The sequence below is a fragment of the Lacerta agilis genome, chromosome 3 (assembly GCF_009819535.1).
Source record: "Lacerta agilis isolate rLacAgi1 chromosome 3, rLacAgi1.pri, whole genome shotgun sequence".
NCBI lineage: Eukaryota > Metazoa > Chordata > Lepidosauria > Squamata > Lacertidae > Lacerta > Lacerta agilis.
The window spans coordinates 115,370,957-115,431,904 of NC_046314.1; the positions used below are offsets into that span (position 1 = coordinate 115,370,957).

The 60,948-nt window shown below is 48.6% G+C and overlaps 1 protein-coding gene across 4 annotated transcripts; it reads right to left on the reverse strand.

Moving 5' to 3' along the window:
* Positions 1-3,241: 3,241 nt before the first annotated feature.
* PTK2B (protein tyrosine kinase 2 beta) lies at positions 3,242-54,421 on the reverse strand. 4 transcript variants are annotated; one of them, XM_033145210.1, is made up of 30 exons: positions 54,160-54,421; positions 51,891-52,069; positions 49,938-50,025; positions 46,734-46,813; positions 44,230-44,292; positions 43,453-43,507; positions 42,361-42,501; positions 38,770-38,844; positions 37,341-37,442; positions 36,198-36,315; positions 34,956-34,995; positions 33,343-33,389; positions 31,911-31,964; positions 28,833-28,930; positions 27,693-27,777; positions 26,994-27,094; positions 24,895-25,010; positions 23,439-23,539; positions 20,604-20,693; positions 18,982-19,186; positions 17,779-17,887; positions 15,194-15,259; positions 13,902-14,027; positions 10,634-10,780; positions 9,830-9,868; positions 8,896-8,923; positions 8,068-8,114; positions 7,177-7,323; positions 6,971-7,051; positions 3,242-4,140 (listed from the first exon to the last, which is right to left on the reverse strand). In XM_033145210.1, exons 1-30 carry the CDS (start codon positions 54,376-54,378, stop codon positions 3,925-3,927), a joined length of 3,063 nt encoding a protein of 1,020 aa, XP_033001101.1. In that variant the 5' UTR covers positions 54,379-54,421; the 3' UTR covers positions 3,242-3,924. The 4 variants fall into 4 exon arrangements, with proteins under 4 accessions (XP_033001101.1, XP_033001100.1, XP_033001103.1 ...); XM_033145209.1 differs by having other exon boundaries at positions 8,068-8,123; positions 54,160-54,378; XM_033145212.1 differs by lacking the exon at positions 9,830-9,868.
* Between the last annotated feature and the right edge of the window lie 6,527 nt (positions 54,422-60,948).

Consider the following 60,948-nt stretch of genomic DNA (forward strand, 5'->3'; position numbering starts at 1 on the left):
ATTCTGCCCCAGGCCTTGACAGCTTGCCAGGACAGCCCCGTTGTCTAAGGAATATGGCCTTCGGGGTGACGTGTGGTGGGGAGAGTCCTGTCTGGGATGAGCGTGAGACAAGTTGCTGACTGCAGAATCAACTTGCAAACCACGGACCTGTTCACCACAGCATGGTCTGGAGAAGGAATAAATTTTTAAAAACCGACTTTTGGAATTTTTTTGGGTGTGCGTGTGTACCTCCCACCTGAGGTTGTTTCCAAAGGATGCTTCCCCAACCTGGTGCCCTCCAGGCACGCTGGATTATGACTCCCATCAGCCCTCAACATAGATGCTGTCAGGTGTGAGCCAGCAGTAAATCACATCGTGCAAGTTAGAATTAACTTTTTACTAGCATGATCTGCACAGTCGTGGCCGAGTGTCAGGCCTAATGAGCACAGCAGCTCATCCCCGGTAGGTCTTGCCCCATGGATCGGTTGCCAAGACTGAATGTCCCCACCTCCGCACAGCCATCTAAGTCCCCTGGGGTTTCCCCAAGCAATCGGAGGCTATTCCTGTGCGCAGCCAACCTCTCCTCCACCCTCTTCATACCTCTGCTGGTTCTGGGAGACAAGCAGGAAGGGGAGCTTGTTGCAGCAGGAGGAGGGAGAACCCCGTGACTCTTCACCAGCCTGACTCATCTCTGTTTCTTGGCCTCCCTCCTCCCCTGCTTCACCTTCTGCCAGGGGTGCAGCTAGCTGCTCTGGCACCCGGAGCGGTGGGGGCGGCACAGCGATCTGTGCACGGGGCGTCGAGCTGCCCACGGAGTCTGCCTGGTGGACACAAGTCCCACACTGCTGTTTCGGGCAGCGCGGTGCTCCAAGCCACCGCGTCACTCCCAGGAGAGACACGTGGCTCGGGCGCGCTGCAGGCCAGGCTTTGCAGTAAGTGTCCCCCTCCCACGGTGTGCCATTTTGTCACCCTTCAGGGATGATACCCGGGGCGGGTCGCACCCCCGCACCCCCTTCCTACACCACTGATGATGGCCATGAAGACACTGGCAGAGCGATGGAAAGCAAACTTTATGAGTTTCTGGTCCATGGCCTTTGGGGGCACACATACATCTCCTTGTCAAAGGTGCAGAGGAGCATAGGGATATCTCTGCTGAGATCCAGGATGGTGTAGTGGTTAGAGTGCCAGGTGAGGACCTGTGAGACCCGGGTTCAAATCCCCACTCAGCCACGAAGCTCCCTGGAGTGACCTTGGGCCAGTCACTCCCTCTCAGCCTAACGTACCCCATAGGGCTTTTGTGAGGATAAAATGGGGGGGGAGGAGAGTTCTGAACTCCTTGGAGGAAAGCTGGAGGAGCAGCAGTTGGTTGGTTGGCATCTGTCTGTCTCTGGAGACAATGGAAAAGTGTGCCTTCAGGGGTAAGAATGCAATAAAATAAATAAACAAACAAACAAATAAATAAACTGGAAACGTCAAGGATGGAATTTGGAGACACTAGGACATAATAAACTCTCTTCTGCTTCTGAACTGTGGCCCCCGATCGGATCATTACCTTGCCAAGGTCCGCAAGGATAGAAGCTCCGATGAAGAAACAGATCAACAAGAGAATGTTGTACCTCATTTATCTCAGGCAAAACAATGGCTTTGTTATGATGAATGACAAAAGCCATAAAACGGTACAATTTTCAGGTCCCCCAAAAACAAAAAAACCACATATCAAACGAGAGAGATTCCTGCTGCTGTTGCCGTTTTAACACACAAATATATTATTACAAAGAAGCTGAGGCTGGCCATGCTGACTTTGCCTGGCCCGTTTCTTAGGTACAAAAGTAAAACAAGAATCGAAATTTCAGGAAGGGATTCAATATGATGGGAGTTTCAAAAATACATCAATGGCTTCTCGTCCTCCCGGACCTGGGTGCTTTCAGCAAAACTTCCATCCCAGAAGCAAAACTTGAGCCCCGAGATTGTCAGGGCGTGTTTAATTTCACACCCTGCCACAGAAGAACCGAAACCTTCCATTTAAGCTCTGACTCAGTGGCAAAGATTCAGTCTTCACAGCATCAAATCCGTAATCTGTGTTTTTAGGTGGAGTGTTCATCTGTCTCCCCCTCCAACAATCTGCATTTTTGCTCGGAATTGCAATTGGAGCTTTAAATATAAAATGCCCCCAGGAGAGTTTTGCTGAACTTTTAAGACTAGCAGATTTATTATGGCATAGGGGACTCCGGACATGGAGGCTGATGTCAGTGCCAGCCTGTTACAGTGCAATCTACTCAGAAGCCCCAGTGACTTCAGTGGCACTTACTCCCAGGTAAGCGCACAGAGGATTGGGAGCCAGAGTACTTGAGATCCCTCAAAGTTCCCTGCTGTTTCTTTGTTTTGCTAGAACAGGGAACTTTTAAAGTCTCCTTCATTTGGAGAGGCGTTGAAGCTCCGTCCCAAATCCAACCCCTATCACTTATAAAAATCTAGTTACAGGTAGGTAGCCGTGTTGGTCTGCCATAGTCAGAACAAAATAAAGTAAAAAATTCCTTCCAGTAGCACCTTAGAGACCAACTAAGTTTGTTCTTGGTATGAGCTTCCATGTGCATGCACACTTCTGAAGCATCTGTGTGTATCTGAAGAAGTGTGCATGCACACGAAAGCTCATACCAAGAACAAACTTACCGGTAGTTGGTCTCTAAGGTGCTACTGGAAGGAATTTTTTTATTTTGTTTTGTTTTTATAAAAATCTAGCGCTTATGTTATGTTCAGCAGCCAGATTTGCAATAGCCCGGTACTAGAAATCATTAAAAGTTCCATGGCGGGAGGCATGGTTGACTAATGCATGGAATAATATGGCTTTATCTGAACGTCTGGTCAGACTTAGAAGTGTAGCCTGGGGCGTAGCCAAATCAAATAGTTTTTTTTAAAAATGAGGATTGATCTTCATTTCTGGGTTATATAAATAGGGAGAACAAGCAACACCCCTTCCATGACTCAGTCCCCATTATGGTTGGGTGACACAGACCAACATTAAATCTTTACTACATGGAACTGCTTCTCTGCAATGTGCTTTTCATAGCGAACATGCAGTGTGTGGTTCTGTTGTGGTTTACACTGTTATGTGTTGGTTGGAACATACCTTCATGGCACATCAAATTTTTTTTTTAAAGGAGCCCCCTTTGGGTCTCTATCGTTCAGAGGGAGACGTGTTCAAACTCTACCCCAAAATTCAAAGGAAATTGGCATATGAGAGAAAAGTGAGGGTATTTTTCCCCCCCTAGGGTGGGAGGTTGCACATACAGTTCTCGTACATGGCCATTAAATAAATGTTCCTATACAATGTACAAAGACACGAGACAGCCTCCTGTAAGGCTCACCTTGAGAATGTCTCTCATCGAAGTGACGCAAGGTGTCCTAGCAAGCTTTTCCTCCCAGAACTGGGTCTTCGGGACCCTCGGGAGAAACCCGGAAGTGGCCTGGCCTGCCACTGTTCCTCTGGCTTATCCGGAGAACGGTGGCAGTGAGGTTCATGGGTCGCCCCACTTCTCCCCGCCTTTGACCCCCTTCACCATTGAGACACCTCGGCGCCAGAGATACCGGCAAAGAAACCAGACTGTACACAGCGACGCCTGCACACCTACACGCACGGGACCCTACTGGTGCAGGCCCAGGACCCCTTGACAGGTCTGAACTGCCACCCCCCCTAGAACCGGGGTCCTGCACCCCCCCCTTAGCAGCATGATCTACAAGGCAGAGGAAGGCAAGTCCCTTCCCTGCCTCGCACGCAGACGGCTCTCCCCCAGAGTCTCTTCTCCTTCGTTCTCGGAAGACGGACGCGACGAAATCGAAGACACGAGCGTGTTGCGGCAGGGCAGAGGTGGAGACAGAGCAGGGAAGCTTGGAGGGGGGGGGGCTACTTATTCATTCATCTTTTAAAAAGAAAGCCAGCCCTCTGGGTCACTCAAAGGAGACCTTCACTAGGTTGGCTCTCATCCTGGCTTGGTCCACAGCGTCCAGGAGGTTCTTGGCATCCACGGCCAGAGTGTGCGAGGCGGCCAACATCTGGCGCTTACACTCGTCGCTCAGGGACGTCATGGCGTTCTGCTGAGCCAAGCGCATCTTGTTGATCAGTTCGGCAAGGTCCTTGTTGAGGAGCTTCTGGGTGCCTTCAATCTGCCGGGGAAGAGCACAGGCGGACAGACAGACAGATGGACACAGAGACAGATAAGCAGCAGGTTAACTCCAACAACTCATGAAAGCGCTGTTCACACCACTTGTAAACGCCATCTCCAACTCCTCAAAACATGCCATCTACGGTGTCTCTGAAAATTGTTACACATCACATGGGAAGACAAGCAAACTAATGCCAGTGTACTGGAAGAAGCAAAGATCAACAGTGTCGAAGCAATGATTCTTCAACATCAACTTCGTTGGACTGGTCATGTTGATTATTGTCTTCCAAAACAACTACTCTATTCCAAACTTAAAAATGGAAAGCGTAATGCTGGTGGTCAACAAAAGAGGTAAATCTAAAAAGGTGTAGTATAAACACTGACAACTGGGAAACAGTGGCCTGTGAGCGCTCCAGTTGGAGAACAGCCTTGACCAAAGGTGTCATGGGTTTTGAAGATGCTCAAACTCAGGACAAAAGGGAGAAACGTGCTAAGAGGAAGGCACGCTTGGCAAACTCTCACTATGATCAACTCCCACCCGGAAACCTATGTCCCCACTGTGGAAGGACGTGTGGATCCAGAATTGGCCTCCACAGTCACTTATGGACTCAATATTAAGACCGTGTTTATGGAAGACGGTGAGAGATTTCACTTTCTTGGGTTCCATGATCACTGCAGATGGTGACAGCAGTCATGAAATTAGAAGATGCCTGCTTCTTGGGAGAAAAGCAATGACAAACCTAGACAGCATCTTAAAAAGCAAAGACATCACCTTGCCGACAAAGGTCCGTATAGTTAAAGCTATGGTTTTCCCAGTAGTAATGTACGGAAGTGAGAGCTGGACCATCAAGAAGGCTGATCGCCGAAGAATTGATGCTTTTGAATTATGGTGCTGGAGGAGACTCTTGAGAGTCCCATGGACTGCAAGAAGATCAAACCTATCCATTCTCAAAGAAATCAGCCCTGAGTGCTCACTAGAAGGACAGATCCTGAAGTTGAGGCTCCAGTACTTTGGCCACCTCATGAGAAGAAAAGACTCCCTGGAAAAGACCCTGATGTTGGGAAAGATGGAGGGCACAAGGAGAAGGGGACGACAGAGGATGAGATGGTTGGGCAGTGTTCTCGAAGCTACTAACATGAGTTTCGCCAAACTGCGGGAGGCAGTGAAGGATAGGCGTGCCTGGCGTGCTCTGGTCCATGGGGTCACGAACAGTCGGACACAACTGAACGACTGAACAACAACAACTATGGAAAACAATCTTACTCAGCTGCAGGTGATCGCCAAACAAGAAGACACCTTTACAGCAGGCCCTTCTGATTTGATTCATTAGGTTCAATTTGATTCATTAGGCTTCCTGCAACAGCAGACTGGTATAGCAGTAGTAAAGAAAGTGAAAGTCCAAGCCGCGTCGGACACTCGGCTTCCAAAAAATGTTCACAAACCGGAACACTCACTTCCGGGTTTGCGATGTTCGGGAGCCGATTTGTTCGACAACTTAGGCGTTTGACTACCGAGGTACGACTGTACACAATATTCCCCAGCACAGATTCGTTGAGCGGAACCCCAACCACCAAATGCTCTCAGGTGAAAATGGGAAAGTGTCTGATACTGAGTCAGAAGGCTGGTCTAAAATTGGTAGCCCAGTCCAGAAACGTCTACTCTGACTGGTAGCGGGCCCCTTCCAGGTCTGAGGCAAAGGACGGGCTCTGCAAACTGGGACTTTTTAAACCAGAAATGTTTAAGAGCCTGGAACCCAGAAGCTCTTGCTTGCAAGGCATGAACATGTGAAGCTCAGTCAAATCCCTGGTCAGAGAATCACAGGATTGTATAGTCGGAAGGGACCTAAAGTTTCATCTAGTTTAACCCCCTGCAATGCATTTTTCAGATTTTGAATATACCCCTTGCATTTTCCATAATAAATCACTTCCTTCAGGACTTCCCAGTCCACCCCCCCCCCCGGCACGGCATCCTAATCAAACCTTATTTTGCAGCAAAGTTTTGACGCCTTTTTCCAATGGGAAACAAGGTCCCTTCCCAGCAATGCAACCAGAGATACTTTAACGGGAAGCACAAGAGATCCAGTGTGGGTATCATCCCGCGATGCCACTGAGCTACAGACTCCTGTCTAGTCCAATCCCAGAAACAGAGCATGGATTAGTAGGCACTGTTTTCCACCCGCATTCTTGGGAAAATCACCCTGGGGACACTTGCAGTGTGTCAGGGAATGGTCTGAAGACGAGGATTGGGGAATACGTTCCATGGCAGACCAGCTTCTCTTCGATGGAGAGCTGGAGTGGGGAGAGTCGCCCCCCCCCTTGTCCACAGCGTGTTCAGAAGCAGAGAGACAGAGACAGAAGCTGAACAGCTTAGGGAGGAGTTACCCAGTTACGAAATAATGACAAGAGAAGCAGAAGGGAGGGGGCAGCTAGTTTAGACGCCACTCGAGAGTGTGAGGGACCCCCCCCCCTCCCCACGGACTCAGAGATCTGAACGTATCAGAGAGCAAAGGAGTCAGAGGGAGGGAGGAACTTCCCGTTGGTGCCTAAAACGCCGCGGAAGTCGGAAGTCAGATTTAGAGTTGCCAACTGCCCTCCTTGCGGAGAGCTGCGTATTTGTGCTTGCAACATGAGGCTGTAATAAAAGGACTGTAGATCTATCAACCTCTTGTTAATTCTTATCTGTGAAGCTACGGAAGGGAGGGGAGGACTCTCCACGCCTGACACAGTGGAGCACCAGGCAATGTAAGAGGGCAGACAGCCACCCCGCTTCTGATACCTCCCTAGGTCTACATGGGATGGGACCTCGCCCGCTTGCCCGAAAGAGGACCCACCTCAGTCCGTGAAGAGGCAGGCAGAGCCGGGAGGACTTCATCCACGCTCCCGATGAGCTTCCGAAGAGAGAGGCCCACATCCTGCAAAGAGGCAAAATCAAAGTATGACCAGAGACTCCCGGCGGCTCTTCTTCTGCCCAACCCAAGCAGAACCTGTTTGCATCAAAGGAATAAAAGCAGGCGGGCAGGATCCATGCTGGAGTTACCTTCACAACCAGGATGTAGCGTTCTGGCGGGTGGTTGCTGACCTCGTTCTTCAGCTTCAGAACAGCCTTCACCAGGTCCATGACGTCACTGTACACGGTGTCATCCGTCCGGTCCAGGTTGGCCGTGGGGGTTGGCTGAAGCGAGAACTGGAAAGGCAGTGTGGCGCAGTGGTTAGCGTTGGACCTGGGAGACCAGGGTTCAAACCCTTGCTCAGCCACAAAACTCACTGGCCTTGGGCTAGTCACAGTCTCTTGGCCTAATAGGGTTGTTGTGTGTGTGTGTGGGGGGGGGGTTAAATGAAGTGGGGGGGAGAACAGTGTATGACACCTTGACCTCCTGGGGGGAAATGTGGGATAGAAATAAAACAAACAAATAAATCAAGGGGGGCAGGGGTTAGTGTGGGGAAGTGTCCCCCAAGTTTCTTATAGCTGGAGCACACATTTTTCCTAAATGAAAATTTGATGCATTTATGTATTATTATTATTATTATTATTATTATTATTATTATTATTATTATTACTCTTAGAACTGACCCCACGCTCAAATCAGTGGATTTAAGTAACATTGCTTTTAATGGGTCAACTCTGAATATTTCTGGATATTTCTTCCCTGCCTTCCAGCTCATTTGAACCCTCCATAAAATAATACAAGTAGGAACTCCGAAAAAATGTTGCAGCTTATTCTTCCTTCTGCAAGGAGTTCCGCTGTTCAGGATAGCTATACACCTCCCCAATCGGAGGCCTGCATTCCGTCCCCCACCCCGCCCCAAATCAACTGAATGATACGATTTTGGGGTGATCCTGGGCCCACGCACTGCCTGAACCGGCGCAGAGATTGGCTCAAAACGGAGAGAGGAGAAGGACGGCAAAAGGCGAGGGCCAACTACACACCTGAGGTCCAAGTCTGGGCGGCTTCCTGGGTGGCCCTGTGAACTCAGCTAAGCCATCAATAAAAAGGAAACACAACAGTTTGTTATTATTGCTGTTGCTGATGATGACACAACATTGCTAGAAGAGCTGTCAACCAATTCAGGGATTGGACTGCAACTCCAATAATCTCTGTCCTTTGGCCTCCCCGGCTGGAACTGCAGGAAGATGGTGTCCAAAAACATCTGGGTGGGGCCACAGAGGTTCCCCATCCGCTGCCCACTCCACTCACCAACACGGCCGACCCCTCCACCCTTCCTCCACCCCTGGCAAACCCCCTCCATTTACACTTGACCAACCCCCCTCCCTTTACACCTCGCTCACTTCCTGCCTCTCCCTTCAAAGCTCACCCCCAAATCACACTCTGAAGCCCCTCCAACCCACCTTTGAATGATGCGCCTTCCTAAGCCCACGCCATCGCCATGTTTAAGGCAGGGGGTGCTTTGGAAAGCGGTGGGTCAAATGGCACTCTGAAATGCCACCCAACCCCCTTTCAATGTCCCCCACTTCCTCAGCGGCTTGCCTTGCTCAGGTGCCTGCTGACCTGCCATCGCGCTGCGGTTGGAAGGGGTGCCTGAGGATGGTGGGAGCAGCGCGACGTGAAGACAACCTTACAATTTTATTCTATAGTAAGACGTGCTGCGCAAGGTGCAGGGGAGGTGGTTGAGCTTCCTCAACCGCACTGATGGGGAACTCAAGTTCTCTCGAACGTGAAATGCATGGAATGGTGAGCAGAGAATGAGACCTTGCACGGCTGCCCTACGGAAGGGCAAACTGAGATAAGATACTCACTGTATCCTGCCTCCTTCTCTGGGAGTTTCTGAAAAGAAAAGGGGCACTGAGTCACATGGTTTCGACACATGCAGCATAAATCCAATGCACGTTATCTCAGAAGCAAAGCCTGCAGCGTTCAGTGGGGCTGACACTTTAGTAAGCATGTGCAGAGTTTCATCCAGAAAGGAGAGAAATTAGCTGGAATTGAGAAGCAGAAAGATCAGAGCTCATGCTCCTAGACCACTGTCGAGAGCTGCCTCTTATACAGGAAGAAGCAATTTTGGTGTCTCTCAGGGGTGGGGGCCAAATACTGTTTTAATGTATTTTTAATCTTTTGTTGGAAGCCGCCCAGAGTGGCTGGGGAAACCCAGTCGGATGGGCGGGGTATAAATAAAAAAATTATTGTTATTGTTATTGTTATACTGCTCTCCCTGTCTGGCTCTTGCCCACCCTCCCAAGGCCACGCACTTCCCCGGCCCCACTTCACACCCTCCCTCAGTGTTTTTCCCTGGCTGGACTGTTTCCTTGAACTCTACCCCTTGCTTGTCTGGGTAGGAAGAGAGAGGGGCGGGTGTGTAGAAACCAGCCAAAATTGCACTTGTGGCTCCACCCATTTTTGCCTCCAACCTGCGGCCCTCCAGTGTTGCTCAGGAGGGAATGTGGCCCTGGGGAAAAGAGGCAAGACGAGGGGAGCAGAAGGCCAAGGATCCCAGAAGCTCAGAGAGGCAGGAAGGAAGTTAAGAAGAGCAACAGAGCCCTGTTGGCGCACCAAGGCATAGAGCCAGAGACCCATGGGGAAGAGGGCAGCCTCGGAACCGCTGCAGAGGGCGTCTGTTCAAGTGGCGTGGCCGTGATTATTTCCCCCTCGCTTTATCATTTTTCGCCAGGAGAGGTTAAGAAAGTTAGGAGAGCGAGCAGAGGGCAGTTGGAGAGATGTGGCCCACGGACTTACTGGGGGGAAGGTGTGGCTGTTCACAGACGCCATGGGGTCCTGTGGCGGAAGAAAGCAGCAAACATCAGCAGTCGCAATGAACCAGGGGGATTCTGAGGGGGCGTCCGGACAGAGACTTAATACTCTATTGCTGCTAGTCCTTTGTTTCCTAGGGCCACGGTTCTTCAGCCCTTTTTAGGGAAGCTTTTAATGTTTAATAGATTATTGCATTTTAATATTCTGCTGGAAGCCGCCCAGATTGGCTGGGGAAGCCCAGCCAGATGGACGGGGTATTATTATTATTATTATTATTATTATTATTATTATTATTATTATTATTATTATTATTATTATTATTTCAGTTCTTCTTAACAAACCCCCTCAGTTGGCATCACAAGCAGCAATGAATTAGTCTCCCAGCCTTTTTTCCCCTTCTAGCTTCTCATTTTTCCCATCTTAAGTTCAGTTTCAGAATATGGAAATTGCTAGCGCAAGTTTGGAAGGATATTATTAAATAATATCTCTTCTCCTGCCTCCCTAATCATCCCCACAGGAAGCCCACGCAAGGACGTCTGCAAGTGCAATAGGACCCCCTGTCCCCCACCCCACAATTGGTTTGGGGGCTGTCAGGAGAACCCCCAGGGAGAGGAGAGGGTGGATCATAACATCAGGCAAATGATCTGCTTAGTACTACGCTGAGCTCCTCTCCACACCTCTGAAATCAGTTCCTCGTGTGATGCTTTGGGCAAGCTAGAAGGAAACAGATCTCAGGTTTGCCAGTGGCCATCCCAGTGGCCGCCTGTATCGCCGCTTAGGTGGACTCACCAGGGCCTTCTCCTCCTGCCGCAACCACTGGTAGTCCTCCGCCATCTGCTTCTGCTGCTTGTCCAGGAGCTGCCTCATTTTGGCCCGTTCCATCTCCCAGAGCTTCTGGGCTTCTTCCCGGCTGCTGGGCCTCAGGAAGTCCTCCTCCTTTGCAGGCAAACACATGGGAAGAAGAACAGTGAGCAAGCAGAAGCCTCACTCCTCTTTTGCTAGCAACTCCCAGAAGCCTCGCTTCTCTTGTGCTAGCAACTCCCAGAAGCCTTGCTTCTCTTGTGCTAGCAACTCCCAGAAGCCTCGCTCCTCTTGTGCTAGCAACTCCCAGAAGCCTCGCTCCTCTTGTGCAAGCAACTCCCAGAAGCCTCGCTCCTCTTGTGCTAGCAACTCCCAGAAGCCTCGCTCCTCTTGTGCTAGCAACTCCCAGAAGCCTCGCTCCTCTTGTGCTAACAACTCCCAGAAGCCTCGCTCCTCTTATGCTAGCAACTCCCAGAAGCCTCGCTTCTCTTGTGCTGGCAACTCCCAGATTCACCCCCAATTCCTCGCAAGTCCCAGGGATTAATCATAGAATTGTGGAGCTGGAAGAGACCCAGAGGGTCATCTGGTCCAACCCCATTTGAATGGAGCTGAGGGAGTTGAATGGCTGTACAGGATGGCAGCAAACCTCTAATTCACAGATTCTGAGGACCAACGAAAGGGGACAGGTGCCTCAGCTGTGCTCTCATTGGCTTCCCAGGCACATCTGGCTAGCCACTGCTGGAGAGAGGTTGCTAGACTAGGCAGATGGATGGTCTGGTCCTACAAGGCTGTGTCATAGAATCATAGAATCATAGAGTTGGAAGAGACCACAAGGGCCATCCAGTCCAACCCCCTGCCAAGCAGGAAACACCATCAAAGCATTCCTGACAGATGACTGTCAAGCCTCCGCTTAAAGACCTCCAAAGAAGGAGACTCCACCACACTCCTTGGCAGCAAATTCCACTGTCCTATGTTCTTAAAGGTTGCTGAGGACCCCTTTTAAATTAGGGGTGATTTTGTGTGTGTCCGCCCCAGGATATGAGGTTGTGTAAATGACAGAAAGATTAACATCTCTGGGGGGTGCAAACAGTCGAAGGCAATTGGTGTCTTTGCACAGGGGAGCAAGTTCTCTCATTATTTCAGCTATTAAGTGGCTTTATCCATAGCGCGTTTCCTGCTAACTGTTGTGCCCCTGTTCTTCCACCTCCGCCAAAGGAAATGCGCTGGGTTTCTGCACCTCCTCTAAAACCAGGCACCCACCAGATGTTTCGGACAACAACTCCCATCCACCCCGGACAGCATTTGCTCCTCTTTTCTCCTCACCTCCCATGGAAGCAGTCCTGGGTTAACGGAGTCACTGAGCCTTCTGGAACTAGCGGAGGACAGCTAGGAGCAACGGGGTGAGCGGCAGTCGGGGGGTGATATTAGCGAATCGGGGGAAAGCATTTGCGTAAGCGGCGAAGACGGCAGGACAAACGACAAAGGCTACGCGACAAGGAAGGGTGTGCCCTTCCAACAGGTGCAGCGCCTCCTCTCACGCTGCATGCAGCAAGGAGTGCGGCTGCACCTGCTGAATGGCGGCCTGCTTCAGAGCTCTCATTGGGGGAACAGGCCCAGTTCGCTGTGCAATCTGTTTCAGCACCGTTAAGGCTCAGTCCGCCCTACCGCTAGGAGGGTGCCTCTGCCCATGGGTTGCTTGTCATGAGACCGAGAGGGGGTCTAAGGAACCCAGTTCCTTAGAGCTACCAAGGGACACGTGGGGCGAACACTACAGACATGTTACAGGTAGGTAGACCGTGTTGGTCTGCCGTAGTCGAAACAAAATAGAAAATTCTTTCCAGTAGCACCTTAGAGACCAACTGAGTTTGTTCTTGGTATGAGCTTTCGTGTGCATGCACACGAAAGCTCATACCAAGAACAAACTCAGTTGGTCTCTAAGGTGCTACTGGAAAGAATTTTCTATTTTGTTCTGAAATCATTGTTCAGTGCTGTACACATTTTAACCCATCCCCCAAAAGCAAAAGCTTTGGAAACGCATGTCCTGCCCACCAGCCCCCCACCCCCATTTCTCAAATTGATAATTCAGAGAGAGAAATGTGGAACAGCTCATTTTGCAGGGTGGGGGTGGGGGTTAAATGAATTAGGGGGGTGGGGGGAATGCTCTCCTTCAAAGCCCCTCCAAGCTTAGTCTTGGGGGTGGTCTAGAACATAGGAATCTGCCTTAAACCAAGTCAGACACTGGGCCGATCTAACTCACTATGGTCCGCACTGACTGGCAGCAGGAGTCTCTTCCCAGCCCTGCCGGGTGTTATGTAGAATGTCCCAGGTTCACTTCCAAGTGAACCTGGGACGTTCTACATGCAAAGCAGGTGTCCTGCGGCTGAGCTGCACCCCTTCCCCTCCGAACACCAGCTGCTAGGAATCACAAACAGGGAGGTGGCTGCTGCATTTGTGCCCTGCTTATGGGCTTCCCAGACGCTGAGATTCGTAGAACTGTGGAGTTGGAAGGGGCCCTCAAGGGTCATCTAGTCCAACCCCCTGCACTGCGGGGAATCTTCGCTAAAGCATCCATGACAGCTGGCTGTGTGGATGGCCACACTGGGAAAAGAGGGTGATAGATCAGAGGGGCCTTCGGGTCTCTCTCTCTCTCTCTCTCTCTCTCTCTCTCTCTCTCTCTCTCCCCCCCCCCCCCCCCTTTCACACACTTTTCCCTAGCTTTTCTGTCCCCAACTTCTCCTTATCCTTGAGGTTTAACTTTTGAATTTATTTTATAAAATTTACACTCCGCTTGATAGTTCAAAGAAATCTCAAAGCAAAAAGACAAAACAACAAAATGTTCCCGATGCGAAAAATGAACAGCAATGCTTTAAAATTCTCAAAAAGCTAAAAACCAAAACCAGGGACTCAGCTACACGGCTGTTTTAAATGTGTTGTAAAGTGCAGTATACAAAAGCAGACCTAGGTGGTGACAGTGAGCTATGCAAAATTCAATGTATTTTTCAAAACGTTTTAAAATAAAGCATTTTCATGGTGGTTTTTTTTTTTTAAATACTTGTGCAGATTCCACCCAGGTTAAATCTCGCACTAGGTTTCTAAGCGTCTGGTCAGGCTCATCTGAACGAGAATTGTTCTAGCAGTCACGGAAAAGAGGGCAATTGAAGGCGCCTGCCCGAAATCAATAGGCAGGGAGTTCCACATGAAACGACTGGGTTCTTACAAGTGCAGAATGGATGCCAGGCTGCCCCACCAGTCTTACCCTCATGCTGTGGCGCTTGAAGACGTTGTGCCTGTTGAGCGGCGGTGTGTGCAAGGAGTTGACGGGAGATGGGTACTCGATGGGGCTGGTGAGCGTTGGCGAGCTGGCACACAGACCCTCGGGCACCTGGGGAGGCGTAAGCAGAAGGCAGCGGGCACAAAACTCTAGACACAGCATAGGCGGCAGGCGCACAAACAGGGCTCAGGAGACATTTGCATGGAGAGAACAGCACACAGAGGAAGGAGAAAGAGCCCATCTGTGTGCGACAGGGGCAGCCATGCCATTTTACATCCGGGTGGCGCTGCGGGTTAAACCACAGAGCCTAGGGCTTGCTGATCAGAAGATCGGCAGTTCGAATCCCCGCGACGGGGTGAGCTCCCGTTGCTCGATTCCAGCTCCAAAGAAGAGTTTGGATTTGATACCAACCTAGTAGTTTGAAAGCACGTCAAAGTGCAAGTAGATAAATAGGTACCACTCCACGGCGTTTCCGTGGGCTGCTCTGGTTCGCCAGAAGCAGCTTAGCCATGTTGGCCACATGACCCGGAAGCTGTACGCCGGCTCCCTCGGCCAATAATGTGAGATGAGCGCTGCAACCCCAGAGTCGGACGCGACTGGACCTAATGGTCAGGGGTCCCTTTACCTTTACCTTTAAGGGGCAGTAGTGGGCATTCCCTCGAGATTTTCAGACCAGAAATTTGGGAAATCCCGTTCCAAAAGGGGCACCAGAAACCAGCTTGATGTGAGCGGTGGCTGGTGATGCAAAAAGGCTGCTATTTCAATGCAAAAACGAGCAGCCAGTTCAGTTTGCTAATCTGCCCACCGGATGTCCGAGGCTAGATGTGCCCCACAGACTTAGTGCGGCGGTTCCCAAAGCGGGTTGGGTTGCCCCCTGTGGGGCAGTGGGATTCCCTAGGGGGCTGTTAAGAGGCAAGGGGGGGCAGGGGGTGTATATAAACTATTTGATGTTGAAAAACTGGTATCACTAGTTGGAGTCCATCAGTTGGGGAGAGGAATGGAACAGAGTCTCTAGGAGATGGGCATGGCTGGCTGGCTGGCTAGCTGGCACCGGCAACGTTTTGTTGGGCTGCAAGCGTAAGGGTTGAAAACCAGATTCTGGGAAGGAATTCGAAGCAATAAACAGAAAGATCAGAAGTCTTGTTCCGGCAGCTGCAGGAATGCTGACAAGCATCAAGCGGCTGCTACAAATTCAGCAGGAAAAACACTCATCTTTGGCTCAGAAGGAACAAAAATGCAACAGTCACACGAGACAAACGGGAAGTTCCTGGTCTTACCTGGAATTGCAGTTTGGGGGCCAGCAGGTTGGTCTGAGGGGGCGGCTTGTACTTTGGTCTGCTTGGCTGCGGAGAAGAAGGGAGGCTTGGTGAGCGTCAAAGAAATATCAGGAAATGAAGAAGAAGAAGAAGAAGAAGAAGAGTAGTTTGGATTTGATATCCCGCTTTATCACTACCCGAAGGAGTCTCAAAGCGGCTCACATTCTCCTTTTCCCTTCCTCCCCCACAACAAACACTCTGTGAGGTGAGTGGGGCTGAGAGACTTCAGAGAAGTGTGACTAGCCCAAGGTCACCCAGCAGCTGCATGGGGAGGAGCGGGGAAGCGAACCCGGTTCACCAGATTACGAGTCTACTGCTCTTAACCGCTACACCACACTGGCTTTTTCACCAATTTTTTTAAAAAACACACCATACACACACACAAACACACACACACACATTTATAAATATGCACAGGCATGCATTACTCTCATGTCGTAAAAACACATTGAAGGCCTATATTTGCAGTGCCCCAAAGAGTCACAAAATCTGTGCATCAAAGCAGAGTGCTTTGAATAACGGTATTCTTATTTTTCTGCCTTGCATGGTTCCTGGTTGAGCAATACTGAGTGGGCATACTGAAATGAATGAACATGGCTAACTTAGGCATAGCTGTCAACTTTCCCTTTTTTGCAGAAAATTCCCTTATTCTAGTGCCATTTCCCATTGCAAAAAAAGGGAAAGTTGACAGCTATGGCCATTTCCCAATGCAGAAAAAAAGGAAGGCTGACAGCTCTGAACTTAGGTCAAAGGTAAATGCGAATTAAATTGGAGGGGGGGGGATATGAGATGCCTGGAGACAGTCAGGTTGTGTGCATCCACAGTAGTGGCCAGAAGAGGAAAGACCGCAGGGAGAAGCACAGAGAGAAGAATCACCCTGGTGCAGCAGAAGAACCGGACGCCTTCATCTGCCTCAGCTGCAACTAAACATGTCTCTCCTGTATCAGTTTCTACAGCCACAACAGGCACTGCAACCTTCTAATGCAGGGGTCAGCAAACTTTTTCAGCCGGGGGCCGGTCCACTGTCCCTCAGACCTTGTGGGGGGCCAGACTATATTTTGAAAAAAAATATGACCGAATTCCTATGCCCCACAAATAACCCAGAGATGCATTTTAAATAAAAGCACACATTCTACTCATGTAAAAACACCAGGTAGGCCCCACAAATAACCCAGAGATGCATTTTAAATAAAAGTACACATTCTACTCATGTAAAAACACGCTGATTCCCGGGGTGTCCGCAGGCCAGACTGAGAAGGCAATTGGGCCGCATCCAGCCCCCGGGCCTTAGTTTGGGGACCCCTGCTTTAATGGTTTGACTTCGCCCCTGGAGACGCACCCCTCCATTGTCTCCTGAGATAGACAGATGCCAACCAATGTTGTGGTGACAACGCAAAAACCAAAAACCAAATACTGCTGCAGGCATAAGGAGTGCCAATAATAAACAAATGCCCATCTAACTGGCACCTTCCCTTACTGAGGGTTCAGCAAAAGAGACAAAATCAACGTGAGGATGAAGTTTCTAGGCTTTTGTACCATTGAGTGTGCCTAAGAAGAGGCTGCGGCAGGCATCCCCAACCTGTGGCCCTCCAGATGTTTTGGCCTACAACTCCCATGATCCCTAGGTAGCAGGACCAGTGGTCAGGGATGATGGGCATTGTAGTCCAAAACATCTGGAGGGCCGAAGGTTGGGGATGCCTGGTCTGCAGGATCAGGCCAGTGGCCTACCTAGTCCAGCATCCTGCTCTCACAGTGGCCAACCGGTGCCCCAAAGTTAAGGCCAAAATCAAGAGCCAAGAGCAACCATCTCCCTAGTGCCTTCTTGGTTTTATGTTTCATTCTGGTCTTCATTATATTGCTTATTGGGGTTTTTTTTTAAGTTGTACACCTCTTACAGATTTTGTTTTAAAAACTTCAAGCGGTTTATATGAGTTTCAGATAAATACAGTCATACCTCGTGTTGCGTTAGGTTCATGTTGCATCTTTTCAGCTCGCAAACGCAGCAAACCTGGAAGTGTATACTTTTGGGTTTTGCCGTGTGTGTGTGTGCGCAGAGAAGTGTCCTGCGCGTTTTGCACATGTGCAGAAGTGCTGTATTGCACTGTGCGCTTGCTCGGAAGCGCCGCTCTAGTTGCAGACTTTTCGGGGTGCGAACGGCACCCCGGAACGGATCGTGTCTGCAGCTAGAGGTACCACTGTATTTGCTTTTACAAAAATCCTGCGGTGATTCCTGCATTTCAAGGGGGTCCCTTCCAACTCTGCAATTCTGTGAATCCTGAGGAACCCCACAAATGTCAGAAGTTAAATTAAGCAAACAAAGGGGAAAAAATGAGTAAATTAGATCCAACGAAAACTCTGGCTTGCTCTTCTCTCTGCAGAAGCGGAAGTTGGCGTGAGCTTCCTGAATGCCTAAATCCTGCAGTCAAGGAGGTGCCCAAGGCCTATGGACTTTTTCTCTTCCACCTGGAATAACTTTTCCCATGGAGTTATGCCAAGAGAGTTGCCTGTGCTTGGAGCCTGTCTTTGTGCCCGTGAACTTTTCTCACCTTTGGAGGGGGCTCCTGCGAAGAGGGGGGCTCCATGATTTTGGGGGGCCGGTGGCGGCTGTTCCTCTCTTGCTCCCGTGCAATCTCTTTCTCCATCTGGTAAACGTCACTGCAGTCAAAAAGGGAAGAGAGCAATTCAGCTTGGCAGAACAACTGCCTGCAACGTTTCTGGTGGGGATTTCACTCATTTCATTTAACGGGAATGGGGGAGGAATTGGGTTTGGTTTGCCTTTCGCTCTTATCTTGCACTTCTCAAATCAACGCACTAACCGAAACACTGTCATCGTTTGAAATTCGCACTTATCCACCATCTCACCAGATGGTGAGGAGGGGGGTGGGGTAAAGGGATTTAAGAGATCTATTAGGAATGCTGACCATGGTACTCCGACATCAGAGGGGGAAAAGGATTTTGAGAATGGAAGAAATATTTAGGTTTTGGTTAAAATGTGTTGATTTAAATATTTTTGAAGTTGGAATCAGAAGTAACAAGAGCAACAGCTTTACTGAGTTAAGAGAAGAAAGGATATAAGAAGCTAAGATTTGGAATGTGATGTTTTATTTGATAAGAATAAGTTATATGATTTAAGACATGTTGATTATAATTACAAGATTAAGATTAGTTGTAAGAAATTAGATTTTACAATGTTATAAAGTTACTGAAGAAGAATAGAAATGAACGCATAAAAGAGGGCGTGAGGAAGTCCCAAGCTTAGGATTTTAAAGAAGAGAAGGATTTTTAAGTAATTGTGTTGTTTTGTCTGTAATGGGTGTATTGTGTTGTTTTGTATGTGGTGTGGGTATTTGTAATTGGTTTAATTTGGAAAATCCAATAAATTCTTATTTTAAAAAAATATGAAATTCACACTTATCCAAATCCTGTAAGGCAGTTCTCTAACCAAACAATGGATGGTATTCAGTTCAGGTATACTCAGAGTAGGCCCACTGAAATGAATGGACATAACCTAGTCGTGTTCATGAATTTCAGTGTGTCTTAAGCTTAGTTTACTCCAGTGTTTAGAAAACGAATTATGCTATGGGAAACCGCTTGCATTGTGGAATGGAGTCTGCGGAACAAAGGGAATCCTGCAACTTTGCTTATGTAATTTATTCAGCTTGCAGAATGTTCTGTTCCCTAGTGCAGATTTCAGATTTGCAAGGCCAGGGAGTCTCAACGGAGGCAGTGAGGGCTAACCACCTACTCACCTCAAGCTGCAGACCAGCTCTTTGAACTTGGGCCTGTCGCTGGGGTCATAATCCCAGCAGCGGGTCATCAGAGCGTAGAGGATGGGGGGGCAGGCGTCCGGCTTGGGCAAGCGGTCGCCCTTCTCAAGCACCGCGATCACGTCCTTGTTCTCCAGCCAGAAGAAGGGCTGCTTCCCGTAGCTGAGGATTTCCCACATGCAGACGGCTGAGGTGGGGAATCAGGAAGGGGAAGAGAAGAGAGCATGGGAGAGAGCTGCAGGAATTGCTGGGAGGCACTAAAATGCACCAGCAAGAAACCAGACTGATTTACCGATTTAAATCTCTGGACCCGGGGGCACGGGCGTTAATACTGAATTAGATCTCAATTGTTTTATTTAAGTTTTCTGGCAAGATGGCTACTGTTTGTATTCTCTTTGCTAGATTTTGGATACTGTATGTTTGTGTTATTCATCTGAATTACATTCCGTTCAAAATAACAACTGCAATATGAACGGCATCTATTCGTCTTGACACATTAAATGATTTATAAACCCATAGGTGAAGCGTTCGAACTATATCCTTATTCCTCCTGTGCGTGACACAAGTGGACGCCACTTTTGTGGGCTTCCTAGGAGCCGCTGCGGTTCTGATGGAGTAAAGCTGTCTCAAACATCACAATGGTGTGCATATTTATTACAGTGGTACCTTGGTTCTCAATCGCTTTGGTTCTCAAACTCCGAAAACCCGGAAGTAAGTGTTCCGGTTGTCGGACGTTTCTCAGAAGCCGAACGTCCAATGTGGCTGTTGGCTATTGTTTCCGAGGCGCCTGCACCAATCAGAAGCTGCGACTTGGTTTTCCGAATGTTTCAGAACAGAAGTCAAAAAGACTTCCGGAATGGATTAAGTTTGGCACTTTTGTTTTTGCTATTCATTTTGCGTTTTTGTTTTTAAGGCTTTTTGGGTTAATTTGTTTTTGTGACTGTGTGGAACCCAGTTCAGCTACTGGTTGATTGATTGTGTGACTGCGGATAAAAGCCCCCCCTCCAAACAATGTCATCAGTGCAGGGAAGAAAAAAAATTAAATTTTCATTTTCATCACCTACAATACTGCCTTATTTATTTTATAGTACAGTACACTGATTATTGCTTTCACTTTATGGATCAATGGTCTCATTAGATAGTAAAATTCATGTTAAATTGCTGTTTTAGGGGTTGTTTTTAACAGATTAATTTGTTTTGCATTACTTTCTATGGGAAAGCATGCCTTGGTTTTGGAATGCTTTGGTTTTGGAATGGATTTCCAGAACGGATTAAGTTTGAGAACCAAGGTACCACTGTACTGTTGTTTTTTATTGAAGAAATCCACATCACCACCCACTTGTGAGCATAACACACAGCAGATTTATCTACCTTGGCTATCTTTGGAGGTGTTGACACCTGTTTGTTGGCCCCACCCACTTTTTAAAGGATTCTGGGGGAAATCGGCACAGCACTTCAGAACAAGGGCAGCCAAACCCCTGCCTTAAAACACCCCTTGCAATTCCTAAGTGTGCCGCGTGTGGTTCCCTCGGTTTCCAGCCTCTGCTGGAGGCAGAGAACGTAAGCACGGATCCTGCTGCCGTTGCCCCCAAGCAACCACTCACCGAACATCCACACGTCGCTGGCAGAGGTGAATCGGCGGAAGTTGATGGACTCTGGGGCCATCCACTTGATGGGCAGGCGAGTCACGGAGGCTGGGTTGAGAAAGGCGAGGTGGGGAGCGGGGAGAGATCAGAGCCAGTAAGCCAGAGATCAGCAAGCCAGCAAGGAGGCTTTTGCATTGCTGCATTTTCAACCTTTTGAAAACACATTTTTTTTATTGTTTGACACGACACTGCCAGTTGTTGTAAGCCTTTGGGAGTTCAGAAACGAGGAAGGTAAAAGAGCCATCTCTAAAGAAGACCAACCTCCAACTATCTCCATGTGGCCCCCAAATATAGGAGCAGGGGCAGTTGCCTTATGCTGACTCCAGCACTGGTCCATCTAGCTCAGTACTGGCAACTCTGACTGGCAGCAGCTCTAAAGCGTATCAGGCAGGGAACCTTCCGCAGTCCTATCTGGAGGTGTCAGGAATTGGACCTCAGACGTTTTGCATGCCCTTCACAGATCAAATGGTTTTGCAGTATGGAAGCCCTCCAGCCCTCTGTCGTTCTGGGTTCTAGAGGTCTCGCTTCAGGCCAAGCGTATGAATACCCACAAGCAGCGGTTGTCTAGGGACCCTTTCCCAACCCATTTAACTAGAGATGCTGAAGTCTGACCCCCGAACATTCATATGGGAAGCAAGCGCTCTGCCAAATAAACAAACTGCATCCCACAGTTTTGAACCAGGTTGCAGGGCACAGCTGAGCTGCCCTGCAGCATTGACAGGCCCAGAGGAATTGGCCTCACTAAGAACTGCCTCTTCCAGCTGGCAGGGACATCCCAAGGCCTTGGGTGGAGGCCCTTTCCAGTCTTGTTACCCAAGATTTTGGGTGGAAAGGCCAGTAGCTCAGCGGCAGAACATCATCTTCAGGTAGGGCTGTGATTGTCACCTGCCTGAATCCCCGGAGAGTTGCTGCCAGTGAGTGTAGAAAACACTGCGCTAAGATGTACTGTATTTTTCGCTCCATAAGACACACTTTTTTCCTCCTAAAAAGTAAGGGGAAATATCTGTGCGTCTTATGGAGCGAATGGTGGTCCCTGGAGCTGAATTGCCCAGGGGCCAAAAGAGGATCGTGCTTTTTATTTTACAAAGAGAAAAGGGGGTGTTGAAAGGACCCCGCTCAGCAGATGAGCAGCAAGAGATCGGAAGAGAGATAAGAGTCCTGGCTCCCTTTCGGCCCCACCCCCTTGCCCCGCCTTCCATTGTTGAATGTGCTGCAGAGGGAGGTTGTTTGTTTCCCCAGGACATGTGACTGGCTGATTAGATTATCTGTCTGTAAACTGTATAAGAGGCTCCCTTTCCTTTAGAAGCTCCAGAAATGTGAGTTGAACCCCATAAAAATGGGGGTTTTCCTCTTTGCTTTTCCCCCTTTGCAAAAGGAGCTTTGCTTTTCCCCCTTTGCAAAAAAAGCTGCAAAACTTTTAGCTGATCCTCAAAAAAACAGGACTTTTAGAGGAGGAAAACCAGAAAAAATATTTTTTATGTGGTTTCCTCCTCTAAAATTGAGGTGCGCCCTATGGAGTGAAAAATACGGTACATAATATGTGGCAGCTTCCTGTGTTACTGCGCCAATCCTTTGCACTCGAGATGTTGTGCACTTGAATTGTCTAAGATAATATAACTAGGCAAAAAAAGACAATCACGGGAATATCCAAATAACAAGAAAATATCCACACTGTGAAAGATCCCTGCAACGAGATGAGCGTATATTTATATAGTAATACTTAAATAACCAATGTATACGTCAGCAGAATAGCTCAAAAAACACTTCAAAAAGTTACAAACTAATCCAAAGGAAAATAATAACTTAACAAACGACTCCGAATACCAAAAATAACTACCAAAACAACCTTGACGAGTTGCCAGCTAAAAATCTCGTTTCACTGTTATGATCTATCAGTTTCCTCAGAAGGGGGGGGGGGGAGAAATTATATTTATTATAACTCAAGATAGCTCAGTTGCTGTTGAATATAGGGAGAGGATAAGAAACTTCAAACAAAAAGAACATTCCCAGATAGTGAGTGGTAATATCCCAACTCGTGATTCTAATTAAGCTTCATTCCAAAGGTAGAAACCTAAATTTAAGATAAAAAACAAGCTCCATATCTTGTAAAATACATTGACAAGGGGCTAGGCAAGCTCCCACGATCTTATTGTCTTTGCAACAGCTATTCTGCTCTCGTATACATTGGTTATTTAAGTATTACTATATAAATATGAGACTCTTGAGACTCTTGAGAGTCCCATGGACTGCAAAAAGATCAAACCTATCCATTTTGAAGGAAATCAGCCCTGAGTGCTCACTAGAAGGACAGATCTTGAAGTTGAGGCTCCAGTACTTTGGCCACCTCATGAGAAGAGAAGACTCCCTAGAAAAGACCCTGATGTTGGGAAAGATGGAGGGCAGAAGGAGAAGGGGACGACAGAGGATGAGATGGTTGGACAGTGTTCTCAAAGCTACCAACATGAGTTTGGCCAAACTGTGGGAGGCAGTGAAGGATAGGCGTGCCTGGCGTGCTCTGGTCCATGGGGTCACAAAGAGTCGGACACGACTGAACAACTGGACAACAACAAATATAAATATACGCTCATCTCGTTACAGGGATCTTTCACAGTGTGGATTTTTTCTTGTTTATTTGGGCACTTGAATTGGGTATCTTTTCGACGCACCAGCGAGGGTTAAATTCAACTTGTGCAACATACACAAATCAGTGGCCGGGAGGAGTTTAATTACATGTATGCGACATGCTGTTCCGCCTGGAGCTCTGGGACACCCCCAGCCACCACCCCTCCTTACCTTTGTAATACTCGTCATCCTCAATGTATCTGGAGAGGCCGAAATCTCCCAGTTTGACGCACTCGTGAGAAGCCACCAGGACATTCCGGACAGCAATGTCCCTGTAGGTGACAAAGTGAGATTGGCCACTCCTTTTCTGGGAGGTGGAGGGGGGCAATAGTTATGTTGGGGGGGGTGGAGCAGAAGTGCCTGAGCACACATGGCATGGTGGGACTCCAGGGTCATCTATCGCTCACCGATAAGACAGCCAGCATAGTGGTTATTGTGCTGGACTAGGACTTGGGGGAACAGGGTTCAATTCCCTACTCGGCCATGAAGCTCACGGGATGACCTTCTCAGTCACTTGCTCTCATCCTGACCTACCTCACAGGGTTGTTGTGAGGACAAAACAGGGAGAAGTAGAGAAGCCAACTTGAGGTCCTTGGAGGAAAGGTGGGATACAAATGTCTGTCTCAGGAGACAACAGAAGAGTGTGCCTTTGGGGGGTGAAGTCAAGCTGTTGTCTCCGAAAAAATTTACACATCACTTGGGAAAACAAGCAAACTAATGCCAGTATCCTGGAAGAAGCAAAGATCCCCAGTGTCGAAGCAATGATTCTTCAACATCCACTTCATTGGACTGGTCATGTTGTGTGGATGCCTGATGATCGTCTTCCAAAGCAACTACTCTATTCAGAACTTAAAAATGGAAAGCGTAATGCTGGTGGTCAACAAAAGAGGTTTAAATACTGTCTCAAGGCAAATCTTAAAAAATGTAGCATAATCACCGACAACTGGGAAACACTGGCCTGCGAGCGCTCCAGTTGGAGAACAGCCTTGACCAAAGGTGTCCCGGTCTTGGAAGACGCTCGAACTCAGGACACAAGGGAGAAACGTGCTAAGAGGAAGGCATGCTAGGCAAATCCACACCGTGATCAACTCCCACCCGGAAACCTATGTCCCAACTGTGGACGAATGTGTGGATCCAGAATTGGCCTCCACAGTCACTTACAGACTCACTGCTAAAACCCTGTTTTGGAAGACAATCTTACTTGGCTACGGATGATTGCTAAACAGGAAGAAGAAGAAGAAGAAGAAGAAGAAGAAGAAGAAGAAGAAGAAGAAGAAGAGGAGGAGGAGGAGGAGGAGGAGTTTGGATTTGATATCCCGCTTTATAACTACCCGAAGGAGTCTCAAAGCGGCTCACGTTCTCCTTTCCCTTCCACCCCCACAACAAACACTCTGTGAGGTGAGTGGGGCTGAGAGACTTCAGAGAAGTGTGACTAGCCCAAGGTCACCCAGCAGCTGCATGTGGAGAAGCGGAGACGTGAACCCGGTTCACCAGATTATGAGTCCACCGCTCTTAACCACTACACCACACTGGCGCATGAAGATGTGTCTCCCATATCCACAGCCCTCCCGCTGTCCTTGTGGGGCTGGCTCCGTGGGGGGGGGGGAGAGAAGCACCCCTCTCCTACCTGTGCACACAGTTGATGGCTTCCAGGTAGGCCATGGCTTTGCCAAGCTGCAAGGTGTAGTGGATAAGGGTCTGCACCTTCATCGACGCCTTGTTCTGCTCAAGGTAGCGTCCCAGCTGCAGCGGGGAGAAGGGAGGGCGAGGGAGAGAAGAGTCACTTTCAAAATGCTCCTCCCTAGGAGAGCCCCCTCCCTTAAGCCCACTTCCCCCTCACTTCAATAGTGAAGGATCAATCCAGGGAGAAAAGAAACTTTACTGAAGAATTGGAAAAGAACTGCAGAAACAAAGGGGATTGTGCCTTTTTAGGGGCAGGGCTTGTTGAAAACAGGGCTAGATTCAACTAAAGATAATAATGAAAATTAATAATAATAATAATAATAATAATAAATATATATATTTATACCCCGCCCATCTGGCTGGGCAGCTTCCAACAGCATATTAAAAACACGATAAAACATCAGTCATTGAAAACTTCCCTAATGCCAACAGTGCCCTTCAGCTCTCTATATTGGACAAACAGGCCAAACCCTACGCCAAAGGATAAATGGACATAAATCTGATATCAGGAATCACAAGATAGAGAAACCAGTAGGAGAACACTTCAGTCTCCCAGGACATTCTATACAAGATCTCAAAGTAGCTGTCTTATTGCAAAGGAATTTCAGAAATAGACTGGAAAGAGAAGTAGCTGAATTGCAACTAATCACCAAACCTAAAACCATGGAGAGACCTGATCTGAACAAAGACATTGGATTCTTATCTCATTATACATGACAAAGCTATCTTTAGCCATCTCACCCCTTGCTTTTCCCTGTAAGACCAGTTGCAGTCGTTAACAGTTGTCAACAGGTTTTCCACACCCATCAGGCAATCCCCCATTCCCACCCCCCTTCTGAGTAATACCCCTCCTCACCCTCCCACTATATATAAGGGTCTGGTGACTTCTGTTTCAGTGTATCTGAAGAAGTGTGCATGCACATGAAAGCTCATACCAAGAACAAACTTAGTTGGTCTCTAAGGTGCTACTGGAAGGATTTTTAATTATTTTTTATTTTGTTTTGAGTATGGCAGACCAACACGGCTACCTACCTGTAATAGAAACCTCCCTAAACAGAATTATGGTGCTGGACGAGACTCTTGAGAGTCCCATGGACTGCAAAAAGATCAAACTTATCCATCCCTAAAGAAATCAGCCCCGAGTGCTCACTGGAAGGACAGATCCTGAAGCTGAGGCTCCAGTACTTTGGCCACCTCATGAGAAGAGAAGACTCCCTAGAAAAGACCCTGATGTTGGGAAAGATGGAGGGCACAAGGAGAAGGGGACGACAGAGGATGAGATGGTTGGACAGTGTTCTCGAAGTGACTGGCATGAGTTTGGCCAAACTGCGGGAGGCAGTGAAGGATAGGGGTGCCTGGCGTGCTCTGGTCCATGGGGTCATGAAGAGTCGGACACGACTGAACGACAACAACAAACAGAGTTGCCTTCAGATGTCTCCTAAAAGTCAGATAATTGATTATTTCCTTGACATTTGATAGGAGAGCGTTCCACAGGGCGGGAGCCACTACCAAGAAGGCCCTCTGCCTGGTTCCCTGTTACCTCACTTCTCACAGGGAGGGAACTGCCAGAAGGCCCTTGGAGCTGGACCTCAGTGTCCAGACCGGACGATGGGGGGGGGGGAGACGCTCCTTCAGGTATACAGGGCCGCTTAGGGATTGAAACGTCAGCACTGACACTTTGGATTGTGCCCGGAAATGTACTGGGAGCCAATGTAGGTCTTTCAGGACCGGTGTTATGTGGTCTCGGCGGCTGCTCCCAGTCGCCATTCTGGCTGCCGCATTCTGGATTAGTTGTAGTTTCCAGGTCACCTTCAAAGGGAGCCCCACATAGATCCCTTGTAGCTAGACAGCCCATCAGAGCACATGCTGCCCTATTAAATGTCATGTGACTTTCTCGGATGCTCAGCAACACCTTCACCCCTCTCGACTAGCTGGTAACAGAGTTTACCCTTGAGTTACAAACTGAATGATCCCTGCTGCTGCACTTCCAAAAAATCCCCCACTTCCCAGGTTGGTCGCACCTGTCTGCTCTGTGCCTCTCACCTCTCCGTAAGGGTAGAGCTCCATCACAATCCAGGTGGGCTCCTCCTCGGTGATGCCAATGAGCTTCACAATGTGCGGGTGGTCCATCTTCTTCATCAGCACTGCGGGTGCATCGGAGGCGCACTTGACTTCATTCTCGCTCCGTCAAAACAGAAACCCTGACCGACTCAAGGCCAGGGTACCCAAAGGATCACCTCCCCTTATATGGGGGAGGGGGCTTTTCAGCCTGACTGAGGCCCACATTCCCTTCTAGGCAACCCTTGGGGGGGGGGGCTAGTTACAGTTGGCTAATTTCTGCACCCACCCGCTCCTCTCTATCAACCTTCCTTGGAGGTTTTTAAGCAGAGGTTGGATGGCAACCCTGGGGGTTGGACTAGATGACCCTTGGGGCCCACCACTTTCCATGGGAGCCCTTCCACTGTCGAACAGCTCTTAGCGCCAGAAAGTTCTCCCTAATATTTAGGAGGAAACTCTTTTCTTGCCAGTTGAATTCGCTCGAGCTGCAGAGAACAAGCTTGCTCCATCTTATGTGTTGCAGCCCTCGAGATATTTGGAGGAGGCTCTCAGTCTCCTCTTATCCAAGCTAAATGCCCCCCGGATCCCTCAACCATTCCTCATACGGCTTGGCTCCCCAAACCCTTGAGATCTTGGTCACCCTCCTTCCACGTGTCCCTAGTGGGTGCCTGCCTGCCTTCGTACCTGCTTCGCTCATGAACTTCTCCTTGTTCTCAGCTGTACAGTCCTTCTTGCAGGTCTTGACGGCCACACTGACCCGCTCTCCGCTCTGGAACGAGAGGCAGACAGACTCAAAGCTCGGCTGAAGCTAAGCAGTGCAGATGGCAGGGTTTGCTGGCCGACTTAAACCCAGCCAAATGCACGGGAGCTGGAATCCAGGAATGCCCATCCATGTCGGGGTGGGATGTCAAAACAAAGACCCATCTAACACAGCATTCTGGATTTCCACAGTGCCCAGCCAAATGCTTGTAGGAAGCCCCAAGCAGGACAGGGAAGAAACAGTGCCCACTATTAAGAGATAGACTCTCCCTGAACATGGAAGTTCCATTGAGCCTGCCATTGCACATAGGCATAGTAGGAGAGCTTTCCTCACAATGCAAACATTTTGCGGGGAGGTGGGGTGGGGGAGTTCCATCAGGATGTTGAGGCGAAAGGGTTAATCCCTATTTTTAAAGGTGGGCAGGGACACCCCCCTTTCAATAATTTTCCAGGCGTCTAATGACATCAGGTGGTCTAAGCAGGCAGAGGCTTGCCTCCCGTCTTAGCGCTGATCAGAGTATATGCCCCTACTTGCTCTTGGATAGTAAAAGGCACAAACGCAGGATCGTCTCTGAAATCAGTGCCGCAGTTCCACAGCGCTAAGATCGGACGCATGAAAAAGCCTTCCTGCTCTTTCAGTTTATGGCTAGAGAGCAGGCAGAGTCTCATCTCTTGATCTTAGCTCTAAGCGTCACAGCACCGTCTCCGGTCTTAGTGCTGTGGCATTGGCTGCTAAGATTGAAGATTAAGAGATATCTGCAGCTGACTTCGAATGACGTCTGGTGATTTACAATTGGACACGGTTTGCCCCAAAAGGCCTGGCGAGTCAAATTCAGAGGCTTAGCAAGCCTAGGTAGGTCTGTGGCCTGGAAGATCTCCAGGGATGGTATATTGTATAGCAGCCTGCTGCTCTCAAAGTCCTGGGATAGTTCACTCAGTAGAGCATGAGGCTCTCAAGGTTGTGGGTTCGAATCCCACCTTGGGCAAAGGGTCGTTACATTGCAGGGGGTTGGACTAGGCGACCCCTGTGATCCCTTCCAACTCTACAATTCTATGACGGCTCACCTCGTTGGTGTAAACGCCCTCGTAGACCTCGCCGAAGAAACCCTCTCCTAGGATCCGTCCCAGGACGACATCTTCCCGGGAGATCACAAACTGTTGAGCTGTGCAAGAGAAAGCGTCAACAACACACCAGTTTTAAACGAAGGAGAAAGCACAACTTCCATCAGTATAGACCAGAAAGGGTGGGGTGGGGGGGAGAGAGACTGTTTTGCCTGCCAGCAACTGCCAGCTCAATAGGGGGCACAGGTGGTAAATTGGTGGCAGTGTCCAAGCTTCTGCTACTGCAGAAAAAAATGCTCTACCCAGATCTCACCTCTGCAATGCCACAAACTCACTAGGATGGGCTTATGCAAATCACTCTCTTTCAAAAATTTAACTGCCCACTAGCAATTTGGCAACAATCATACTAGCCAACCTTGCAGGGTCGTTGTACCATCACCAATATGTAGTGCAAACGGCCATTACTGCCTGCATGTCAGTGTAGCCTGGTGTGGCAATAGCAAAAGTGTCAAACGAGGACCTGGGAGACCAGGGTTCAAATCCACACTTAGCCATGAAGCTCGCTGTGCTACCTTGGCCCAGTCACTGTGTCTCAGCCTAAACTACCTCGCAGGGTTGTTGTGGAGGTTAAATGAGGAGAGGGAGAACCAAATATGCCACAACTTAAATCTTGGGGGGTGGGGGGGTGGGAGGTGGAATGTAAATGTAATGAAGGAATACATAAAGACCTGTTTAGCTCCAGTTTGCCAGGTGTGTGTTTCTGTGTAGCAACAGTGGACTCAGAACTCTGCAACCTGAAAATCCCAGCTTCTTTGAGCTCAGAAGTAGACTCTGCACTAAGTTTTTGCTTTGAAAAATATTGCATGGCTTTCTGCATTTAGCCTAGCGATGGAAATTTCCTACTGGAACTGCCCTTGCCCTACCCAGCCCCCATGGTATAGAAATTGTCCCTGTGAGAAGCCACTTAAATTAATTGAAAGCTTTGTTAGGATATTGGTACAGCCCGAGCTGCAAAAGCAGCAGCAAGGCTGGTATGACTTGTGTTTTTCCCATGAGAATGACAGCTGTTTTGTCTTTCTCTCAACCATGTGATGTTACTGTATATCTTTACTTTCCCTTTCAGTTCTGGCTCAAGAGAAAGAGATGCTAGATGCATTATGCACAGCTCTGACTTACTAAGCTGGCAAGCAGAGACACACTCTGCATCTTATCTACAATAAAATAGTTTAGCCTCAATGGCTTGTGGTGTGTTGTTCTTCACGCTGGGGAACAATCGCATATCAATGTGCCACTGGACTCGAGTAGCCAGGAGTGCACTCAGGCTTCGTCCCTGCCTGGGGGGTCAGTCTCACAACTTGCCCCCACGGGACGTTTCCTAACAAGCTTTGCATCTCACATTGTGATATGGCCTCTTCTTGTGAACCACATAGGTAGAGATCAGGGTTCACAAATGTGCTGCCCTCTCTATGCTGTCGAACTCCATCTCCCATCATGGAACTTGCTCACCATCCAACTTAGGCCTATTACCACCAAAGAAGCTACCACATTATTTAACCAATCTCTCTGTTGTGAGGTATAGGTGTTGTTGTTGTTGTTGTTCAGTCGTGTCCGACTCTTTGTGACGCCATGGACCTCCCGCAGTTTGGCCAAACTCATGCCAGTCGCTTCGAGAACATTGTCCAACTATCTCGTCCTCTGTCGTCCCCTTCTCCTTGTGCCCTCCATCTTTCCCAACATCAGGGTCTTTCCCAGGGAGTCTTCTCTACTCATGAGGTGGCCAAAGTACTGGAGCCTCAGCTTCAGGATCTGTCCTTCTAGTGAGCACTCAGGGCCAATTTCCTTGAGAATGGATAGGTTTGATCTTCTTGCAGTCCATGGGACTCTCAAGAGTCTCCTCCAGCACCATAATTCACAAGCATCAATTCTTTGGCGATCAGTCTTCTTTATGGTCCAGCTCTCACTTCCGTACATTACTACTGGGAAATGAGGTATAGGTATGCCTTCATAAAAGCCAGATTTAATGTTTTCCCATCAAATGTTTTGGGCAATAGACTTTCCAATGGTCAAATCTCCCTCCTTTGCGACTGCAATAGCGGTTCCATAGAATCCATACAACATATATATTTTTTTGCTGTCCAATTCATTCGGCAGCTCGGTCCAATTTTTTGTTTCCACTTTTGAAGAAAACCCAAGATGGAACTCAGGATGCTAAATTAATTTACTTATTAAATGACGAGGAACCGAATAGAGCCCATACGGTCGCTAGGTTTTTGACTAATGTGCTATTTACAAAGAAGAGGAATGGTTCTCTTCCCATTTATGACAATGCAGAAAATAATTAAGACCTATTATTTGTTGTTGTTGTTGTCCAGTCGTGTCCGACTCTTCGTGACCCCATGGACCAGAGCACACCAGGCACCCTTCTCCTTGTGCCCTCCATCTTTCCCAACATCAGGGTCTTTTCCAGGGAGTCTTCCCTTCCCATGAGGTGGCCAAAGTACTGGAGCCTCAGCTTCAGGATCTGTCCTTCCAGTGAACACTCAGGGCTGATTTCTTTAAGGATGGATAAGTTTGATCTTCTTGCAGTCCATGGGACTCTCAAGAGTCTCCTCCAGCACCAGAATTCAAAAGCATCAATTCTTCGGCGATCAGCCTTCTTTATGGTCTAGCTTTAACTAGGTGATAAATTAATTTTAACAGATTTTTATTTTTATTTTACCCAGATCTCAGTTTGACTTAGATGGAAGGGTGTAAATGGGCTGTTTTAAAATTGGTTTCGTACTGTGTTGTTTAAATTTGTTAAATTGTTTTACTCTGTGTGTATTACGATGAATGTGTTTTGCGATGTGATATGGGTCACATGGCCGAAATAAACCTACCTACCTACCTACCTCCCATCAGCCAAAGCAGCTGGCCTGGCCAATGGCCAGGTGCAATAGGAGCTGCAGTCCTCAAACATCTGGAGGGCACCCCCTTCGCCACCCCTGGAACGGATGCCGGAGCCAATCAACCTCTCCTGTACCTCAATTCATTCCTAAGAGGGCAGAATTAATTCGCAAGTGGTCCAGAAGTTGCACTTACCTCCAGATTTTGGCCGGGAGGCTTCGTCTGGAATCTCGGCATAAATATCAGAATCTGGAACAAAGCAGCCCGTTTTAATTGTTATGTTGTTTTAACGGGGGGGGGGGGAGTTAATTGTGCATTTTAATCATGGATGGTTTTGGATATTATTTCACTGTGGGCCCAAAGATGGAAAGAAGATAAAGTCCCGACCAAAGACAAAGGATTGATGAAGATGACGGACTACGCCGAAAATGAAAGTCAGAAACCAGGAAGAGAAGAATTTTAAGAAGGAATGGGGGAAAAACTTACAATCTACTCAAGAGAACATTGTAAACAACTGAAAACCTTGGCAGGATTTGAGTAACGCTTGTAATGTATTAAAAAGTAAGGTGAAAATGGAGTGTTTCAAGAGCAGCAGAAAAAAATTGATAATGGAAACCGTGGAGGGAAGTCTAAGGTTTCAGGGAGTCTTAAATGTTGATGATTATGATTAACGTTTGAATTCAAATGTATACTGTAAAACTGAATAAAAAGATTTTTAAATATATATTATTTCACTGTGTTGTTTTAATTACACGTGGATATAAGACTGGAGGCAGGCTGGAAAGAGAGGGCACCCCCCCCCCCAACCACCTGCCCCTCAAGAACACACCAAAAGAGTTGTGTCGTTTTTATCTTTTGTTTTTAAGCCGCTTTGGGATTTATTTGAACAAAAAGCGGCAGAGAAATAGAAAAACGAAACAAAAAAGTTGAAGGAAGTGAGAGAGAGAGAGAGAGAGGCACCATCTCCTCTGACGTGTACGTGGGTTTTTCTGCCCTTGTTTTTGCCTCTGGCCAAACGAGATCTGGCAAGAATTCGTAATGCTTTGTAAACCTGTACAACCTACTGGGTCAGAGGTGGAAGAAGGACAACAGGATTTGGGTGGGCACCCTCTAGGGAAGGGTGCTTCCGCAGGGGCGTACCAAGGGGGGGGAGCGGGGGGGGGCGGTGCACTCCCAGGGACACGTCTCCGGGGGGTGACAAGGCATGCAGTTTGCCGGTGGCGCCACTCATGTGCCGTACGGACGGTGCCGGGATCCTCCGCTCGTGGCTGCAGCTGCATGTAGAGGATCCTGGCACTGTGTGTAGGGCGCTGGAGCGGCGCCGCCGGCAACCCGCTACGTAGCGCGCATGCCCAGCATCGCTACGTAGTGACGCATGTGTTGTGCGTAGCGACGCTGCGCATGTGCGCTACGTAACAACACCCTGCCGCTCCGGGTGCCCGAGCGGCTTCCTACACCTCTGCGCTTCCGTAACTCCACCGACTCTCTGAAGAAGTGCTCCTCCAGTGGCTTCAGACGGATCGAAGCTGCTGAAGCTCTTTCCGGCTCGGCTTCAAAATTCATTTTTTCCCCCTGAAGCAGCCAGTCCTCATGGATGGGATGGAGGCAAAGACAGGATTCAACTCACCCCCACTGAAGCTCTCTCTCAGCGTGGACCTCCTCTCCTCTATGTGCCTGAGGGCAGAAAAGAGTCTCCGGTGAAGACCTGTGGATCTTCCCCGCATCCCCGCACATCCCAAACATTGTCCAAAGACCAACTGCTCTGTTTGCCTAGAGTCCTGGGGAGCAGGAAAGCTATCCCCCCCCCAGTAGCCTATTCCTGGGGGAGAGTTTGCTTCCCTTGGGACAATGTTGAAGCAGAGGACTTGAGCCAGGTGTGGGGCGCTAATCCCAAGAGCTCTGATGGAGGGAGCCCACCACCCAAGACTAGCCAGGCCATGAGCAGAGCGTGAAGACACCAACCACCTCTTGCTGTTGCTGCCCAAAGATAGGCTGCCTCTGAAGATGGAGGCTCCATTCAGTTGCCGTAGCTCACAGTCATCGAGAGGCCCCTCCTCCTCCTCCTGCTCCTCCATGGATTTGCCTATCCCTTTTCTTTTAAGATAAGGGCCACAAGAACAGCTTGCGCTCCCCCGGGGGATGCCGGGCGGGGGCTTTGGGAGCCTCTGCGGGCTGCAGAGAGTCCCGAAGCCGCTGCTGTAGCACAAAGGGGTGCCAGGCTGCGGCTTCGGGACTCTCTGCAACCCGCAGAGACTACCGAAGCCGCTGCCCGGGCCCCCTCGGGGGAGCGCAAGTGGGGCAGGGAGAGGGGCGGGACAGCGAAGAGGGGTCTCACCCCTCTTCGCTGGCCCGCCCCTCTCCTTGCCCTGGCTCCGCAAGCCAGCCAGCGGCGTGAAAAGCCGCTGAAGGGCGGGGGCTATTTTCGGTGGTGCCGGGGCGACTCGCTGGCGGCCCCTGCGGCTCCACCCCGGCAGTGCCGAAAATAGCCTAAAAAGAATTTTTTTAAAAAAAAGTTTTAAAAAGCCCAGTGGGCGGGGGCGCCCCCAATGTGTCACCCCCAGCAGGGGCGCTGCCTGGGGCCCCCCGCCCTCTCTGCCCCCCTGCCATCACTGCCCCCTGTGGCAGTGAGTTCCATAGTTTACCGATGAGCTGCGTGAAGAAGGACTTCCCTTTATCTGTCCTGAATCTCCCAACATTCCAGCCCCTTCTTCTAAATTCTGCCATATAAGGCAATTAGAAGTCTAAGGCAAAGGTAAAGGGACCCCTGACCATCAGGTCCAGTCGTGTCCGACTCTGGGGTTGTGGCGCTCATCTCGCTCTATAGGCCGAGGGAGCCGGCGTGTGTCCGCAGACAGCTTCCGGGTCATGTGGCCAGCATGACTAAGCCGCTTCTGGCGAACCAGAGCAGCGCACGGAAACGCCGTTTACCTTCCCGCTGGAGCGGTCCCTATTTATCTACTTGCATTTTGACATGCTTTCGAACTGCTAGGTGGGCAGGAGCAGAGACCGAGCAACGGGAGCTCACCCTGTGGCAGGGATTCAAACCGCCAACCTTCTGATCAGCAAGCCCTAGGCTCTGTGGTTTAACCCACAGCGCCACCTGGGCTCCTCTGCTCAAATTTGGTAGAACGCGGGGAGCCCCGAGTGATTTCACGGCCAGAAGAGGGGTTGCCCCCTGCCTTCTGGGACTCAGCCCCATGCATGGATGCAGTTCCCTGGGTTAGAGGGCTTCATACTTACTGTACTGGGACCTGGGGCAGGCTGATCCTCTTATCGTTCTCTGTGGAGAAGGAAGAGGGAAAGGAATATCAAGTGAGCACATACAAAACTCAAAGCTTGGGCTCAGCCTCGGTTTGCCTGCTCCTTTTCTTGCCTCCAAATCACCAGGGACTAGTAGATTTCCCTTATTCCATCCCATTCGTTTGCTCAGTCCCATTGTCCACCCCACCAAACAAACACGATGCATCTCTAATATGGATTCTGGAACAGTCAATGGCACACCCTCCTGGAAGCATTCATGGCCTTACAACGCCAGCCCACCTTCTTACTGATATAGAATTGTAGAGTTGGAAGGGAACCCCAAGGGTCATCTAGTCCAACCCCCTCTAAGGCAGGAATCACAGCTCAAGAAACCATGGCAGATGTGTTGAGTTTTATTTGCACCTGAGCCGGTCAGCTTCACTGAATTATCCATGAGTTTTAGTGTTATGAGGAAAGAGGGCAAGATTGTCTGCTTTCTCCATGCCACGCTCAATTTTATAATCTTCTACCATGTCACTTCTCACTTGCCCTTTCTCTAAGATAAAAAGTCCCAAATGCTGCAAACTTTCTTCATAGGGAAGTCACTGCCCGCTGCACGTTCACTGGAGGTTCATTTATTTAGAGGGTTTATCGACCGCCCTCCATCGCTTCCTCCCAGACAGGTATAAGAACAAAGCAATACAATAAAATTCAGCAGGGTCTCCGCTGAGTAAAGCAGCTGGACCACAAGACGGCAATCAAACCCAGCTGTGTGCGATGTTGGAATATCTGGGCAGATAAAAAGGGAGTTTTCATCGAGCAGGAATTGTTCGCCCAACGTTTTTGCAACAACATTGCCACCTGGCGGTTGCTATCCTGCACTTCCCAGTGCAAATTTCTTTTCTCATAGGACATTTGGGTCACAAGATGGTGACGTTGTTTGTGTAGCCTCCGAGCAAGTTTTGTGCAGGATCAGGGCTCGGTAAACAGCTCCACCTGGAGGCGCAAGCACAGGTCATCTGGAACTAGAAACATCTCAAAGTGGGCACAGGGGCAAGCTTCCTGGCAAGGGCATTCCACCCACGAGGTGCCACAGCCAAGAAGACTCCATCTCCACACACACACACACACACACACACACACACTGCCCAACCTCAGGTGGTGGTGGGAGACTTGGAGGAGGGCCTCGGGTGAAGGTGGTAAGGCTTGGCCAGGGCCAGGCTCAAGGGCTTGCTTTCTCACCTCTGTTGGGACGGACGATGAGCGACGTGTCCAAGCCACCCTGCAGCCTGCAGTAGCCGTCGATCAAGTCCGCCATGTTCTCCGCCTCGGCAAGAGAGGCTGTTTTGATCGCCAAGGACTGCAAAGGAAAAGAAAGGGAGAAGGTGTCTGTTTGTCAGCCTGGGGGAGGAGACCAAATTGTCCAAGGACTGTGGCTAGAGTTTTCTAGAACAGTGCCAGCACCAGGCATCACATATAATAAAGTGCAAGTGTCTCTGCATCCAGTCCCTGTGTCCGTGGGATCGCGCTACTGTGCATGTGCCCCACGGACAGCCGTTGGGACTTGGAACGCAGAGACTTCGGGCACCGCGTGCCGCTCAGCGACCCCGAGAGCAACTACGGCGCCTACCAGGTGGGAGCAAGGGAGCGCAGGGGCCCCGGGATCTCCGAGGGATCGAGCAGAAACCCCCCAGGTGGCTCTTTCCTGGGGGTGGCCCAGCCACGAAGCATGGCGGGCGAGGCAGAGAGGGAGCCGGCGGGCGAGGCAGAGAGGGAGCCGGCGGGCGGAATGGAAAGGCTGCGCGGCGCAGGAGCTGGGGGGACCCATGGCGGGAGCGAGCGTGGCCGTGCGGAAGACCGGAAGGTAGCCGAGGGAGCACGGGCGGAAGCGAAGCGGCGGAGGAGAGAGAGCAACGGAAGAGACGCCGGAAGGAATGTTCTAGCGCCCGTTAATTTAACGGGTTTAAAGCACTAGTGGTTTATAATCATGAATTATGGGAGTTGTACACCAGCAACTGCTAGAGGGCACCAGATTGCCTCCCCACCCCATCTCTCTCCAGAGAGAGGTACACATCTGTTCATGTTGTCGTTCTCACTTTCTTATCCTTCCGTTTTTGTTGTCACATTTCCACAACAGTTTTTAATGTTTGGTGTTTTATTGTGCTTTTAATTCTGTTGGGAGCTGCCCAGAGTGGCTGGGGAATAAATGAATTAATAATAATAATAATAATAATAATAATAAGTCCTACAAAATTCACCAGTAGTATTTCAGTGCCCATTTCTCCTGCTTCACCAGCACATTTGCCAAATACATTTCCCCCCACCCCCGCAAGCGATTTCCACACATATAATGAATTTTCGCATTTTTTTACCCTTCCTTCTTACCTGGGGGTTCCCCGTAAGCCCCAGCTGCAAGAGAGCTTTGCCTTCCTCTGCGGCTGAACACTTTATGGATTTGATATGCTTGAACTCGGCCAGGCACGTGGGCTGCAGTGAGTCACAAACAAACAGAGGAGTTTTCATTTGCAACAGCGATCAATGAAGTCTGGGTGGGCGGGCGGGGGGATGATGTGCAAAGGATGAGCGTGGCAGAACATCAGCACCCTGACTCATGCCCACCCATCATCCCTTCTAAAACCTGCAGATGAAAATATACTGCACATCCAACATATGTCTACAAAGTCCTGCTGCATTCACAACCAGCTGCTTACTCCCAGGTAAAAGTGGGCGCGTTATGATAGCCTTAGGCTCTGCGGTGAAGCCCACAAAATCAACCCACACAGCGTACTTGACAATGTGTTTTGTTCACTAGCTCTTTCCTCCGGCAGAAGTCAAGCTGCTGGGTCAAATACAGTGGGTTGTATCTGACTAAGGCACGCTCAGAGAAGACTCATTCAAATTGGCTATTAACTTGTAACGGACTGGTTACAATATTAGCAGATTAATGAAGTATTTAAGTCAGAAAAAAATGGTTTTCAGTTAGAAAAATCTAAGTTGGAGACGGAATTGTTAGAGCCAAGGACTAAAAATTTATCCAGAATGTATAATTTATTGCTCGAGTGGCATACTAAAGATGAAATGCTGAAATCAACAATGATAGATTGGGCAAAGGATGTGGGGCACAACATCATGTTGGAGGATTGGGAAAAATTGTGGGAAACTGGTATAAAATTTTCAGCATGCAACTTGCTTAGAGAGAATATTATGAAGATGATGTGTAGGTGGTATTTGGCACCTGTTAAATTGGCAAAAAATTATCATGGACAAAGTAATAAGCACTGAAAATGTAAACGAACAGAAGGAACTTTCTTCCATATGTGGTGGTTGTGCCCAAAGGTAAAAGACTTCTGGGGAAAAATTTATAATGAATTGAAAAAGTGTTGAAAAACACTTTCAAAAAGAAACCAGAAGCCTTTTTACTGGGCATCCTAGGCCAAGAAACTCCAAGGTGTGATAGAACTTTATGTATGCTACAACAGCAGCAAGAATTTTAATAGCTAAAAACTGGAAGACATAAGAAATACCAACGATTTATAGCAGGCATAGGCAAACTCGGCCCTCCAGATGTTTTGGGACTACAACTCCCATCATCCTTAGCTAACGGGACCAGTGGTCAGGGATGATGGGAGCTGTAGTCCCAAAACACCTGGAGGGCCAGGTTTGCCTATCCCCGATTCACAGCATGCATTCTGACTCTCACGGAGCCAGGCCACAAAGCAAAACCACGAAGAAGCATCACGCAGGAATGCTGGAGAGCGCATGAAAAGGCCTTTTCCTCGGTGCATTGATGGAAGCATGTTCCCAAAGGGCTCACCTTTGCTTCTTTGCTGGTCATTTGCCGTATGCCCTTCGGCCCAATCACCAGGTCTACTGTGATGCTCCATCCTTGCTGGAAAGGGGAAAAGAGAGGAAAGCCATTTGGGGGGGGGGGGTACTTTCCTGATGCTCGCTAACAGTGGTCTAGTCCCCATCCCCCCCCGTTGATAACGAAATGGAATTTGGGTTCAGACTCCCATAATTCCCTTCGACTTTTCTGTTAGGTTTAGGAGTTTCAGAAATCTGGGACGTTAATGATTGGGTTTTGCAAGTGAATTCTTCACATTATTTTTTTGTAAACACATTTATAACAACAGTAAAAAAAGAAAAGAAAAGAAAGCAAGCTGGAAACCACAGTACAAAAACAAGGCAAGTTCACAACCCTGAGACTAGTCCAAAAAAACAATTTTTTTTTTCTAATTCTAAGTTGTTATACCCTGATTTTCATATTGTTTTAAAATTTATGATGTGTTTCAATTGTGCTGACCCACCCTGGGACCTTAGGGCAGTGGTTTTCAACCAGTGTGCTATAGCACCCTGGGGTGCCTTGAATGACGGTCAAGGGTGCGGCAGGCAACACTGGCCTCTGTCCCTCTTTCCTTACCTCCCTCATCTGATGCCCTCTTGTGTCTCTGCCTCCCAAAGGTTTGCACGGCTGTTTGTTGCAGCAGCCCTAGCTACAAGCTCTGCAGGCGAATGGTGCCTCTGGGGCTGGCCAGGGGGTGCTTCCCAGGCCCCTGTGGGGCAGTGTAAGGAGGCACCTGTCTTTGGGGCAGGAGGGGGAACAGCTCAGAGACCAGGGGCTGCAGCAGCGGCTACTTGGAGGACTCCCAAGGAGAGGGGAGAGAAGGCTGAGGGAACCCTCCACAAGGGAGGGTGTTCGAAAAAGGGTGAGAGGCTGCCAGTTCTGCAGGCAAGTGGGGGACATACCGTATTTTTCACTCCATAGGGCGCACCGGACCATAGGGTGCACCTTGTTTTTAGAGAAGGAAACAAGAAAAAAAAATATTTTTCTGGTTTTCCTCCTCTAAAAGCCCTGTGTTTTTTTTGAGGTTCAGCTAAAAGTTTTGCAGCTTTTTTTGCAAAGGGAAAAGCCCTGGTTTTTTTGAGGATCAACTAAAAGTTTTGCAGCTTTTTTGCAAAGGGAAAAGCCCTGTTTTTTTGAGGATCAGCTGAAAGTTTTGCAGCTCCTTTTGCAAAGGGGGAAAAGCAAAGAGGAAAAGCTCTGTTTTCATGGGGTTCAACTCACATTTCTGCAGCTTCTAAAGGAGAGGGAGCCTTTTCTACAGTTTACAAACACATCACATGTCACATGTCGCTGGGGAAACAAACAACCTCCCTTTGCCGCACATTCAACAATGGAGGCCAGGCCAAGGGGGCGGGGCAGAAAGGGAGCCTGGACTCTTATTTCCCTCCCGATCTCTTGCTGATCAGCTGCTGAGCGGGGTCCTTTCAACACCCCCTTTTCTCTTTGTAAAATAAAAAGCATGATCCTCTTTTGGCCCCTGGGCAATTCAGCTCCAGGGACAACCATTCACTCCATAAGACGCACAGATATTTCCCCTTACTTTTTAGGAGGAGCGAAAAAATACGGTAACTGGGCTCCCGAGCCCCACATGGGTGCCGCAGAAAAGCGCAGTTGGTCAAGGGAGCCGTGGACCCAAAAAGGTTGAAAACCTCTGCCTTAAGGTGAAGGACAGGTGATGAATTCTAACAATAACAATAGCCTCACAATTTATCAACAAAGACTTAAGGTCTCCCACTTTTTAAAGAGTATGATGCAAAACTGATTTATGAAACCGAAACACCAAAGCTCAAAACGGCAATTTTGCAATGAAAGCAACCGCCGAGGTCTTGAAGATTTGTGATTTGATTCAGCTCCAGTCTCATCAAGAGCGTAGGCTGTGCTTTGGCTCTTAAGCTTCACTTGAATGTCAAAATAAGAGAGAAATTTAGTGGAAGAGAGGCAGGGTGCATAAACCTCAATCTACTCTGCGCCCAGTGGGCTTCCACTGCTGGTTTCTGGAGCCATGTGCACACAATGTTGGGCACAACCCACATCTATCTCATAGCTCCTTAAGAAATGCCATGTTTTAATATGCTTCCCCCCAAACGAGATTTGCCTGGTCTGATTTGAAAGCATAAGTCTGAGAGGTGACATGATAGCCATTTTCAAATATCTGGAAGATAGGGCAAGCTTGTTTTCTCCTGTTCTGGAAGGTAGGACCCGAACCAGTGGATTCCAACGACAAGGAAGGAGATTCCAAATAAACACCAGGAAGAACTTTCTGACGGTAAGAGCTGTTTGACAGTGGGGAAAATGTGCTGGGCTCTTCCTTCTTTAGAGGATGTTAAGTAGAGGCTGGATGGCCATCTGTCAGGGATGCTTTAGCCGAGATTTCTGCATTGCAGGGGGTTGGGCTAGATGACCTGTGGGGTCCCAGCCAATTCTATGATTCCAAGACACATGGAGACATCCACAAACACACACTCTCAGCGCACTGGTGTGCACAGACAAATGGGCATCTCGAAAACCCATCCAACTGCCCTGATGCAATGAGCAAATGTAGAATCATAGAGTTGGAAGAGACCACAAGGGCCATCCAGTCCAACCCCCTGCCAAGCAGGAAACACCGTCAAAGCATTCCTGACTGATGGCCGTCAAGCCTCCGCTTAAAGACCTCCAAAGAAGGAGACTCCACCACACTCCTTGGCAGCAAATTCCACTGCCGAACAGCTCTCACTGTCAGGAAGTTCTTCCTAATGTTTAGGTGGAATCTTATTTCTTGTAGTTTGAATCCATTGCCCCGTGTCCGCTTCTCTGGAGCAGCAGAAAACAACCTTTCTCCCTCCTCTATATGACACCCTTTTATATATTTGAACATGGCTATCATATCACCCCTTAACCTTCTCTTCTCCAGGCTAAACATACCCAGCTCCCTAAGCCGTTCCTCATAAGGCATCATTTCCAGGCCTTTGCCCATTTTGGTTGCCCTCCTCTGGACACGTTCCAGCTTGTCAGTATCCTTCTTGAACTGTGGTGCCCAGAACTGGACACAGTATTCCAGGTGAGGTCTGACCAGAGCAGAATATAGTGGTACTATTACTTCCCTTGATTTAGACGCTATACTCCTCTTGATGCAGCCCAGAATTGCATTGGCTTTTTTAGCTGCTGCATCACACTGTTGACTCATGTCAAGTTTGTGGTCTACCAAGACTCCTAGATCCTTTTCACATGTACTGCTCTCAAGCCAGGTGTCACCCATCCTGTATTTGTGCCTTTCATTTTATTTTTTGCCCAAGTGTAGTACTTTACATTTCTCCTTGTTAAAATTCATCTTGTTTGCTTTGGCCCAGTTGTCCAATCTGTTAAGGTCATTTTGAAGTGTGATCCTGTCCTCTGGGGTATTAGCCTCCCCTCCCAATTTGGTGTCATCTGCAAACTTGATCAGGATGCCCTCAAGCCAAATGTGATTTAAGACATATCGGGAGGAAACCACCTCGCTGCGTTTTTAGGCCGGCAATGTGTGCACGGACAGAGCCGTAGCTCGGCTTGAAGGAAGGTGGGAAGAGGCACCTGGACACTCACAATCAGGTCGCAGCGGTAGCTTTCCTGGTCAATGTTGGCGATGGTGGAGAGAGTGCTGAGGAACTTCAAGATGCACTCGTCCTCCCGCAGGAGGGCGTACTGCTGGAAGGTCTGCTGGATCATCTTGCGGAACTGCTTGGGCTGCAGGGAGGAAAGCAGAGGAGGAGAACGGTTTGTTGTTTTGACAAATATCGTTCTTTTTCAGGATCTCTGTACCAGTTCGTTCCACGGTTTCTAAGCAGCCTACAGCCCGGTTGCAAATGAGATACAATGAAGATGAAGCCTGTTAAAACTAACCATGAAATCTTCTAATTTCCCTAAGTCAAAGAAACGGCACTAGCAGAGGGCAGGGGATGAATGTCACGCCTCTTAACCACTGCCAGAATTATTTGTCAAAACAGAGAGAAAAGAGGACATCTTCCCTGAGAGAATGGATCTGGGACATAATATGCATGGTGATGCTCATATAAATGGCGAGAACCAGAGAGGGCAGACCACAAGATAGGGTCTTTATCGAGGAATTGAGGGTTGTTGTTTTTTATCATGTACTGGAATAATGACGTACAGGATAATGTAAACCCGTTTGCATTACTCAGAATCATGTGACACTGAGATCCAGCGCCGAGGGCCTTATGGCGGTTCCCTCACTGCAAGAAGCAAAGCTGCAGGGAAACAGGCAGAGGGCCTTCTCGGTAGTGGCACCCACCCTGTGGAATGCCCTCCCACCAGATGTCAAAGAGAAAAACAACCAGCAGACTTTTAGAAGACATCTGAAAGCAGCCCTGTTTAGGGAAGCTTTCAATGTTTGATTGATTATTGTATTTTAATGTTTTGTTGGAAGCCGCCCAGAGTGGCTGGGGAAACCCACCCAGATGGGCGGGGTATAAACAATAAATCATTATTATTGCTCTCCACTTATTTCCCCAAAAGCTCATATGCATCCCAGACACTTGGAAGATTGAGGGCTCTCCTTCCTTGGAGGTTTGTAAGCAGAGGTTGGCTGGCTATCTGCCATGGATGCTTTGGCTGAGTCTCAGGGTCCTTTCGAGCTCTGAGTCTATGAGCATTTTTGACATCCAAGGCACTTCTCACCTTCAGATTCTCCTGCATCTGCCTTGGGAAGAACAGATCCAGACCCACTTCCTTCCTGGGAAAGAGAAAGCAGAGAGGGCTTTAGATACTCCCCCTCGAAATTCATCTGAGGCAACAAATAGAAGGAGACGCCTTCAGCCCGGCATGGCTCCCCTTTATCACGTACACAGCCCAGCAAGACAACAACAAGAATCCACCGACAGCATACGAATCGATTTGGCTAACCTGATCCAAAAACATACACATACTCCACTCACACACAAAAGCAAATCTCACTACAGCCAACCAAACCACACACCCCAGGCCACCCCCCCAACCCCTCTCGCCACCCAGGAAATACAACAAGTGAATACAATATAAAAAATTTTTGAAAATCCTTCCAGTAGCACCTTAGAGACCAACTAAGTTTGTTCTTGGTATGAGCTTTCGTGTGCATGCACACTTCTTCAGATACACTGAAGCAGAAGCCACCAGACCCTTATATATAGTGAGAGGGTGAGGAGGGGTATTACTCAGAAGGGTGGTGGGAATGGGGGATTGGCTGATGGGTGTGGAAAACCTGTTGATGACTTAACGACTGCAATTAGTCCTAATTCAGCGCCTGGCTGCCCCACACCCCTTGCTTGCACCCCCCCCCCCGGGTAAAGGCGGCCCTGGCAGCCGCTGGCAGTCAGGGTGGGCGAGACAGTGTCGATGCACCACGGGCTCGGCTTGGTATCTAAAAATCAAAGAGACCCAAGGAGAAATGGCACACACGTAAGAATGTTGCCTACTTACTCTAGGAACTCGAAGTTGGATTTCTTGTCCAGAGCGTTGTGAGGCATGTCCTTGTAGAACCTCCTGGGTGGGGGGAGAGACGAGAAATTGAGAGGTGCTCCAGGTCAGATGGGAGGGGAGTGGGCAGGTGGCATCAGTCAGGTGGGTTCAGATTGCAGGGATAACTAACTGGGATCCCTCTGCTGATGCCCCCGAAGCCAAGCCCCACCCCCTGGTTTTTGTGATCCAGGATAATTCCAAATCTACAGGTGATACTGGCTCAGCACACTTCTGATTGTCTAGAAACTGGAGATGTCACCCTGTCATACCCCTCCTCCAGTGTTTCAACATTTACAAAATTCATTCCACCTTTAGAATAATTTTGTTGGTGTGTGTGTGTGTGTGTGTGTGTGTGTGTGTGTGTAGGGGCAAATTTACATTCAGCTGACTACATGCCTTGTTTTTTTAAAAAAAAATTAAAAAGGGAACCAGCCCACCTGTAGCATAGAGATAAGTGTTATACAGAATTCTGGATCAGCACTTTGTTCAAGGACTACAGGTAGTATGCCTGCCACATGGTTGTGAAGTTGGGGTGCTGGGATAGGGTGGGGGTGGGGAGATCAGGTCATTGGGTTCAACACTCAGTCTCCAATGGGAACCACAAATACAGGTGAAACTCGAAAAATTAGAATATTGTGGAAAAGTCCATTTGTGTAAGCAATTGTTTTCATTAGCTACTGGAGTTTAATATATGAGATAGACTCATGACATGCAAAGCGAGATATGTCAAGCCTTTATTTGTTATAATTGTGATGATTATGGTGTACAGCTGATGAAAACCCTAAAGTTTAATTTGGGGTTCTCATCAGCTGTACGCCATAATCACCACAATTATAACAAATGAAGGCTTGACATATCTCGCTTTGCATGTCATGAGTCTATCTCATATATTAGTTTCACCTTTTAAGTTGAATTACTGAAAGAAATGAACCTTTCCACGATATTCAAATTTTTCGAGTTTCACCTGTAGAGCAAAAACCCCTTGTGATATTTTGGATGCAACAACAGCCGCCAGAATACTCGTGGGCCCAGAGATGGAAAGGTCCCTACCAGAGAGGAATGGCAAGTTAAACTGATGGGACTATGTTGAGATGGCAAAAACAACCGGGAGAATCAGAAACCAGGAAGATCAAGATTTTAATAAAGACTGGAATAAATTTATCTTGCATTTGGAAGACCACTGTAAACAGCTGAGCTCTTTAACAGGACTTAAAGAACACTTTTGAGCTAACAGAGACCTAAGATAGAAATGTTAAATGGGAAACATGGAGGATATAAAATATGCAGCAAGAAATGTTAAATATGGAACCCATGGAAGGGTGGAGGGAGGTCTACGGGTGCAAGAGAATCTTGTGTATTTCTTTTCCTTCTGTTAATTATACTTGATAGAGATTGTTAAAAAATAATTGGAAAATGAATAAAATAGAGAGAGAGAGAGAGAATTAACTCGTTTCCCAAAACACCCCTGTCTTTAGTTTTTGTTTGTTTTGTTTTTTTGCTGTTTCCCACTTGGGGCTTCCTGCAGGAAGGAAAATAAGTTAGATCTACGCAAGAAATGAAACATCCAAATGTGTCATCCGCATATTTAAATTTTTTAAAAAAACACTCAAATGGTAAATATCAAAATCCTGGGCTGAGTCTTCAAGGGATGGGCTGCCTCAATGGGAGGGTTTGAGCACTGAGATAGAAGGTGGCCAAAATCCAGCTAGATGCTGGGAAAGCTCACATTTTGGCACTGGGGAAAAAAGAGTTTCGTGACATGTGAATTTTGAAAGTCACAAACTTTCCAGAGGGTGTTGCACTCCTGAAGACTCTCCCCGGTGAAGAACGTGGGTCTCCAATGCTTGGGAGATGAAAAGGAGCGGAATTCTCCTCCCCACATTTCCGAATAATGTTGTGGCTCCCCACATGGCTTACGTGAGACCAGAGCACCGTGCGATCTGTGCGCCAATGATAAGAACATAAGAGCGTGCTGGATCAGGCCAGAGGGGGCCCATCTAGTCCAGCAAACAGGGGCTGACCAGATGCCCCACAGGGAAACCCACAAGCAGGAGCCGAGCACAAGAGAGCCCTCTCCTGTGCTTTCCAGCAACAGGGATTCGGAAGCATTGCTTCTGAAATTGTGCGGGAGACGCACATAGGAGTCGCTCTCTGCACCATTGTGGCGACACTCAATCCTAAATGGGTGCAATTTCTTTTCCCTGCCTCCCTCCTGTACCTGTTTGGTCTCCCTGACTTTCTTTTGGGTTCCCTCAAACTCCCACACATGATTTTGGGGGCTTCCTGCAAACACGAAATGCTCCTTTCCTCCAGCTTCCCCAGTTCCGTTGCAGAGTAGGGGACAGGTCAGTCCTTTTGCAGGAGCGACAAGTTTTCTGTGGTGGTGTAACCCCAGAGGCAGGCAGGCAGGCTGCTCATGCGCTCGGCGTAACCTCCCCCCGCCCCCCTCCAGCAAGCCCACCTACCTGAGCTCCAGGCAGCCCAGCTGAAGGGCCATGCCCTCGCTCACTTTGCTAGCGTACAGCTGCATGTACTCGCTCCGGAGCTGGAAGAAGCAGAGATATGAAGAGGATAAAGTTAAGGAGGCGGAGGAGGGGGCCTCTGTGACACTCATAGAATCATAGAATCCTAGAGTTGGAAGAGACCCCAAGGGCCATCCAGTCCAACCCCCTGCCAAGCAGGAAACACCATCAAAGCATTCCTGACAGATGGCTGTCAAGCCTCCGCTTCAAGACCTCCAAAGAAGGAGACTCCACCACACTCCTTGGCAGCAAATTCCACTGTCCAACAGCTCTCACTGTCAGGAAGTTCTTCCTAATGTTTAGGTGGAATCTTCTTTCTTGTAGTTTGAATCCATTGCCCCGTGTCCGCTTCTCTGGAGCAGCAGGAAACAACCTTTCTCCCTCCTCTAGATGACATCCTTTTATATATTTGAACATGGCTATCATATCCCCCCTTAACCTTCTCTTCTCCAGGCTAAACATACCCAGCTCCCTAAGCCGTTCCGCATAAGGCATCGTTTCCAGGCCTTGGACCATTTTGGTTGCCCTCCTCTGGACACGTTCCAGCTTGTCAGTATCCTTCTTGAACTGTGGTGCCCAGAACTGGACACAGTATTCCAGGTGAGGTTTGACCAGAGCGGAATACAGTGGTACTATTACCTCCCTTGATCTAGATGCTATACTCCTATTGATGCAGCCCAGAATTGCATTGGCTTTTTTAGCTGCTGCATCACACTGTTGACTCATGTCAATTTTCTGGTCTACCAAAACTCCTAGATCCTTTTCACATGTACTGCTCTCAAGCCAGGTGTCACCCATCCTGTATTTGTGCCTTTCATTTTTTTTTGCCAAAGTGTAGTACTTTACATTTCTCCCTGTTAAAATTCATCTTGTTTGCTTTGGCCCAGTTCTCTAATCTGTTAAGGTCATTTTGAAGTGTGATCCTGTCCTCTGAGGTATTAGCCACCCCTCCCAATTTGGTGTCATCTGCAAACTTGATCAGGATGCCCTCAAGCCCATCATCCAAGTCATTGATAAAGATGTTGAATAAGACTGGGCCCAAGAGAGAACCCTGTGGCACCCCAGAGCAACATGTTTGTGCATGCAGCCTCAGGGCAGGCATGTTCACGATTCAACAGAACTTACTTCTGAGCAGACATAGGGCCGGTTTCACCTACATCGTGCTAGCAAAAGTCAATAGGGTGAGTTTCACTACCAATGCAACTGGACTTACCCACCCTCCCCCCCAACCTGGACCCCCTGAAATCTGATGGGGAGTGTTGCAGGAATCCCCCCCCCCGCCACCCGGACAGCCCATAGGGGAAGGAAAGAGGTGGTTGTTCTGTCTGGCAACCAGGAATGCTTGTATGTCCATCGCCTCCTCTTAAAATCCTAGGACTGCAGAGCTGGAAGGCACCCCTGAGGGTCCTCTAGTCCAGTGTTTTTCAACCTTTTTTGGGCAAGGGCACACTTGTTTTATGAAAAAAATCACGAGGCACACCACCATTAGAAAATGTTAAAAAATTTAACTCTGTGCCTATATTGACTATATATAAAGTAATTCTCTTGAATAGGAATCAAATAAACACAATTTTTCCCACGGCACACCAGGCAACATCTCGCGGCACACTAGTGTGCCGCGGAACAGTGGTTGAAAAACACTGCTCTAGTCCAACCCTCTGAATTCCACATATTAATTGTCCATTGTCCAGCCTGAATCTCCATGGAGCCTTGAGATTGTCCACCTGACCTCCTTAAAACAAGGAATAAACTCTGCCCCACTTCTGGCCATGTCAGCCTTGCCGCATATGAGGCAAGGGCAACAAAATGCCCTTTCCCACAGTGGACCAGACACTATCTGAAATCCTGCAACACCAAACTTCCTTTGTGGGTGGGGAATATGGACAGCAAGACCTGGAACTCGTGGCTGCAGGGTGGAGTTCAGGGCCAGCTGGGAAGCTCTGCAATTTGCTAAACCCCCAGAGCCTAGGGCTTGCCGATCAGACGGTCGGTGGTTCGAATCCCCGCGACGGGGTGAGCTCCCGTTGCTCGGTCCCAGTTCCTGCCAACTTAGCAGTTCGAAAGCACATCAAAGCACAAGTAGATAAATAGGTACCACTCCAGCGGGAAGGTAAGCGGTGTTTCCGTGCGCTGCTCTTGTTTGCCAGAAGTGGCTTAGTCATGCTGGCCACATGAAAGCTGTACGCTGGCTCCCTCGGCCAATAAAGCGAGATGAGCGCCGCAACCCCAGAGTCGTTCGCGACTGGACCTCATGGTCAGGGGTCCCTTTACCTTTACTTTACCAGATACAAATGCAGCTTTCCCCACACCTTAGAGCCTAAGTTGCGAAGAGGTTTGCACCCAGCACATCACCGAGACTGCTCAGCTTCAAACCATGCTGGTTCGGGTAGCGCAGCCTCCCCCAACCTGGTGCCCTTCAGATGTTTTCCACTACCCAGCTGGGGCTGATGGGAGTTCCCCCCCCGAAACATCTGGAGGGCACCAGGTTGCAGAACGCTGGCTGCTAACGGATTCTGAGTGATATGAAAAGTGACGGCCGTGTGCGAGATTTCAGCCGCAGGCACTACATACCAGACATTTCCGCTGCACAAGGTGTGCTTGGACTGTGCAAAGGGGATTTGCTTTGCTTTGGGGGGGGGGATCCCCTTTTGGGGTTTCCCTTCTCGGGTGCCAAAAAGTGCATGCCATGAAGCACCTGGTTTCACTTCCATCCTTGCAGCAGGAGAATGGTTTCTCTTAAGACACCGATAAACACATCAAATTCGATGTACACAGGAGCATAGGAACATGCTCAGTCAGTAGAGCACGAGACTCTTAACCTCAGGATCGCGGGTTCGAGTCCCACATTGGGCAACAGAGCCCTGCATTGCAGGGGGTTGGACTAGATGTCCCTCAGGGGTCCCTTCCAACGCTACAGTTCTATGATTCTACCTCAGTGCTGTCCTGCAGGCAGCAGGTCTCCAGGATTTCTGGCTCGAGTCTTTCCCAGCCATACCTGGAAATGCCGGGGATCGAACCTGAAACCTTCTGCATGCCAAGCAGCTGATCTATGGCAGACCTACCACCCTTTTGCCTAGATGCTAAAGGAGAGCACAGCACCACACAGCTCAACATCGCTGCGCCCGGGATAAACGCAAGGGCTCCAACCTGCTGGTAGAAATACAGAAGCGTCGTCCGGTCCTCTTGGAAGCGTTCTACGTAGTCCTCCGGGAGGTAGCGGATCTGTAGGTCATACCTGAAAAGGACAGGACAGTTTATCTTACAACACCCATTGTTTCATCTGCCTGAAGATCACATCCATCATCTCCACACCTCTCTCTGGTTTTGCTGGCAGGATCTTATCTTTGGAACTCACCGTCCCCAGAGATTGCAGTGATACCTTGGTTCTCAAAACGCCTTGGTACTCAAACAACCTGGAACCCAAACACTGCAAACCTGGAAGTAAGTGTTTCAGTTTGCGAACTTTTTTTCGGAAGCAGAACGTGCTCCGTTTCGAGTGTTGCGATGAGATCTGCCTGTTTTTGCTATTTATTTTGCGTTTTCGTTTTTGTGACTGTGTGGAACCCAGTTCAGCTACTGATTGATTAATCTGGAACGGATTAATCCATTCTGCATTACTTTCTATGGGAAAGCGCACCTTGGTTTTGGAACGTTTTGGATTTGGAACGGACTTCAGGAATGGATTTGAGTTTGAGAACCAAGGTACCACTGTAATTCAGTTCCTCCCTGCTTCCTAAGAGGCACTCCAAGACCGGCTCTTTCTCTAGCCCCTTCTCAGGTTGGTGAAGAATTAAAAGGAGCCAGTGTGGTGTAGTGGTTAAGAGCAGTGGACTTGTAATCCGGTGAACCGGGTTTGCTTCCCCGCTCCTCCACATGCAGCTGCTGGGTGACCTTGGGCTAGTCACACTTCTCTGAAGTCTCTCAGCCCCACTCACCTCACAGTGTTTGTTGTGGGGGAGGAAGGGAAAAGGAGAATGTTAGCCGCTTTGAGACTCCTTTGGGTAGCGATAAAGTGGGATATCAAATCCAAACTCTTCTTCCTCCTCCTCCTCCTCCTTTATCCCCCTTTTCTTTTTCTCATTGGCTGCGCTTATTCCTTTAGGTTGTACGCATGCAGGCAAGGCTTTTGCCGCAGTTAATTTCAACTTAAAGACTGCCCAATTACTGAGGTTGAACTGAGAGCACTCAGGGTTTATCCCCACTTCCTTTTTGCCCCCCCCCCCACTTTCCAGGCACAGCCTTGCATTTATTGTTTTGCCCCCAGAGCTCTGCCTGCGAAAGCCTGCTTTTTACATCTGAAGCACCACAAATGCCAATTTGCCATGGACTGCCATGTGCTCTGATTAAACAGTAAAGAGAGAGTTATCACAGGGAAGCGGGGGAACGTTCAACGTGAATTTGGGGCCAGGGAAGCAGGGTGATTGTGTGTGGGAATCCTCCAAGAGGTTTGGTGACGGTGGCCAGGAGAGATACACAGGGCCTGGAACTCGTTGCCAGGCTAGGATGGCATTCCCTGCTCTCCCGCAGAGTGTCACAGTGTGCTGACTGCATGCTGCAAAAGTCCTGACGCCATCACCATGCAGGATTCTTCCAGGGACTTTACTGTTGGGAGGGGCACTAAAGCATGGCCATTTATACTACAACTCCCATCAGCCCCTGTCAGCGAAGCCTTTTTGGACTACAACTCCCATCAGCTCCAGCCAACACAGCACTTTTGGACTACAACTCCCATCAGCTCCAGCTAATGCAGCCCCTTTTGGACTATAACTCCCATCAGCTCCAGCCAACACAGCACTTTTGGACTACAACTCCCATCAGCTCCAGCCAACGCAGCCCCTTTTGGACTATAACTCCCATCAGCTCCAGCCAACACAGCACTTATGGACTACAACTCCCATCAGCTCCAGCCAACGCAGCCCCTTTGGGACTACAACTCCCATCAGCTCCAGCCAACGCAGCCCCTTTTGGACTACAACTCCCACCTGCTCCAGCCAACGCAGCCCCTTTGGGACTACAACTCCCATCAGCTCCAGCCAACGCAGCCCTTTTGGACTACAACTCCCATCCGCTCTCATCCAGCCACGTTCGTTGACTTCCTACCTCCACTCGGCTTCAATGTGCAGACACTCATACTTGTCCTGGACTTCGCCCACCGTCAGGTCCGGATGGAGCCAGTGGATCTCGTCCGATTTCACGTGCTTCAGGCGTAATCCATAGCACTCGGCGAGCTGGATGTCCGGGCCAATCCTCCCGCTCTGCAGGATCGACTTGATCACTTCCTGCAGAGCAGAGTTGCAGTTGAGATAGCAGGAAAGGCCAGGTGTGTGTGTGTGTGGGACAAAGGGGTGGGAAAAAAGAACAAAGTTGTGACAATTTTGTGCTATTTGGAGAAATCGGATTCCAGAGGAGGGGGGAACCCAGTCATTTTGTCAAAATTGTGCTTTAAAAGCAATTCTCCCCACCCCAAAGATTAGATTGAGACTTAAAGGACATTGGATTTCTATAAAAAAGGAGGAAACTGGTTTTTTAAAACCTGCTGCTTATTTTTGCTGCAAGGGAAATCTGGCCTCGCTGGTCCATATGCTCTGGGAATGTTCTGTCATGTACTCCTTATTCGCAAGATGTTTTCAGATGCTCTAATGTGGCTCTGAAGCCCATCTGTGGGTTCCCACTTATGCAAGCCACCTTAAATGTGGGGCTTGACATTTGGGGACATGTAACGAGCCCTTCTTTGCATGTTGAGATTTTGGAGAACTAAGACTTTCCTCGGGGGACTCCAAAACAGATTATGGATATTTGAGTATCTCCATAATGAATCCAACCCGTATTAAGTGGATAGGTCGGGATGGGGAGGAAGGTAACCTTATTCTGGAGAATTTTGTTTTAACCTCTAAGGCAGGCACCCCCAACCTGCGGCCCTCCAGATGTTTTGGCCTACAATTCCCACAATCCCTAGCTAACCGGACCAGTGGTCAGGGATGATGGGCATTGTAGTCCAAAACATCTGGAGAGCCGAAGGTTGGGGGTGCCTGCTCTAAGGTTTGGTGTTTGCTCAAAACAGTGTAAAGTGTAAATAAGGAGAGGTTGCCTTCATTTCATTTTATCTGTTTCTTTATTTATTTATTGCTTTTCTATCCCTTCTTAAGGGTGCTCAAGTTGGCATCCCTTTAACTATTTGTTAAATTTCTGTAGCACCCTTCCTCCGGGGATCACAGGGTGCTTGACTGTATAGTCCCCCCCCCTCCTCCAGTGACCGCAGAAACGTCAACCCAGTGCGCTTCATGGCTGAGTGGGCATTTGAACCCGGGACTCTCCCATGTCCTCTCTAACCACTATGCCACACTGCGTCTGGAGTTTTAATTAGTCTTAAATGTTACGATGCACAGGAAACAGACAATAGGAGGCCAGGGAGTGCAGGGGAAGGGCTCATATTCAGGCCAGAGTGCTGGCCCTTTAGGAGAATATAATATTTTAGCATTATTTGTGATCGGTTCCTCATTAATTTGGAATATTGGCGTTAATCATAAGACGCTCCTGAAACAGCATATGATAACGGGCTGCCAAAAGGACTGGGTTTAGATCAGGGGTAGGCAACCTAAGGCCCGTGGGCCAGATGCGGCCCAATTGCCTTCTCAATCCGGCCCACGGACGGCCCAGGAATCAGCGTATTTTTACATAAGTAGAATTTGTCCATTTATTTAAGATGCATCTCTGGGTTATTTGTGGGGCCTGCCTGGTGTTTTTACATGAGTAGAATGTGTCCTTTTATTTAAAATGCATCTCTGGGTTATTTGTGGGGCATAGGAAATTGTTCATTTTTTTTTTTCCAAAATACAGTCCGGTCCACCACATGATCTGAGGGACGGCAGACCGGCGCACGGCTGTAAAAAGATGCTGATTCCCGGACCGTCCGCGGGCCGGAGTTAGAAGGCGATTGGGCCAGATCTGGCCCCTGGGCCTTAGTTTGCCTACCCATGGTTTAAATGAATATTAAAGAAGAGATGAAGGGGTTACAGGAGGAAGTGATGGGCATATGTTTGCAACAGGAGCAGGAAACCTGGGTGTTTTGTTTTTTTAAAAGAAATATGTATTAAATTAAAGTAATCTGGTCTGATCTGTAATAATTTGGAAAACCAATAAAAAATAATATAAAAAGGAGTATAAAGTACTTTATTGTCCCTTTGGCGCTGCGCTAAGTCTTTGCAATTTTGTCCTTCCAGGCTGTGATTCCTTGGGTTTTCTCCACCCTCTTGGTTATGCTTGAACCTTCCCCCCTCTTGTTAATAAATCAATAAAAACAAACAGGTAAGGTGCCTCCCCCCCAACCTTACTGAGCCCCCCAAAAGCCTTTTCCCCATTGCAGTCTCACCCTGATCTCGGTCATGACGGTACATTTCACCAGCTTGAAGTTCTTCCCCATGTTGAAGCTGTTGCTGTGGAAGCAGACCTTGAGGATACGGACCTCGTCCTTGTCGATGTCGATGGGCACGGCCACCATGGTGGACTCCGAGGGCCCCGCCAGGCTGAAACAGCTGCGCAGAGAGTTCGCCCTCAGCCGGCTCAGGGCCTCCGGCAGTCCGGACATCATTTTGAGCAGCGGCGGCAGTGGGGTAGCTAAAGCTGGAACATCACTCCCTGGAGAGACAGGAGGCGAGAGGAGAGGGGTCAGGCGGGAAGCAGCTCGGGTCATAAAAAAAACCCTAGGGATTTTAGGTAGATCAGAATGGCAAGGTAGTGACGACACAAAGCCAGATTGGTCGCAAGAGGTTTTTCACAGGTACCAGGTCAAGACTACCATGAGACCTACTCACCCACCGTCAAGTATGAGAGCATTAGGCTTATGCTCAAGATTGCTGCAGAGGAGAAACTGCACGTTTCTCATCACGATGTGAACACAGCGTTTTTGTACGGGGAACTGGGCGAGTCAGTTTACATGCTTCCACCTGATGGAGTGCAGGTACAGACAGGACTGGTGCTAGGGTTTCTTGCGCCCTAGGCAGACCACCTTCTGGTGCCCCCCGCCTCCCGCCAAAGCCTGCTTTAGCGGGAGGTGGGGGTGGTGGAGAGGCAAGCAGCAGTTTCTCTGCTGTAGCAGAGAAGCTGCTGCTCGCCCGCCCTGCCCCCCGCCAAAGCCTGCTTTAGCGGGAGCTGGGGGTGGTGGTGTAGGGGGCAAGCAGCACCTCTCCGCTACAGCGGAGAAGCTGCTGCTAGCCCGCCCCGTCCCGCCCCCCTGCCCAAGCCTGGCCAGCGCCCCCTCCATTTTAGCGCCCTAGGCAATTGCCTAGTTCGCCTTAATGGACGCGCCAGCCCTGGGTACAGAAGGGGAATGGCCTGTAAGCTAGAGAAATCCCTATATGGTCTCAAACAGAGTGCCAGGTGTTGGAATACAAAACTAGAAGAGGTATTGTTTTCTCTAGGTTTTCACAAAGGCAAAGCTGATCCATGTGCTCGGGTTTTTGGCTACAAATCTCAGTGCAAATGGAAGTCCAGGACATGAGGGCAGCCTTCTTGAAACATCGCAAGGGCTGTCACCTGGAGGAGGGCGCATGCTTGTTTTCTCCTGCTCTGGAAAGTAAGATCTGAACCAATGGCTTCAAGTTGCAAGAAGGGAGATTCAGACTAAACATTAGGAATAACTTTCTGTCAGTAAGAGCTGGTTGACAGTGAAATGGACTCCCTTGGAAGGGTGACTGTCCTTCCTTGGAGGTTTTTAAGCAGAGGTTTGTTTATTCTGTGTCTGCTCACATTTTGATTGTCTTGGAATCGTATTGTTTTTCTCCCTTCCTAGAACTCTTAGACATCTAATGAATCTGAGCCAGGACAGATAAAAGAGTTTATTTATGCAGCTCAAACTGTGGAACTCTCTCCAGTGATGGCCACAACAGGAGAACAGAAGAGGTAAGAGAGCAGATTATTATCCATTATTTGAAACATTCAAAAGAGATAAAGGGGGGGGGTGCATCTGAGGCATCTAGATTAAAAACAGATTTGGTCAACTCCAGAACGAAAACTCTTTCAAAAACATACCGATTCCTCCTTGATTGGAAAGTCAAGGAGGAGGAGGTGAAAGCTGCCATGATCAAATGGGCCCAGGATTTTGGGTACAAGACAGAAATGAAAGAGTGGGAAAACTGATGGAAAGTAAACTGGAAGTTCACAGCATGTTACGCTTTGAGGGAAAACTTGAGGGGGGGAAATGCAATACCGTTGGTACTTAACTCCATGAAAGCTTGCAAAAATGTATCTAGTACTTGTTGGAGGTGTGGGGTAGAAATTGGTACTATGTTCCACATGTGGTGGTTATGTAAAAAAAAAAAAAAGACCTTCTGGGATTCTGGGATTATATTTATATAGAAATTTAAAAAAAAATGTTCAGGGTTTCGTTTAAAAAGAAGCCAGGAGCTTTTCTGCTTGGAATTACAGGACCAGACATTCCTAGGAATGAAAAAGTGTTTTTTTTTTTTAATACGCCACTGTCACAACAAGAATCTTAATAGTGATAAAATCCCTTGCAGGTCAGAATGGCAACAGAAACTAGCTGAATATGTAGAGCTATCCGGGGGAAAAAATGAAAGCTAAGTCTAAACAAGTATTTATTGCAAAATGAGCAGTTTTCAAAACATCTTAAAAACAATTGTTGCAATATGAACTTGGTCACTGCCTTCGAATAACTCCTGCAGTTGTATTAAGTAAGGAACAAAGAAATAGGAGAATAATATTTTGTTATAAAATGAACGGACAGGTTTATGCAATAAGTCTGTAAATATTAAACGAAATATGGAGAAGACGGGAAGTTAGTTGTACTTTAAGAAGATTTACCGTCAGAAAACATGAATTCTTTCCTTTTGTTATTGTCATTTGGTTTGCATTTTAAGTAATAAGTGACATAGATGTATGGTTTTTTTCTTTCTTTTTTGTTGTTGATGTTTATAAATAAGCATAAATTAAAAATTCCAATGATAAATAATAATAATAATAATAATAATAATAATAATAATAATAATAATAATAATAGAACAGAGTGCTCTTGTGCTTGGGTCCTACTTGTGGATTTCCCGCAAGTATCTGTGAGAGCAGGATGCTGGCGAGGTGGGCTTGACCCAGCAGCCTCTTCTGCCGGTGTGTGGTTTGCAAATATAGCCTGCAGACCTTCCTGTGTGAAAGAGGCGGCTGGCTTTTGAAAATCAAGCAAGGTGCCCTGGAAAGAACCAACCACAACCGCCTTGCTACAGGAGGTGGAAGCTGTTTCGGTCACTGAACCTCTCCTCCAAACCCCAGAACGCTATTTTGGGTGACATGGAGGGGCCTTCGCCGACATGCCCTCAAAATACACCTGGCCTTTGCCAAGCCAGAGCCCATCAGCCCAAGCCAGCTGCTTCCACCTCAATGGTTTGAGGCAGTAGGACTCTGAATACCAGGTCCTGGGAATTTCCAAGTGGGGAGAGTTGCTGCGGGTGTTAAGAGGAATGGAGATGAATTTGTGGAGCTGTCAATGGGTCATAGAATCGTAGAGTTGGAAGGGCCCCCCCAAGGGCTATCCAGCCCGGCCCCCTGCAATGCGAGAATCACAGCTAAAGAATACCTTTGCAGATGGCTGTGTGCCTTCCTAGTCATGTATGTGAAATGAAACATGTATGCTTGTGAAACCCCCAGGACCACTTATAAATGCCATCTCCAACTCCTGGAAAGATTCCATCAACAGTGTCCCTGCTCCTGCCCACCTAGCAGTTCGGAAGCACGTCAAAGTGCAAGTAGATAAATAGGTACCGCTCCAGCAGGAAGGTAAACGGTTTGCTTCAACAACTATTATGCAGAGATTAAATTATATGCGGCCTTTATGGAGCATTCATTCTGGTTTGTTTGCAAAGCAATCGCAAGACAATGAGCATCCATGCTAAATTTGCTTGTGTGGTTTTTATACGTCTTCCTGTCGCTCATCCACCCCACACTTTTCAATGTGTTTCCCTGCTATTTTCCTATCTGCAGAAAGTCAGATTCTTTGTTTAAAGTGGATTTGTTGTTCCAGAGCCCTTCGGTGCACTTTAAATGTGCAATACCTAATTTTTTTTGGCTGCAAGCTTGACTCCCGTCCACCAGATACCAACAGCTTGTAGATGCCCCAGGAATTAAGTTCCATCCAGTCATGGAGGAGCCCAGAGCTGGCACCAGGGCATCTGCCAAGCCCCGTCCTCATCCCTGATCTTCCTCCAACGGAATCACAGAAGTGTGGTTGGAAGGGCCCTGTGTGTTATCTAGTCCAACCTCCTCCTGTTGCTTTCTGTCTCCCTGCTCCCGCTTCCCCTCAACCCTACAAGCAGAGACAAGAAGGAGCAGGTGCCTCTACTCACTTTCCCCTCTCCCTTTAGGCGGTGCCCATGTGGATTGGGTCCCAAGGGAGGACAGATGTGTGGGCAGAGAGAACAGTGGCCAGGAAGTGTGCCCACCCCCAGGACAAAGGATCTAGGAGTCTTGGTAGACCACAAACTTGACATGAGTCAACAGTGTGATGCAGCAGCTAAAAAAGCCAATGCAATTCTGGGCTGCATCAATAGGAGTATAGCATCTAGATCAAGGGAAGTAATAGTACCACTGTATTCCGCTCTGGTCAGACCTCACCTGGAATACTGTGTCCAGTTCTGGGCACCCCAGTTCAAGAAGGATACTGACAAGCTGGAACGTGTCCAGAAGAGGGCAACCAAAATGGTCCAAGGCCTGGAAACGATGCCTTATGAGGAACGGCTTAGGGAGCTGGGTATGTTTAGCCTGGAGAAGAGAAGGTTAAGGGGTGATATGATAGCCATGTTCAAATATATCAAGGGATGTCATATAGAGCAGTGATTTTCCCTGGTGTGCCGTGGGGAAAATTGAAAAATTACTTTATATATAGTCAATATAGGCACAGAGTTAAATTTTTTAACATTTTCTAATGGTGGTGTGCCTCGTGATTTTTTTCATGAAACAAGTGTGCCTTTGCCCAAAAAAGGTTGAAAAACACTGATATAGAGGAGGGAGAAAGGTTGTTTTCTGCTGCTCCAGAGAAGCGGACACGGGGCAATGGATTCAAACTACAAGAAAGAAGATTCCACCTAAACATTAGGAAGAACTTCCTGACAGTAAGAGCTGTTGGACAGTGGGATTTGCTGCCAATGAGTGTGGTGGAGTCTCCTTCTTTGGAGGTCTTGAAGTGGAGGCTTGACAGCCATCTGTCAGGAATGCTTTGTAGGTGTTTCCTGATTGGCAGGGGGTTGGACTGGATGGCCCTTGTGGTCTCTTCCAACTCTATGATTCTATGATCCCCGCCAAAAGATCTGGAGCCAAGGGTGGTTTAGTGGTATGAGTGGAGACCAGGGTTACAATCCCCATTCAGCCATGAATGCCACTTTGGGACTTTGGCTTCCATCACTGTCTCCCAGGCTTGTCAGAACCAAGTAGGACCTTGGCAGAGACACCTGCCTGACTGGCATGGTCCCTTCCTCCTGGGCAATCATTCAGGAGCTTCTTAAGCATTCTTCAGCCTGAACATCACTACGACTGATGCCGGAGGACATCAGCACACTCACGGATCCGCAGAGGTTTGCTCAGCTTGCGTGACAGACCACAGCAACTCAGCATGTAGGCTAATCTATTTACATATAAACACACACAGAGCACTGCAGCATGGCCCCCCCTCTCTCTAGCATCAGACAGCACAGAGAGAGAACAAAGGACAACAGTCCCACTTCAGGGAACACAATAAGACAAACACCCTGTCTTCCATCACTTCCCTCTCTGTGGAATGAAAACACCGTCATGTGATAGACAATAAACCCATAACCGCACATGGGGAATGAATCTCCAACAAGGCTATCCTACCTCGCAGGGTTGTTGCAAGGAGGAGAGAACCATGACCGCTACAACTTGAGCTCCCTGGAGGACAAGTCAGCTGCAAACCTAACAATAAACACCAGAGGAGCCCCCTGTCTCCCCATGGATGAGGCTCATCTGAACAATGCAGAAATGTCCCGTGGTTACCCATCTCCCATGGTAAAGCCTACCTGGAAGGGAGCAAGCCCCAAAATAAGTCTCATTCTATGCAGAGTGTGGAGGGATAGCTCAGCCAGTAGAGCATGAAACTCTTAATCTCAGGGCCATGGGTTCGAGTCCCGTGCTAGCAAAAGGTTCCTGCATTGCAGGGAGTTGGTCTAGACCCCTGTGGCCTATTCCAACAGAAGAAGAACCATTGCATGATAAAAAAAAACCTGGGGGTCCCCCCCATGCTATTTTCCTTAGGCTAGTCTCCCCTTCCACATGTGTGTGTGAATGTTGTACAAATTCAGTCCAACCAAGGTCCATAGGAAACGTTCCCTGCCGCCGCATTTTTCAGAGTTGAGGAAAGCTGCACCGGGTGAACTCCTGCCCGACACGCAGCTGTCAAAGGCGCAAGAGCTCTGCCCGAAGGAGGAAATGTGCTTTGCTGGTCCCACTCTCGCTCCAACCGGGCACGAGGGGGCGACAGAGCCGCTCAAACGCAGCCTGAGCCTTCCACCCGGGAGCGGAGAGACATTTGATCTTCAGAGAGTGTGATTCTCACAAGTACAGGCGCTTCCTGGGGGAGATGGAGCTGGCTGGCTCCTCCAACCTGCTGCCACCCGCAGCTCCCTGCCAATTCCCACTCTCCATCTGGTAGCCTAACTCAGTCATGCATGCTACTCCCTGTTGATCAGGAGGAATCTGAGCCAGGATAGGGCCTCCCCCCCCCCTGTGATATTAATGCATGACACAGGCACCTTCCTTATAGCATTTTAGGCACCTGCTAAAACCTCTTTTTTTTTCTTTTCATTTCACTCCTATCTGGACATATCTTTTATCTACATATGCAACTGATTCTGCTTTAGAAATGTGAAAAGGGGGGAGGAAGCTGGGGGGAAATTAAGGCGAGGGAGGTGGCAGACGACTTTAATTTGAAATGAATTCTTTTCCACCCTATGGAGAACTCCTTAACAGGATTTTGGAAACCAAGGAAAGATGTGAATGATTGATTGATTGATTGATTGAGTGAGTTAAGTTTCTCCAACATGAGAAACCAGTAGGAGAACACTTCAATCTCCCAGGACATTCTATACAAGTTGCTGAATTAGGAGGGCAACCAAAATGGTCCAAGGCCTGGAAATGATACACA

What these genes read in the sequence shown, in the direction of transcription:
- PTK2B (XM_033145209.1), bottom strand. Translation starts at nt 54,378, where the DNA reads ATGATGTCCGGACTGCCGGAGGCCCTGAGCCGGCTGAGGGCGAACTCT. An exon ending in TTCTGTATTTCTACCAGCAG is followed by an intron (nt 46,814 to 49,937) that starts GTTGGAGCCCTT and finishes TGCTTCTTCCAG; the next exon opens with CTCCGGAGCGAGTACATGCA. An exon ending in ACAGCCACACCTTCCCCCCA is followed by an intron (nt 8,924 to 9,829) that starts GTAAGTCCGTGG and finishes TTTTCTTTTCAG; the next exon opens with AAACTCCCAGAGAAGGAGGC.